At 33.8% G+C, this 71,524-nt stretch overlaps 3 protein-coding genes across 3 annotated transcripts; 2 read left to right on the forward strand and 1 right to left on the reverse strand.

Annotated features, from left to right (window-relative positions):
• Positions 1-8,754: 8,754 nt before the first annotated feature.
• On the forward strand, positions 8,755-26,510 carry LOC132717792 (protein MCM10 homolog; the record flags this gene model as incomplete). Its single annotated transcript, XM_060701352.1, is given in 16 exon segments — positions 8,755-8,889; positions 9,365-9,551; positions 10,006-10,168; positions 11,010-11,168; positions 11,530-11,657; positions 13,591-13,671; positions 14,115-14,210; positions 14,660-14,818; positions 21,778-21,857; positions 22,462-22,673; positions 22,955-23,081; positions 23,387-23,526; positions 24,130-24,243; positions 24,633-24,781; positions 25,515-25,557; positions 26,277-26,510. Coding segments are annotated over 16 exon segments (1,995 nt in total). The 3' UTR covers positions 26,379-26,510.
• A 5,022-nt stretch (positions 26,511-31,532) lies between these two features.
• LOC132717793 (probable E3 ubiquitin-protein ligase makorin-1) lies at positions 31,533-55,127 on the reverse strand. Its single transcript, XM_060701353.1, has 7 exons — positions 54,969-55,127; positions 43,369-43,494; positions 42,658-42,887; positions 41,826-42,049; positions 33,423-33,637; positions 33,115-33,225; positions 31,533-31,911 (listed from the first exon to the last, which is right to left on the reverse strand). Exons 1-7 carry the CDS (start codon positions 55,010-55,012, stop codon positions 31,593-31,595), a joined length of 1,269 nt encoding a protein of 422 aa, XP_060557336.1. The 5' UTR covers positions 55,013-55,127; the 3' UTR covers positions 31,533-31,592.
• Positions 55,128-57,920: 2,793 nt separating this feature from the next.
• On the forward strand, positions 57,921-69,255 carry LOC132717794 (carbohydrate sulfotransferase 15-like). Its single transcript, XM_060701354.1, has 7 exons — positions 57,921-58,504; positions 59,945-60,182; positions 61,862-61,993; positions 64,770-64,926; positions 65,495-65,657; positions 66,347-66,497; positions 67,199-69,255. The coding sequence occupies exons 1-7, from the start codon at positions 58,220-58,222 to the stop codon at positions 67,381-67,383; spliced, it is 1,311 nt and encodes a 436-aa protein (XP_060557337.1). The 5' UTR covers positions 57,921-58,219; the 3' UTR covers positions 67,384-69,255.
• The last annotated feature ends 2,269 nt before the right edge of the window (positions 69,256-71,524 follow it).

Consider the following 71,524-nt stretch of genomic DNA (forward strand, 5'->3'; position numbering starts at 1 on the left):
TTCCACTTCGGCTTCCATTATCTCTGCATGATACACAGGACAATTAACTTATGTCATCACCTAATCAGCCAGTCTAGATATATAGTCCAAAACTGCAAGACTTTACTTACCCTAAAGGTCAATCAATGACCCTAGGCTATGCAAAATCTCCTATTAAAATGGAAATTCTGGTAAATAGATGAGTGTGAACTAAGGAACTTCAGCATTTCTAGAAGCTTCTGATGATGAGGAACACGACAAACTGAAAGAAGTTAAGGAAGAATCTGAATTAAATCTGATACTGGTGACAAAACTGAAGCCAAGGCCAGTAGATAGTAAAAAGTAAGTAAAAAACAAGTATGTGTGTTGTAACATGGAACAATCAACATAATATCATTACATGCTATGTTACGAGTAAGATTCATCCTTTATGGTTATTTTTTATCATTCTCTGAAAGTAGTAGCAAAAACATTCATTTAAGACTCATGTATATTATTCTTAGAAAACTATAATTGCATGAAGACTTCAAGTTTATGAAAAGACAAAAAAGAAAAACAAGAGTAGGTTAAAATTTGAAGCAGCAGCTTGGACTTTTTAATGAATTAAACTGAAGGGATATTTTAATGACGGCTGAAGTTAAAATATATTCATATCTAACCATTTATTACACAAATGTTCCTAGGCAGTTTCCGTTCCCCTAGCAGTATTTTCCGGCCTTTATCATTTCCGTCCAGTACATCTAATTTTTACCAGTAACGGCAATCTACATTACTTCATCAACAGGGACATTCTGTTTTCCTATGCTAAACAGCATTAAAATAGTACAAACGATTTATAAGTTTTTGAAGTTTTGCCTGTTTATTAAAAGTTACTAGAGAACTTGCGATTTCAAAAAAAATTTTTAAAAAGCAAACACTGGGAATTCTAGTTTGAAGATGCATGGCGCAATAACTAAGACAACCATTTAAAGGTAAATCAATACTTCAGAAAAAAAAATGGCGACGACTCGGAAAAGGTGGGATGTTCTGTTTGTTGATAAACATCTTAACATGCTTTATGGTACTGAATTTATATCAAAATAAAAAAGGGTCTGGGAAACTGCTATAATTTGAATAAAGGAAAAAAGTTTATGTTTCAGGCATATTCAAATTAAAAGTAAAATTGAAACGTGCAACATTAAACACATGAATGTAGGACAGGTACCTAATTTGTCCTGTCAATGTTTTGTACACCCACCATAGACTGAAATGTAGTTATTTTTATGCGATTTGTGACCGGAAACTGGCTAGGAAAACCAGTAGTGCTCAAATATGCAGCATGAATAAGTCTTCCATCTTCCTACTGCAAAGTAACTGTTTAGAACTCTGATATCCAGTATGAAGAATATTATTAAAATTCCATATGGCAGATTAATAAACAATCTCTATTTTAAATAATACTGCTATCCATTAACCTGAATTATATTAATGAAAGATGATGAACTGCAATCTGGAGGTAAGAAGCATTTACAAGCTCTGATGACGATGATGATGATGACAATGTTGATCTGAATAAAGAAAATGAAGAAAGAGAAGAACCTGCAAAAGTAATAGAGAAAAGTAAATCTATTCAAGAGGAAAATGGATTTTGGGAAGTTGAATGAAAGTTAAAATTCTATCCCAAAAAGTTCCACCATTATAGTGTGTTTTGTTTCCAGTGTCTAAAGAAGTTTAAATATTGAGACAAAATTTTGTTACAAGTGTTGCATTCTGTAAGGTGTTTAAAAAAAGCTTTTGATAACCTTTTAAATTACCTTATAAGTTTCTTTTATAAGTTTTTTCCATATATTTATTTTTGAATGTGGAAGTTTTTTTACTTGTACTTTAATTGTTTTAAAATAAATTTGTAATTGTCAATCATTATTTTTTTTTGGCTTATCTGTTTTGCAAAAGAAAGTGAACTTTTAATGATCCACTGGGTTGTCTAACTTTATTTAAATCTTAAAACTTGCAGAATTTTAAATTTATGCTACATCTTGTTTTTAATGAAGCTTATGGGGAAAACTGTTAAGATCTTTATCAATCTGATATCATCAATAAAGTTAAATGTATTTACTTTAGATTTTAGGAAAGGTGGCTTTCAGAGCTTGAAGAAATGATTTGGACTCAAAGTCCGGAAAATAGTCAGGGAAAAAAACAGTAAAAACCGTTTAAGAGCAGGATGTTAAACAACACGCTGAGGGTGAAAATAAGAAAATCGAGGGGAAGGTGACCGAGGGAATCTTTGTGAAAATGGCCACAGATGGAAGATGGATAGTGCAGTGATTCTGAAATATCTTGCCCACAGGAGTTAATTGAGGTCAGATTTGACCAGTTTATAAGCTTCTCCCTGTTTTAAAACTTCATTATAATGTAAAAAGGTAAATTGTTATATTTTGCAAAACAAATAAAAAGTTCTTAAAGCAATTGAACAATTAGTGCCATTAAGTTTCTTATTGAACAAAAAAAATCTTTTGCTATTGCAACTAAAAAAATCATTTTTTAATTTTTTTATTTTTTCAAAAAATAAAATTATTAGACTATTTTAAAGAACGAAACACAAAAGGTCAACAGAAAATTCAATAGTAATGGTTGCCTTTTTACAATGTATTTGGGTTGTTTTTCCCCCCTTTGAGAATAGGTTGAATGTTTTGCAATGTAATACTTTAACATTTTAATTAAAACAATATCCCTTTCAAAATAGGAAAATAAAGGATTTTTGGATTTTTTTAATGTTTATTTTAATTTTTAAATGTTTTATTCGCTACACTTCTGCACTAGAAATTTAATTTTTTCTAATATAGCATTTAAAATAGAATTTCATAAGCTTTTGTATTTTTAAGCGAAATGTCTGCCATGCGCAAAAAAGAAGAAAGATTGAAACATTGCCTGAAAAAAGTCCAAAGTAAAGCCCAAGTCAGCAAGAAAAAAGTCCAAAAACCAGTCCAGAATCAGAAAAGAACAAAAACATAAATCACATTCAATGGAAAGTCTAGAACAGTCCAAAAATCAACCAGGAAATACAGATTTTGGGGGGAAAAACATTCTCACTCAAAATTGACAGTGATAAAAAGCTTGAAAACAAGTAAGCATTCTAGTTCAGACCCTTTTAAAAAGCAAATAGATAAGCACAAAGCATTTGCTAGAGGCTAAGGGAAAGAAAAGTAAAAGTGACAGGCATTTTAGCGATATTGCTGCAGGGAGTTCACAGAGTTCTAGCCCAGGTTCAAAATCCAAAGAGAAAGAATCTTTGAAACTAAAACAGAATTTGAAAAAGGAAACAGGTATTTTTTTTCATTGATATTTCTTACTATTATTAAAGTTACTTTGCTTAATATTTATAGTTGCAGTTATGATTAAAAGTACATGTACTTACTCAAGCCTGAAATAATACAAAATCATGTCTTTTGGCTTCCATGTAAAAAAAAATAGACTATCGTCATATTTCGTTAAAATATATTCCATATTTCACTCAGACAAAAAAATATCCTCTTATAACCATGCAGGCAATAATGACAACTGTTACATGACTTTTTTGTTTGATTTTTTCAATGATGATGGGAAACCCAAATTTTTTGCCAAAACAGAAAACCTTGTTTAGCAAAAGGGTTTTCGACCGCTTTTTTGTAAAAAGAAAAGGGAAAAATCAGATGAAACCGTAGAAATTTTAAGACAATTTGGGGATTTATGACAGTGAGGGGTATTTAGCTGGAAGGTTTTTTACCAAGAAAATTGAAAATTTCAAAATTTAATTTTAAAAGTGGTTTTTTGCCGGTAAAATGAGGAAACTTAGGTTTTGCTGGGAAAGATGGAGAAACCCTTTGTTTGGGGCTCGTAATGTTTACTAAGAAAAAATGGCAATTCCCCCAAAAAAAAACAGAAAAAAAAGAAGTGGTGATTATTCTTTTTTAATTTTTGCTCGGCTATTCGAAAGAATAAATAGGAAATTTTAAATTCCCCCCAGTGTCCCGCGTCGGCGTATCCACTTAACGTTAAAGTTTTTAAATACCCGAAATTTCAAGTCCATTGACATATGGCTTTGAAACTTTGCACACTAAGTCTGTTCACCATCATAACCCAACCTGTAGACAGGAGGAGAGGTAAAACTGTATCAAGCATTTGGGCAGATAATGCAATTTTAGCTCACCTGTCACAAAGTACAGGGTGAGCTTTTTTGGTGATCGCTTTCGTTCCGACGTCTCCGTAAACTTTTACTTTGTAAATGCCATCTCCTCATAAACCATAATGCCATTTCATCCAAACTTCACAGAATGTTCCTTTGGTGGTCACCTTAAAATTATTCAAAGAATTTAATTCATGCAGACTCGGTTGCCATGGCAACCAAAGAAAAAACTTAAATATTCTTTTAAAAAACCCAAAGAGCTAGAGCTTAATATTTGGCAGAAACATCTTACTAGTGAGGCTACACAAGTTTTGTTCAAATTAAAGCCCTGGGTCAAAAGCCCCGCCCCAGGGGGGTCATTGAATTTTCCCTATATGCATTTTATAAAAATTTAAAAAATCTTCTTGAAGACACAAAGAGCTAGAGCTAAGATATTTAGCATGAAAACATCTTCTAGTGATAGTCTACTAAGTTTGTACAAATAAAAGCCTTGGGTCAAAATTGGCACCGCCCAGGGAGTCATGATTTCCCCTATATGCATTAGTAAACACCTAAACAATCTTTTAAGAAAACTCAAAGAGCTAAGATATTTAGCATGAAACATTCTTAGTGAATGTCTACAAGTTTGTGCAAATAAAAACCCTGGGGTCAAAATGGCCCCGCCCCGAGGGTCATTGGATTTTCTTTTTATGTGTATAGCAAACTTTAAAAAATCTTTTTGAGAAAAACCAAATAGCTAGAGTTTAGATATTAAGCATGAAAACACTTCTAGTGAGTATCTACCCAAGTTTTTTAAAAAAAACCCTGGGGGAAAATTTCCCCGCCCCGGGGGGCATTTATTTTCCCTTTTATTTTTACCAAAATTTAAAAATTCTTTTGAAAAAACCCAAAAAAACCAGAGTTTTGAATTAACATGAAAAATCTTTCTAGTTAAATGTCTTTAAAAATTTGGGTTTAAATAAAAGGGGGTGGGTCAAAATGGCCCCCCCCCAGGGTGTCATTGTTTTTAAAAAATATGTGTATAGTTAAATTATAAATCTTTTTTAAAAACCCAATGAGTAGAAAAACTTAATGTTAAAAAATTTAAACCCCTTTTTTATGGGGGTTTTACAATTTGGTTTTAAAAAAAAGCCCTGGGGGGTTTAAACTTTCCCCCGCCCCGGGGGCCCCATTTTACAGGTGAGCACCCCCAGGGGCCCCATGGGCCCCCTTGTTTTCCCCCCCGATGGGAAAACGGGGGAATAGTTTTTTGGGGTTTTTCCCTCCGTCTTTCCCTTTTGTCCGTCCGTCCCTCCTCCGTCCGAATTTTTTTTTTCCCGGGTAGTTCTCTGCAACTAATGGGTGGGAAACAAAGAAAATTATGGGAAATTTATCAACATGTGAATTGTGCCTGGGGAATTTTGTCTGGAAAATTTTTTGATTTAGTTTTGCCTTGAAAAATTAGAAAAAATTTTTTTTGGTTTCCCGGGGTAGTTTTCCCCAACAATGGCGGAATTTAAAGAAATTTTTGGGGAAGTTGGGTCACTGTGAAATTGTGGACCTGGGATTTTCCCCTTGGATATTTTAGTATTTTAGATTTTGCCCCCTTTACTTAGTAAAATTTTTTAATTTTCAATTGTGTTGGGATGTAAAAATCAAAAAGGGATTTGAAACCCAGAGTCAGGGAAAATTTACAAGGAAAGTTGATCAAATTTTAGTTTTTTGGGACCTGGATTTTTTCTTATTTTAGTATTTTTGAGTTATTGCCCCTTACTTAGAAAATTTTGTAATTTTTAACTTTTGTCGAGTAATCCAAAAAATAATTTTACCCAAAAGGTTTAAATTACGGAAGGTCCCGGAGGGGAGGTTTGCAAAACCGGGAAATTTTGGGGGTTTGGGAATTTTTTAAGGGGGGGAAAAAGATTCCCCGGGCAGGAAAAGGGGAACAAGGGGCGAGGGGGCCAAAAAAAAGGGAAAACCCAAGGCAGGGACCCCCACGGAAAAAAGGGGGCAAACCCCCCCGGGGGTTTTGGGGACCTGGATTTTTCGGGGGAATAAAGGGGGAGAGAGGGGCCCGACAAAAAGGGGAAACAAGGGGCGGGACATAAACCCAAAAAAAGGGTTTGGGGCCAGAGTCAGAAACCAGGGGGGGGAAACAGAGGGGGAGGGGGCCACCTGGGGGGGGGGTTACCCGGCGGAAAAAAAAGGGGAAAAGCCCGGGGGGAAAAAAAAATGGGGGGGGGGGGAACCAAAAGGATTTTACAAAAAAGGGGGGGGGAAACCCCTTATGGGGGAAAAAGGGGGGCCCCATATTTAAAAAATGTTCCGGGTTTGTTTGGATTTTTAAAAGGGGGGGGTTTTTCCCTTTAATTTTTTTAAACCTTTTTTTTTTTTTTTTATTTTTTTTTTTTTTGGGGGCCTTTGGGGGTTTTAGAATCGATCCAACTTTAAAGGGAAAAATAAACAACATCACTAAATTACAGGAAAAATGAATTTACCTCACTTTGAAGCTAAAGAACCTGGGAAATTTTCATGTGGGTTTTTTTTAAATTTTTTTAAAAGTTATTTTTCCCCCTTGGGGAAAAAAAGTAATAAAATTTTCAAATTTTTAACTTGGGGGTTTCTTTGGGGAAATTTAGTATTTGTAAAGTTCTTGCCCTTTACTTAGTAAAAAGATTTTTAGTTTTCAAAAAATATTTGACCTAGAGTCATAAGATTGACAGAACAGTGGCGCGGTGGGGGCACCCGTGTCCTATGGACACATTTCTAGTTTTTATTAAAGAAGAATTAAAATGATTTGTTACAATAACATTTAAAAATATTTGAAAATTGTGAGATCCCTTCTTGATGCCTTGAATATGGCAATAAAGTCTGGAGATTAAGATGTTTTTACATCTAGGTGAGCTATTGTGATCCCCCACCGTCCGTTGTCGTGCGTCGTCAGCAATTTCTTTAAACAACATCTCCTCAGAAACAAATGACTGCACAGCAACCAAACTTTACAGGAATGATCCTAGGGTGGTCCCCTGCCAAAGTTTGATCAAATGGTTCCGGTCTGTTGCATAAGTAGGTCACAGGGCCAGAAAAGGAGTTTCAAAAAATGCAAAAATTAAAAAATCTTGTCTGAAAGTACAAGGCCTAGAGCTTTGATATTTGGTATATGATATAACCTATAGGTCCTCTACCAAACTTGTTCAAATTTTAGCCCTGGGGTCAAAATTGGCCCCACTCCAGGGGGTCATAGATTTTCCTTATATGTATATAGTGAAAACTTAAAAAAATTTCTTGTTTGACAGTACAAGGCTTCAAGTTCAAAGAATATTACAGTTTATGCCATGATTAATATATAAATAAAGCCTTATGTCTTCAGTTGTTGTGTTAATAATAACCAGTACTCGGCGGGGGATATAAATTCAACGAATTTGCTTGTTCAACTTAGAATTTACATTTAAGTTTGTATACCACCTCAGATATTTTCATATTCTATTGACATCTGGCTTTGAAACAAGTTGAAATTTTATACTCTTCTTTGAGAGCATTATAGGACTCTCTTCAAGGCCTATAACTGTAACATGGATTTAAAGAAAAAAAATGCCCTTTTGTTAACTTAGAAACTTTTACATTATCAAGGCTTTTTTACTATCAAGCACTAAGAATAGTTGAGCCTTGCTGTCCTATACCGACAGCTCTTGTTATGTTTAAAACTCTAGACCAGGGGTTAATGATATTGTATCTACTTAAAATATGGAATAGTACCTGATTAACAAACAAGTGTGCTTTACTTTAGCATTTTTCTCAAATATTTACAAGTTATATAGGATAATGTATCTACTTAAAAAGTTAAAACATTGTGCACATTTGTCTGCTTCATAGAAATTCACACTTTTTTGACACCTATTTGAAGACTAGTGAGACTATTCCTGTAAGTTGGGTGCCGGCGTAACATTTTGGTTAAAAGGTTTCAAGTTACTTCTTGTACAAAGTCATATCTCGTCAAACATTAAAAATATTTAATAATAGAAGGTTCATAACTCTATCATGGATTTTGATTGAATTATGGCCCTTTGCAAAATAAAAAATCCTGATGCAACATCAGTCTTTTAAACACCTTGACTCTTGAGAAATGTCTTTATGACCATAAATGGAGGTCTATATCTAAGACCCATAACTCTGACATTGATTTTGACTGAATTATGGCCTTTGGTGAACTTTGAAAATTCTTGGTTAGTTTTGTCTGCAATATGAATCATCAAAACTTCTGAAGGTATCCATTTGAGACTGAATACATTGTACTTGTCCTTTTGATCATAATTTGAGGTTTATGTCCAAAGCAAATAACTCTGGTATAGATTTTGACTGAATTATGGCCCTTTGTCACAAATTTGGGGGGAAAATGGTTAAATTTCAGTATTCATTCCAAGAATCAAACTATGTAATGAAATCTTCCTTTTTGTTAATTCCTACATCATCCAGACATTGTTTGATTATCAAGCACTGAGAATAGCTTATGATATGTTTTGTTTTTCCCCATCATATTGCTAACCCACGTAAGCACATGTTTATTTGTGAATGTCATATTATTGATTCGTACACTTCAATGATATACATATTGGTTTAAAATTCATACTTTTAACTTATGTTTTATTTGTCAACAGAAGAGAAATCCAAGTTGAGTAAAGAAGGGAAGGAATTGAAGAAGTTGATAAATTCTGGTCATAAGACTCGGCAAGCTCATATGCCTAACTACGATCCTGCTGTCCTTAAGAAACCTAATATATCAAGGTGGACAGGTAAAATGTTAAAGGTTTTAGTGAAGAGCATTTGGTTTATACAGAATTTATTTTAGTTTGATTGTGTAGGAAGCTATAAGCAGAGTTTGAACCAATGCAGCTAGCAATCATTAGAATACCAGTCTGACATGTTAACCACTTGGCCATGCCGCAATAGCATTTGCAGGCAACTTTTGATACAAAACACATAGTAATATATGATTTGCAGTTTGAAGTACACTATGATATACTGACATGATATAGTTATATAAACATTTTCAAAAAAAAAGGTTTCAAAGTGATTTTATACATGGAATACATATTTATCAATAAGAAATATTATCATTTAACTGATCACTGCAACCTGTTAGATCTGACAGGGTTTTTTTTTTTTTTACTAAGAATGTAATTTAGATATATTTCTTTAGATATTTTTATCTTGATCAGTTACGTAGATCATTAATGTTAAAATCTAGACATGTAATTGATGTTTTAGAAACAAATTCAAAACCGCTCAGAATTCATCCAATACAGCAAGTATCCCAGAAACCAGCACTTGACCCAGTTACAGGTACTGTCAGTGGTAAATACAAGGTGAAGGATGAGTACATGCAGAAATCTACCATAACAAAGGAGGATGTGCGTGAATCTGTGACGGACCCCTTCTGCGGAATCCGTATCATGTAAGTTGCTAGTACGATGAAAAAGTTAAGTCTGTTGCTGGTCTAAGTATCTTTGTTCAAGTGATTATGCTTATCTGTCAAAGATCATTTGAACCTGTCCAGTTAAATTCTTGAAAGGAATATGAGTTCTCAGTATTGACAAAATTGTACAGCTTGGCATGGTTGTCCTCTTCTAATAAAGCTGGAAATTTGTCACATGACATAAAATTGTTGATATAACTTTAATGCCGGGCAAAAAAACAAAACAAAAAAAAATGGACAAGATTTAGATTTCATTAAAGTATTTATTGGTTATAAGTCATATTTTTCAATGTGATTAGAAGTAACTACATATTCACAGTGTTGTGATTTATATTTACTATTGCTGAGAGATAATAAAAGTATTGAAACAACATTTTTGGTTAAATTTCAGCTTATTTAATTTTATAAATTAATTTCATAATACTTCTATCAGAAATCCTAGAGTACCAATGGATGTGTTTAAAAGAAAGATGGAAGGCCGTAATCTTGTAAAAATTTCTAGACTTGTGTCTAAAATGGGAACAGACTTACAGAAGGACAACTGGGTGACTCTTGGAGTTGTTGTTCACAAGACAGAGCCCCGACAGTCTGCTGCTGTAAGTTACTTACATTATAGCAGATTTAATAAAAACAGGAGCAAATGAGCTGCGTCACGACAAAACCAACATAATGCATTTGCGACCAGCATGGATCCAGACCAGCCTGCGCATCCGCGCAGTCTGATCAGGATCCATGCTGTTCGCTTACAGACCCTATAACAAGTAAATAAACTGATAGCGAACAGCATGGATCCTGATCAGACTGCGCGGATGCACAGGCTGGTCTGGATCCATGCTGGTTGCAAACCCATTATGTTGGTTTTGTTGTGACACAGCTCAAATAGCTTTTGAAGTATTTATTACAAGAAAGTTGCTAAAGCTAATGAGTTTGTGTTTTGCAATCTTTTCATCGAAACTGTGTGTGACATTGAGATAATGGTGAATTCAAGGCTGTTACATAGGGTTCAAAGGACCCTATTGGAAATAAGTTTTCAAGCTTAATAGACAACCTTTGTAACCATAGATCACTTTTATCAAAGTCATTGTATTAAATTTTTTTAATTATTAAGTTTCTTGCTTGACATAGTCATAATCTTATTTGTGATATTTTGGAACCTTAACCAATGTCTTAACTTATATAATATATTTATTTCATAAATTTTATTACATGATATTATTATTTGTTAAACCATTATTTTATGTATGTATATTTAAATTTATGTAACTGATGTTGCAAAAAAAAAGAAAAGAAAAAAAGGTAGAGTGTTACAACTGCAATCAGAATGACATTTGCCATATCTTGGAATTAACCCCAAATTACAATATTAGCAACATTCTTGATACATGTATATTCTTTTCACTTTACTGTACTGTAAATTGATATATCACATGTTTGCAGGGTAAAGCATACTGTATATGGAAGCTGAGTGATTTACAGAACTGTGATAAAACTGTTACATTTTTCCTGTTTGGGAATGTATATAAGGAACATTGGAAGAATGATCTAGGTGTGGTCATTGGTCTGCTCAACCCATCTATCATGGATAAAGCTGAAAAGGTTTGGAAATGCTTTTTTTTCCAATGCTAAGAGATTTCATCATATTTGAAAGAAACTGGGTAGAACTTTACTTAAAAATATATAGGTAGCCACCAGCCAGAAGAAATCTCACAGTTTTCTCTAAAAAAAGGAAGTTGGCTGTATTATAAATATGTTATAAATATTCCTGACAGGTTATATGACTGTATATATATGGGTGATGGCTATTTTCAAATAACTGTTTATATAAGGCCATATAACCTGTCAAAAATCTTTATAACTACAAATGTAATATTGTATCAAAATATTAGTACTTGAACATGTTGTATGTATTACTGTGTTTTTGTGTTTTTTATTATTGATTGTTTTGGTTTTTTCACAGAATCAGGCTGAATTAGCTATTACAATAAATCATCCTCAACAACTTCTTATGATGGGTATCTCAAAAGATCTTGGACGATGTCGTGGTACAACCAAGGCTGGTTCCCCTTGTTCATCTTTTATTAACAAGTAAATGACTTGATTCAGTTGTAACATACACATGGGTGCAAGTTTTCCGGCATGTGCCGGAAGTTCCGGTTTTTCACGTGCCGGAGGGATCATTTTTGCGAATCGCGTAAATCCGTTTAGATATTTGGAGGGGTATGGTGCGGGTCTACTCTTTCAAACTGAGAAGTACCACCGATTAGAAGTTCATAATCGAGAACGCTATATAACATACGGATGCTCACGGTTGTTCTCGAAGCGTCAATAGTAAACTTTCGCGGAAACTGCCGATAGTTTCCGAAGATATACGAGATATTTACGAAAACATGTATTATTAATCCCGGCATGCAATTTTATCCGTGAATTTATTACGATTTAGATTGGCGCGCTAATTATAATCATCCAATGAAAAAGCGGCTTTGTTACCGATTCGGCTACATGTAATATGTAAACAGAAAGTAATGTACAATTTGTTAGTCAAAATGAAGTTTCTACACGAAGGATTTAATACAAAAGATATCGAGAAGACCTCGAAAAATAAATGGAGATGGGAATGGTTGTCTGTATGTTTTTCGAAACGGGGATAACTACGGAAACTGGCTGGAAAAGCCAGACATTCCCGGCGTAGCTTTCTGCACTGTATGTAGAAAATCCATCAAGTATGGATCCAGCGGGAAAAAAATAATTAAATGCACGCAGACGATCCGAACCATATGAAAAACAAACTTACTGTGAAACATAACCAGGCTTGTTTTAATTATCTTTTTTGAAAACAATTTATTGTTTGTATGGAATCAGGGTCAGCTCAGCCCTAATTAAAACGTAAACTCGGTACAAATCAACTCAATTTTCAATTTATTTAAATATTGGTTTGTTTTATCACTCTTTACTGTTGGAACCACAATATTAAATAGTGGAAACAATATATGAATGCACATTTCTTTTTGTGTTGAAATGTTTTTGTTTATATACATTAAGAAAGAGAGAGAGAAAAGAAAATAATTATGTGAGCAATATTTAAATGAAAATACTATACTACAGTATGTATGTTATCTGGCATGTAATCATTCAAGGGAATTGCATTTTAGGCTTTCAAATGTGCTATAATGCAGGAGCTTCCGGGGGCCTCCGGCCCCCTGGACCCCTGGCCGGGCGTTGCCCTGGACCCACCGGGGGCCCTTGCGGCCCCCTGGCCCCCAAACAAATAGTTCAGGTTTTTCAAAATTTTTAACTTGCACCCATGCATACATGTTTAATTCTGCAATAAACAATAAATTTATTAAAAACTTTTGAATGCTAACAGGTGATTATGACAGATGTATGCTGCTAATTTAGAGTCACACCAGCATACTTGGATGTACATTTTGTATACTCTCAGTCTCTGCCAAATATTAGATTCTTAATTGATAGGTGCTTGAATTATTTTAGTATTTTAATTTATTTTAATTTTTAAAAGCAGGGCCAGTTCAGTCTACAAAATCTACATGGTAAATGGCTGAAATTTTTAACTAAACAATATGTTGTAGATGCTCTTTCTGTGAACAATTACTGGCTTAAGTGGCTACATACATCTCTAGTACTTTAAACAGTGTTGTGCCATACACCATAAAATATATGAACTGCCTGAAAGATTTAAATAATATTGAATATCCATGTGATTGAACATCTAATGATAATAAATGCATTTTTTTTAAAAGAATGAAATAATTGTAGAGTGTTAAGTCAATGTTTACCATCATTGATATGTAGTGATAAACTTGAAAAAAAAACAGTTTGCCTTTATGTATGGTAATAAAATGTTGTTACGAACTTATGGTAATAAAAGTTTGTTAAGAATTGACATTAAATTGAAAACCAACAGATATGTAGATACAGACATATTGAGAAGTATATAAAGTTTATCATTAGTTCACACAAATATAGTTTTGTGCTAAACTTTTTTACAAATTCTATATAGGATGCAAGGAGAATTCTGCACATACCATGTACAGTCAGCATATAGAAAATCCAGCTCAAAACGTACAGAACTTCAAGCTAGGTAAGCTGTTACAAACATATTACAGAATATTTGCCATTAACTTACTCTGTAACTGTTGTAGTCAGTAAGATTAGCTTATGGTAAAGCAATTTTTTAACAAGATTTACCTTATGAATTACTAAGTAGAAATAATTTACATATTTTTTATGATTGTAACCTTTTGAACAAGTGATTTATTACAAGTTTTATCATGTATAAGTCTTTCAAAGTTTTCCTGAGTCAAGGTTTTCTGACAATTTGAACTACAACAATTGAAAGTGTATGGCATTGTTAAAAAATTACCATGATTTCAAATAAGCTCAGAAATTGAATTTCAAAATCACGTTCATTGTACATATGTTACTGTTAATGAAAAAAAGGCAAGAATATTTCTTATAAGACCTAGTAGCGGTTTTGTTAAAATAACATTTTCTATTTTTTATTGTATTTTATATTAATTTCAGCACTGGGATCACACCAAAAGCCTTCACTCAACAGAAAAATAAAAACGCAGGATCTGGATGTTTTTTCTATGGAGGAAACACTTACACTACACAGAGGTATAGAAACTACAGTATTTCTGTAATACATGTCTACATTATAGGAATAAAAACCATTGCATTCTATAGCTATCATATTGAACATGAATAATATATATTTTAATTTAATATAGAACCGTTAATATCTCCTTTACAATGTATTGTATGTATCATAGCCATTGTGTCAAAAGATTATAACAGTGGGTCAATTTAGCTAAAACATACTTTAATTAAATGATGAATATTTTAAGGTTTTAAAGTTAATTTATTAAGGTAGAGTATCCTTAAAAACAATTGTTTAAAACATTTTCTTGTGGTTGTCCTCATCATTAGTATCATTTCAGGGATTTAAAATCAAAATTTAAATAACTTTCACCATCAAATGAAAATTTTATTGATAGAAAAGTGAGTGATGGGCACTGGTCAGTATAAGATAATATTAAATGAATATTTTATTATTATTTAAATAGACCACAGGCAAAATCATCAAAGGATAAAATGACCTTGAACAAATTACAGTCATTTGAAGCAAAGAAAGCTCCTGGGAAAATAACAACATTGTCACTTCATGACCTTGAACCTGATGATGAGAAGAAGATTGATAAATTACGCCAAAAAGATAAAGATCTGTAAGTTTGATTTAAAGGAGGACCACATTTTCATCATTACAGCCTATTTAGGCTATTTACATGTTCTCAATTTCATCATTACAGCCTATTTAGGCTATTTACATGACCACATTTTCATCATTACAGCCTTTATAGGCTATTTACATGACCACATTTTCATCATTACAGCCTATTTAGGCTATTGACATGACAACATTTTCATCATTACAGCCTATTTAGGCTATTTACATGACAACATTTTCATCATTACAGCCTATTTAGGCTATTTACATGACAACATTTTCATCATTACAGCCTATTTAGGCTATTGACATGACAACATTTTCATCATTACAGCCTATTTAGGCTATTGACATGACAACATTTTCATCATTACAGCCTATTTAGGCTATTTACATGACAACATTTTCATCATTACAGCCTATTTAGGCTATTTACATGACAACATTTTCATCATTACAGCCTATTTAGGCTATTGACATGACAACATTTTCATCATTACAGTCTCTATAGGCCATTTACATGACCACATTTTCATCATAATTACAGCTTTATTTAGGATATTTACATGACCACATTTTCATCATTTCAGCCTATTTAGGCTATTGACATGACCACATTTTCATCATTACAGCCTATTTAGGCTATTTACATGACAACATTTTCATCATTACAGCCTATTTAGGCTATTGACATGACCACATTTTCATCATTACAGCCTATTTAGGCTATTTACATGACAACATTTTCATCATTACAGCCTATTTAGGCTATTTACATGTTCTCAATTTCATCATTACAGCCTATTTAGGCTATTTACATGACAACATTTTCATCATTACAGCCTATTTAGGCTATTTACATGACCACATTTTCATCATTACAGCCTATTTAGGCTATTTACATGACCACATTTTCATCATTACAGCCTATTTAGGCTATTGACATGACCACATTTTCATCATTACAGCCTATTTAGGCTATTTACATGACAACATTTTCATCATTACAGCCTATTTAGGCTATTTACATGACCACGTTTTCATCATTACAGTCTCTATAGGCCATTTACATGACCACATTTTCATCATAATTACAGCTTTATTTAGGATATTTACATGACCACATTTTCATCATTTCAGCCTCTTTACAAGCTAAAATCACATTTTTTATGTTGTATATTGTACAATATTGTTCCATTGGGCTTTTGTTCATTTCCCACATCTAATTATCACAGATGAGACTTAACTCAGTGATAATTAAAACAGCTTGTATTTTTATCATTCAAGCATATGTTAAAGGTGTTAAATTATTTTACATCTTGGTGCTCAAGTAGGCCTTTAACGCCAGGTTAAAGTTCCTTTACCGTAAGAAAGATTTCCTTACACAGCATACCAAAAAACTGCTTGTCAATTCATTAATTCAGTGCCACTTTGACTATGCCTGCTGTGTCTGGTTTAATGGTTTAACTCAGGTCTTGAAAAATAAATTACAGACAACACAAAATAAAATGATGAGATTTGTTCTAAACCTTGATTCCAGAGTTCATATTGGCCCTTCCCATTTTAAATCCCTTAATTGGTTACCAGTTTGTAAAAGAGTTGAACAAATCATGTTATGTCACGTTTTTAAGGTTAAAAACCAAATGGCCCCAGAGTACTTAAGTGATTATTTTGTTTCTCAGGAATCTATGCATTCTTATTGCACCAGACTGAGCAAAAAAGGAGGGTATTGTCTTCCTAAGGTTAAAGGTTCCGGGTCAAAGTCTTTCAGTTTTATTGGTGCTAAACTATGGAACAGTCGTCCAACCTGCATAACTGAAATTAACAAATTTCATCGTTTTAAGGTAGCCATCAAAAGTCACTTTTTAAGTAGCATCTAAGTGTCTTTCTTAAAATTTCTTGCAAGAAAATTTTATGTTTTCATTATTTTAGTGAATTATTTTTCGGCTCAGGTTTACTGTTTCATTTTTTTGATATTTGTTTTAAATTTTTTATTAAGACTTTAAAAACTTTATCTTTTTTTGAATAGTGTAATCTATGGCATGTTCTTTCCTTACATACTCATAACAACTGTGATATTTTTTTTTAATGTAATCCTTTCTTACTATGCACATACTTATTAGCTCGACTTTTCTATGAAAAGGGGAGCTATCCTACTCGCCCCGGCGTCGGCGTCGGCGTTGGCGTCACACCTTGGTTAAGTTTTTCGTACCACCCCACTTTATTTCAGAAGTATTACAAGTATGGCTTTGAAACTTACCATACTTGTTCACCATCATAACCTCCATCTACAGACAAGAGTACATAACTCTGTCAAGGTTTTTGACAGAATTATGGCCCTTTTTTGACTTAGAAAGTGTATTGAGCTTGGTTAAGTTTTTTGTACCACCTCACTTTATTTCAAAACCATTGGAGGTATTGCTTTGAAACTGACCATACTTGTTTACCATCACGACCTTCATCAACAGACAAGAGGACATAACTCTGTCAAGGTTTTTGACAGAATTATGCCCCTTTTTGACTTAGAAAATACATTGAATATGGGTAAAATCCACTTATTGCCTTAACCCTTTGAGATATTGCTTTGAAACTTTTAATGCTATTTCACATCATTACCCCCATCTGTACGCAAGAGAAGGTAACTCTGTCAAGGATTTGTTTTAAAAATTAAGGCCTTTTATCGACTTAGAATCTTGGTTAAGTTTTTAGTACCAGTCCACTTTTTGACTGAACTGTTTGAGATATTAATTTGAAAATTGGAATACTTGTTTACAATCATGATTCCCAAACATGTCCAGGAGAAGGTAATTCTGTCAAAGATTTTATTTGAATTATGGCCCTTAACTGTCAATGTTTTGTATTATAGGCAAGCACTAAAAAACTTAAAAAATCTAAAAAAATTCATTCCTATCCACTTGTTCACTTTACCATAAATTATGTCATATAAACATTGCTGTAATATTCAAGGGTATCAAACAACTAGTTCACTTTAAAAATACAGAGATTCTTGTATTGCCTTTTACTGCAAAAACTTTTTTTATTGGCAAGCAATAAAAAAGTCGAGCGCGCTGTCTTACGGACAGCTCTTGTTTCTTAATGTGATAATGACTTTTTATTTACAATACCTTACATCTTAAATTGTGATGATTTTAAATGATATCCTTCATTAATGTGATTTATCTTATAATTTGTGATATTTTTTTTTTCTTTTATGAAATACCTCTCTATGTCATGCCACCAAATGCTAAGGACCACAATGGAAATAAGAGCTTGCTCTTTTTTGTGTTATCCTTGGTTTTGGGAACATGTCATGGTTTACATAATATAGTATTCATTCATTTATTTATTTATTTGTAATTATTCTAGGACTCAGTAGTTTATAGTTAACAAACAAACAAACAACAAACTGTTTATATTCTATTTATGTAACGAGGCACGTCATCAGACATTTCATCAATAAAAACATATTATTAAGTATTTTCAGTTGGTTTGTGAAAAATGGCGGAATCGGTCATGACAGCGCGATGAATCTTCATCAGACAACCACTAATGAAGATTAAATTGATCTACCTACAGACTACCACTATAGGAGATAAAAGGTGCGACCAGGAGCGATATGCCGTACGCCCAAATAGATCCCTACCCCTATTGCACTATTATTTTGTAATGATAGCCGCCGCCTGGCGATATATATAGTATGCTAAGAAGGTACACCGCCGTACCCAATATAACCAGCAAACATGGTACTCCGCCGTACCTAATATAACCAGCAGCCAAGGTACTCCGCTGTACCTAATATAACCAGTAGCCAAGGTACTCCGCCGTACCCAATATAACCAGCAAGCAAGGTACTCCGCCGTACCTAATATAACCAGCAAGCAAGGTACTCCGCAGTACCTGATATAACCACCAGTGCAACATAGTTATACAGTGCTTAACATAAGATAGGCCTAACAAAATAAGAGCTCATCAAAGAACGCCTAGTCATAGCTATCTGGCCAGTTCTTGAAGGCCCATTTAAACCAAATAAGTAATTTTGAATCCTACAGATCGCAGTCTACCCACAGACAACCACTATGGAATATTCCACGACCATAGGTATGCAATGTGAATTTTTTATCTCCCTGTATGAAAGACACTAGCAAATTGTAGCAAGTGACTCCTGGTCGCACCTAAGAAAAAGAATTTTCCGCTGTCATAACAATAAAATAAAGTATGAAAACTATTGTTTTGTAACCACTGTTAATATATATGCCTGTCTCCAACTTAAGTTTGTAATTTAACACATATGTATTGAAATAAACTGTCTATCCTTGTCTAGGATGCTTTAACACGCTCGATTTTACACAATTATAATTAACAAAGTCGTTAGTACTCTCCGACCAAAGGGCGCTGCACTTTGTTCAAATTGTTTGTTCATTCTTGAATCCCGGCGTATATTGTTAATAAACACATATGTACAAATAGTAAACATTGTTGATCCTTGTCTAGGATAGTTTTACACAAGTCGTTAGTACAATCAGTCCGGTGAATGCTGCTATGGAACTCCGGCATGGCTGTTCATTGTGTATATTCGTCCATTTAACGTTTAGCGTGCCTCCCTAAAGTCAGCAGTACGGGCGCAGTTACAGCCAGAAACATACTGAAATATAAAAGCTAAGCAGCACCATTTGGACTTCAACAATTTCATAAAACATCAAATACTAAGATATGAAAACAGATAACATGATACTTCTGGGTGCGGTGGGTGGGTTTTTTGCTTACTGCTTTGTCGAGAAAAAGAGGGCGAATACCGAAATGATCGCCTTTATATAGGACTTGCTACGTCATAATGACTTACTTCTCCCGGCACGAGATTTTGGGAGTGTACTTAAGGCCAGACTAAAATGCTTTATAGGTTATGGACATGTCACTGAGCCATAATAAAGTAGATTAATATTGAGAATTAATCTTGATTATTCTAGGACTCAGTAGTTTATAGTTAACAAACAAACAAACAACAAACTGTTTATATTCTATTTATGTAACGAGGCACGTCATCAGACATTTCATCAATAAAAACATATTATTAAGTATTTTCAGTTGGTTTGTGAAAAATGGCGGAATCGGTCATGACAGCGCGATGAATCTTCATCAGACAACCACTAATGAAGATTAAATTGATCTACCTACAGACTACCACTATAGGAGATAAAAGGTGCGACCAGGAGCGATATGCCGTACGCCCAAATAGATCCCTACCCCTATTGCACTATTATTTTGTAATGATAGCCGCCGCCTGGCGATATATATAGTATGCTAAGAAGGTACACCGCCGTACCCAATATAACCAGCAAACATGGTACTCCGCCGTACCTAATATAACCAGCAGCCAAGGTACTCCGCTGTACCTAATATAACCAGTAGCCAAGGTACTCCGCCGTACCCAATATAACCAGCAAGCAAGGTACTCCGCCGTACCTAATATAACCAGCAAGCAAGGTACTCCGTCGTACCTGATATAACCACCAGTGCAACATAGTTATAGAGTGCTTAACATAAGATCGGCCTAACAAAATTAGAGCTCATCAAAGAACGCCTAGTCATAGCTATCTGGCCAGTTCTTGAAGGCCCATTTAAACCAAATAAGTAATTTTGAATCCTACAGATCGCAGTCTACCCACAGACAACCACTATGGAATATTCCACGACCATAGGTATGCAATGTGAATTTTTTATCTCCCTGTATGAAAGACACTAGCAAATTGTAGCAAGTGACTCCTGGTCGCACCTAAGAAAAAGAATTTTCCGCCACAGAATAAATTATTATTTATTTCCCCAAAATTCTTATTACAATATTTTCAATAAAGTTTCCCGGATTGTGTCAATGTACATATCAAGGCCGACGTCGGATAGATGAACGCCATCGCTCCTAAAAAATCCCGGTGTACTTTCGTCGATATCGAAACGTATACAATGATGGTTTTTTGTTAGCCTAATTATTTTGCGCCCAAATTGGTTTACGCGTTTTCTTTTCTTTTCTATAAGACGTTTTTCGTCATTTCCAACACCCCAATCGATACGCTGCAAAATATCGACCCAGACGAATTCGGAGTCGGGAAAAGCGGATGTAATATATTGGATGCTTTCCTGCACCATTTTAAATATGAAGCGTAATGAATGCTTAGTAAGGTCATTGCCGCCTAAATGAAAAAATACAACCTTTGGCGGTGTTCGAAAAACCACAGGTAGTTGGACACAATGAATGAAATCTTCCCATCCCAATCCTCGAATGCCCCACCAAGCAATGCTATGTCCGTCTGGAAGACTTAGATTGGGCGTATTTCTAAACTGCGCTCTGACGCCGGCCCAATATGGTAATGAATCCCCAAGAAACCAAATATCTGGAATGAAATGATAAGTGCCCTATAAATAATATTCTAATTTTGTGTGTTTACTCTTATATAAGTTAAATAAGCTGTCGAGTTCCAACGGCCCAACTTCATTATATAGTATTCATTCATTTATTTATTTATTTGTAATTGTTTTAATCTATATTGTGTTTGTTTATCATGTAACATGTTTACCTTTATGCCGAAATAAATCTATCTATCTATCTATCTATGAAATGTAAAATGTGCCCAAAATTAATAGCTATTTCGAGTCTAAATCTTTTCTGTTATGTCACAGTCTTATCAAATGTTCACTAGGAAAGAAAACATTTGGATAGTTTTAAACATTGAAGTAAATTTAAATGCATCTACCAAAATTCTTCAATATAGCACACTTGAATTATTACAAAATATACTGTGTCAAAGTATCATTGTGAAAATTCTTAACATAATGAATCACGGCCACCCAAGTTAATGGACAAAAACTTTTGGCTTGATTTCAATAAAACTCTTTCTATAAAAACTTAAACTTTGGAAAAGATTATATTATTATACATGTATTTATGATGTATTATATTTTTTCCAGATTACAACTTTTGTCTGTTCCATCAGCTGGGTCTATGAACTTTGTAAAACATCTTGTGAAGAAAGATGCAAACCCAACAGGTAATTTAGATAATTTAGATAAACAAATATTGATGTTACACAGTTTATAAGCTGTGTATGATTACTCCTTTTCTAGAGTTAAGTTGAATTTGGTATAATATTGATTCATATAGCCTGATTACATTGGAAGCCATATTTAAAAAAATCTTTCGTTTTAGTTACATTTAATATGTTACTTTGTCATTAGGATGATTTTGTAACTTTTCAGCTTTGGTGGTGATGAAGATCCTTCATCCCCTAGATAATATATTCCATTACAATATTGATAAAATTATCAGAACCATAAGCTATAACTTGCTGCTGTAGCTTAGAAAAACTAAACATGCCATGTTTTCCATTTTATAACAGTTTTTAGCAGTATAAGTTACATCAGTATCAAAATACAAGGATTTTGTAGCTAACTTTATAGTCTAGTCAGACTGCACAGATGTACAATCTGGCCTCAGTATACTGGTATCATAATGTTTATTTCATTACTGTTAGTTCTCAAAAGAAGATGAAACTTTTTCTGTTTAAATCGCTGTTTATTGTGTGAAATTCTGTGTTAATTACAGTTTGGAGACAAAAGGAATTATATCTTTCTGTTTTCATTTGTTATTTGCAGTAAATAAAATAGATGAAGGTGATATAGTACCATCTGCTTCTGCTAAAGATCTTCTAAAGCAACACTCGAAGACACTCCTGCAGAAGAAAAAGGAGGTTGAATTGTTGACAAGTACGCCAACACTTGGCAAGGGTATTGGCTTTGGACAAGAGATTTCATTGGATGCACCAATAAATAAAGGGAAAGGGAAAGCATCAGCAGAATTAGCAAAGGTATTGATGCACCCAAGGCCAAGAAAAATTCTGTGTCTGGTTTGTTTTATTTTCCTGAGAAAAATTGGCTGATTTATTGCCCTTTTTCCTTGCAAGAAAATTGTATGTTATACCTTTGAGATTCAAATCTTTATCCCCTAAATGGTTTTAATTTGATTAAAGATGGTTAGTTATGCAGTACAGTAACATTATTTGTATTTTATATGTGCATATGTCTGTGTCAGCTTAATTGAAGACATAAAAATGAAAAATAAATGATGCTTTTTTTTCTTGCATTGCAGCGATTGGCCATTGCAAAGATTAAATCTAAAGGTGGGGTAAACAAAGAAGATCCAAATTCTGTGAGGAAGAAAATTACATCACCTGAGGCAAGAGAAAAGATTAGAAAACGAGTTGCTGAAGACATGGGTATGTGTCGCTTTGTAACATTGCATATGAAATATATTGCTGCATTTAGGCTTAAAATAAATATTGTTTGTTTTATTACCAAAAATAAAATGATGATTTATTACCAAAAAAAAGGGCTTTACAAAAAAAACACTTGTAAAAAACACACCGTATGTCTGATAAAAAGTCTTTGGTTCATCAACAAAAATATTTTGGATAAAAAAAATTACCTACTTTACTTATCCTACCCAGACTGGGATGGGTTTGGGAGGGAAAACAAAGATCATTTTAAGGCTGGTTTCTTTATATTCTCTTTATATTAACAGAGGATGATAACACTGGGGACTCTAGTAGTAAAGAGCCTCCACAAAAGAAATCCAAGCTGCTGGGAGATCTAGATCTAAACTCACCTGATGTACAACAATTATTGAAGAAAAAATCAAAACACAAAGGAGCTCTGGCAGAAGTATGATTATTTAATTACCTTAGACTTGTGTCTAATGTTAAAAATTGTAATATCTTAACCCATCGAAATCCAGTTATATGACATCTCTCTTTTTGTATTATGTAAATATGGCATATCTTGCTGTTTGAAACAAGTGCCAATGCTTTGATAAATAAATTTAAAACTGGAAGAATATAATGTGATAAAGTATAATTTAACATATAAAAGTCTGTCTCTGCTACTTCCAGTAAGTTTTGTATTGCTAAAAACCACTAGTCATTGAGCGGTGTAGGTTCTGAGTGTGAAACACTGCTATGGGACATTGAATCTTTTAAAGTCATTGAGCTAAATCAGAGCGTTGGGTGGTATTCCTTTTCAATTATACCTGGTTCAACAACATTGCTGTGTTTCGACTACTCTCTTGGTGATTCAGGTGCTGTGTGTTAGAACAAGCTTCAAGCTGTGTGTCGGAGTTTAGCTCAGCTCAGGTTTCCATTTATAACCCAATTAATTCATTTGAACCTAGTACAACAGCACAAGAGATACGACAAACTATAAAACCAAATGTGGTCCATCTTGTTTAAAAAATACATGACAATATAAATGCTATGATTTTTAATTAAGGCTGAATCTGAACAAGAAGAGAGATATTTCTCAGCACTAGAGAAGAAAGAACAAATGGAAGATAAAATGGGGGCAATCATGGAGGTTCCAGTCAAATTGTTTATGTGTTTACAGGTAAGATTTAATGTTTTTGTGTGATAACCTGTCAAATGATTACAATAAAGTTTACATAGACTTTGTGAAGTTACTTTAAGCCTATTTCCATTTCACTCCATAGAATCTATGGCAATATTGATCTTTTGATTTGATTTTACCTTTTGGAATAAACAGCCCACAGTCAACAAATTTAAGAACCCATGAAGATGTGTTTTGTGACAAAACCACAAAATTCCATGCCTACAAAATTAAGTGAATTCACAGTGTATAGAAATATTAAGGAAAAAGGTACACTTAAAGTTTGGGTACAGAATTTGAATATGAAAACTTTTTGATAGAAATCTTCCATTCTTGGCTAACATGCATCTTATACTGTTCATAAAATTATCACTGTATTTGTTTTTCAGTGTAATTACAGGTATTTTAGTATACATGAAAGATGTAAGAAGGAAAATCATCCAACAAAACAAGTGAAAGGAGTGAAAAGATTCTTTAAATGTAAACATTGCAAGAGGCGTACTGTAAGCATTGATAGACTGCCAACAAAACCTTGCAAGTAAGTCATTGTTAATTCTGTAGTCTGTTTAGGACTACAAGTTGTCATTTAATTGATATTTGAGCCGCTTCATGACAAAACCAACATAATGGGTTTGCGACCAGCATGGATCCAGACCAGCCTGCGCATCCGTGCAGTCTGATCAGGATCCATGCTGTTCGCTATCAGTTTCACTACTTGTAATAGGGTTTGAAAGCGAACAGCATGGATCCTGATCAGACTGCGCGGATGCGCAAGCTGGTCTGGATCCATGCTGGTCGCAAACCCATTATGTTGGTTTTGTCATGACACGGCTCATTTTATCATGTCACTGTCCCAAGCACCTTGCAAGAATGTGGGGGATAGATAATACAAAATTTCCTCTCTAACCAAGGAGTTTGAGAGGGGGGTCATGGCTTTCCTTAGATGGGGATTGATAATTTCAAAAGTCAATATTCGTTCTATTACCAGGGAGTGGAGGGCACTGGGTTCAATACTATTGACTGGTTGCAAAAGAAATGTCCATAAAAGAATAACATTTTGTCATAGATTGATCTATATTTTTTAATTTGCTTTATTGAAAATAAAATTGAGACTGAAAATATTAATTTAACATAAACATTAAAAACACTATGAAAAGATTATTGTTCATGATTATAAGTACTAGATATAAATTTCCTGACATTTTCAAAATTTAAATTTTCAAATTCATCTAAATTGTTATCCATTTTAAATGTACATATATTTTTTGCAGGGATTGTGGTTCTTCCAACTGGGAGAGAGTATCTATGTTAAAGGTAAGTAGACAACAAATGTAATGTCATCTGTACATTGATGGCTTCATACAGAATTGAGCCGCGCCATGACGCCAACATAATGTGTTTGCGAGCAGCATGGACTCAGATCAGGATCCATGCTGTTTGCTTACAAACCCTATAACAACAAGAAGAGAAACTGATAGTGGGCAGCATGGATCCTGATCAGATGTGCAGGCTAATCTGGATCCATGCTGGTTGCAAATGTGTTATGTTGGTTTTGTCATGGCCAGCTCATATCTTTCTTTTACTTAGGGTAAGGCATGTGAGCCATTCAAAATATTTATTTCCTTAACAAAAGCAAAAATTCCTAATCCTTTGTGAAGTTTACATAATGATGAACAATTGGTTACATTTTAATGATCTAACTTTCATTTATCTCAAAGGTATAAACTGTATAATAATTATTATTTGTATTGTTGTACTATATTTAGCTGTACATGAATTATAAGATAAATTTTGATCAATCTAGCATATTTGTCAATACATGCACATTTAAAGATAACTTTACTGTTATGTGATAATTTAGAAACTCCTATATTCCTTTATTTTTAAGGAATTTATTAGGCAAAAAAAGACTTGATCTGTAAACACCAAACATTTTAATTCTTCTAATGGCAATAATAATAGATTTTATTGCAATGAATAACAATTTATTTTTTTTAGAAAATTTTAACATTTATCTTGAATTTCTAACACAGGAGAGGAATGGACCTAAACTTGAGTCAGAAGAGTTGTGTTTACGTGGAAATGAACAGAAATTTATTGGAAGCTTGCAAGGAAAAGCTTCCTTTAATGGCTGAACATACAGTGTAGTGATTGAAATTAAACAACAAAAGTTAGGTTGATGTGAAAGGAAATGATGCAGATAACAGGATTTGTTAAGTCTAGAGGTGAAGAATGGAAAATAGTTCCAAGACTTGATGAAAGTGATAATGTGCCAGTTGTGCATAGAGGCAGCAATCTATAATAGATGGTACAATTTGCTCTCGTGTAGAAATGAGCTGAAGTTTTTCTTATACCTGTTAGGATGAAATAAATTACAGATTGAAATATATAATTATATATATATTATGTACAACACTCAAGAGAAATTAATAGCTTGCTGGCCTAATATGCCTCTTGACTGAATTTCTACAAGGTTTACTTTCATACACTAATAGAAATACTAATTTTTAAGTTTCAACAATGTTGCAATATTTACATTTCTGATTGGCAATTTTTAAAAGTTTTATATATGAAAATTGTACAAAAATTAGAATTTTTATGTAATAAAATGTGATGTATATCTAGATTTATTTCTATATAAACCAGTAATATTTTCAGTAACAAAGTGACATTTACTTTATACTGCTAAAGAAGTGTGTTTAGATTTTAATTTTTTTTTTAAACTTATGTATGCGAAACAAAAATGCCAAAATGCCTCCAGCACTTTTTGTTGATTTCAGTATCAAGTTTTCCCTTTTTTATATGCCCATTGATGTATTATGGGAAATCTCTGGCATGCAGGCGATGTCAAATTTTATCCAGAGCATATATCCTACTGGCATGGAGGGATTTTAATGAAACTTCTTAGAAATGTTCACCACTAAGGGGGAGGCTGTGTCATGCACATGAACCAGGTCAAAGGTCACACTTTGAATTGGCTGTCACATGCTAAATTCTGGGTCAAGGTCACACATAGAGGTCAAAGTTCAGGAAAAAAATATGAAGATGTGTATAGGGACCATTTAGTCATTTATTGAAGTACATGTAGTCATTATCATGACTACGGCTGTGACATAATTTAGGTCAATATATGCAAGGTCAAAGTAACTAAAGATGAAATACCCAGGTTTTGTTTGTCCTTCATGCATGCCAAACGCATCTCCACCTATAGCTTTTGTGACTGGCATATTTTGTGACCGTGTCACCCTTGTAAAGTTTGTGAGCTTTCTACTTGGGGCTTCAAAATCAATTGTCGGTATTACCCATGTTGTCACACAGCCTGTACAGACAAGTGTCAGAATTTTTTCCAGAATTTACTTTATAACATATGGTAAAGTAAAGAAATGCTTTAGGTAAGTCATAATCAGATTTTTCCTGTCCTGTTCACTTACCCCAACATAACACAGTTTTGACATCCAATTAAAATGTCAATCAATAACCTTCACAAGTAAATCTTGTGACGTGCAATATCCTCTAGTGAATGACTTGAATTTCTTAAAACCCAATCAAAATTTTCTAAAGACTATGCCTGACTCTGCACAGTTTGTTAGGTAGACTTAGTAATCATACTTAGTAATCATGTTGTATGAATAGTCTGTCTTTTGCAGAGAAATTGTTAATTACAAGTTAATTATCCACGAAAGCTGGTTAGGTTGCTCAAAAAATATATGCAATGTATTGAAAACAGTATAAAATCCAGATAAACACATTAATAAAGATTTTAATAGGCAGGGTTGTAGTTCTAATATATGAGTAATGTCTTAATGCTTACAAGACTTCATCGCAAACCAAAAGAATACTTGACCTTAATTCTGAATAGTGCAAGATTTAAAACGAGAACTGTTGGGAGGACAGTAACGCTGAACTATTCGAAAAAGTTGTCACAAGGGTGTTTTAATCGAGTACATGTATAATAATGCTTACCTATATGAATACATAAATTTGTCAGAAAAGGTACAAAGGCCTTTTATTTTATCGAGTAAATCACTGCTTTATTATTATTTCAAATGCATAAAATTGTCCCAAAAAAGGTACAAACCCTTCAGTAGTTATGGGGATACCAGCTTACAAGCAAAACCTTAGACAAGAATTTCTAGGCCGAAAAAGGGGCATAATTGTGAAAAAACATATCAAGAATTATGGGACTTGTGCCAATCATGTAAGATAATCACAGAGAACAAGTGTGTGAAGTTTCAATTCATTCCCTCAAGTAGTTGTGGAGATACCAGCTTACACGCAGAAACTTAACCAAGGATTTCTAAGTCGAAAAAGGGGCATAATTATGCAAAAAAGCAAATTAGAGTTATGGGACTTATGCCAATCATGTTAGATAATCACAGAGAACATGTGTTGTGTGAAGTTTCAATTCATTCCCTTCAGTAGTTATGGAGATACTTGCTTACACCCAGAAACTTAACCACAGGGACGCCGCCAAATGGGTGACTGCATTAGCTCGATTATTCTGCGTCTAGTCAAGCTAACGACGAGTTGATACATCAAGTTAAAGATTCAAGCATTATGTGCAATATATTGAAGAACATTAAAGTGGGTAAATCAAATGTTTAAAACAATTTTTATAAAGTTAATATCAAATAGTAATTCCATGAGGATAAACAATGGAGAATATTTACGCTTTAAAATTTGATCCTTAAAATATAGTTCCTTATGTTGAGGATTACACTACCTAATATGTTTTATATACTTTTTGTATCTCCAATTGTTGTTTTCTCAATGTGAAGGATGTAACTGTTGATCCATTACATTATACAACCAGGCAAGTAAAAATAATCTGCCTTCTCCAGTTTCTCAAATTCTTTGTTTTGGGTCTGAATCTTGTGGTCAGTATCTTCACTTGGGAGTACAATTTATTGGACTACACCAAAGGGAAGTACAAGAAGCTATTTGAATGCTTTAACTGTTTATTTACATAATAACATTAAATTATAAACAAGCCTTACATTTTAATCTACTATAATAATCACAGCAGCTTTACTTCACACAATCATGTATATATACCAGTATGTAAGTAAATAACGCAGTTAATATAAACAAAATTTATTTTTCCCCCCGAAAAATCACAAGTATCAGATACGCAGTGAATATATAAATGCATAACCATTTTTGTAAAATCAAAGGAAAAATAGTTATGAAAAAAGGTTACTGAATCAATTCATAAAACTTTCAAAACGGAAGAAATTCATTCACAACAGTTGCCAATTTACAAGAAAGAAAAGTCTTTTAATGCGGTGTAATATTTAGTGATAATTATTTTCAAACATGAAGTCCTTTTTCTTTCATCTTTCGAATTTGTTAATATTTAACTAATAATTTACTTGACCTGTAATTTTCTTTTTACTTAACTTAAATATTTACTTATATAATTTCCTTCCATTAACAATTACTAAGAAATCTAACTGCCCTTACTAAAGAAGAAGCGAATACAACTGGTTCCAACATGTAAGTCTGATGAAATAGTATATAGGGGTAACTGTACCAAGGTAACTAATGTATCATATGTAATTGTTTTCTTGGGAAAAAGTCCTGATTGAGATACTTGCTAATAATCATTTTACGATAGTATATTAGTAACCTACTGATCAGTAAACTGAAAGACAAAACCAGCTGCATAAAATTCACTTACGTTTTCTACAGCATTTTTACCCTATCACCTAGGGCCGAAATGAGGCCCCATTCCAAATCGAAATTAGCCTCTCTTTTTTTTTTTCCAATTTTTCTTTTTCTCTCTCCTAAAGCAGACAAAAAATCAAACTGTTAATAAAATTGAACAGTTTTCACTTTTTCCTTAAGTGACAGGTTATAGGATTATACACATGTTAAAACACTTAAGTCATATGTAAGGTAGATTTTCAACTTCTTGAAATTTTGAAAAATTCGCAATACTGCGAATTCACTTATATTCGTGGGCATGAAATTTCGTGGTTTTATCAAAACAGGCATTTTCGTGGGTTCTTAAATTCGTGGATTTTCAGTTTCTTGTAAAAAAATCAGTAACCTAATGCAAAGTAATCTTAAACTTAATCGCCGAACATTTTTACTTACAACATGTACATATCTTTACGTGTCACACAGCGCTTGTCAATAAATTTAATCCTTGCCTCTGGGCATAACTCTAATTTAGCACTGCCGATAATTGGTTGCAATTAACCCCTGTAATTCGCCGATGTAAACATTGCATAATTATACGACACCTGACACGTTTTAACCAGCCAGTTAAAAAAGTTTACACCCTGAATTGGTCTTACCACATTAACAGTAACTACACGCAACGTCACAGCGACTGTGTAAATTTACATGCATATAAATTAATCTGAGTAAATAACACGAGTATGTGTGGATCTAGTAAAAGTCGGTGGCGTCTTTGATGTTTATGGAATAGTATTTGCACAAATACAGATAAAAATTAATTTAAACTGGATCATTTAAAACGATAAAAGAATGTACAATTCATTTGTTTTAGCGATCGTATTTTTTTTTTATAGTTTTGTGTACTTTTTTTAATAAATAAGAGCAAACTGACAATTTTTATAAGCGATAATTGTTGCATTGCCTGGGTTCCTATATTTACTCGATTATGTCAAGTTTTCTTGTTTACACAATCAAGTAGACTACAACGATGAAGTGTGTATATACGACCGACATTTGTGACAGTAAATTAAGAACATATAATCGAGTTTTCTTTCAAGTTTCTTAAATATTGCAAACGGATTTAATCTGTCACTAACCTGATAAGATGTATGTATATACGTCCAATTCACGAAAATCGGTTTGAAAAGAGCCGACGCATGTTTGTAATATATAGAACAGAGACAGGGTAAGAAGTATTTGCTGGGATAAAATTTCGTTGGATCTTGAATTCGTGGATTGACCTACCCACGAAAACCACGAAAATTTGTGCCCCACGAATAATAATGATTTTACAGTATGCCAAACGTTTTTTACACTTTATACCATTGATTTCACAATTTATATTGTAGTTTTTTTTTAAAATCTTATGTTAAAAGCCATGAATTTTAAGTTAGTTTACATAAGGTAAACCATCTTCTGAATACACAAGTTTTTAACATAATTTATAAACAACAAAGAATATAGTGAACCAATCCAAAAGAACAGAAAAAAAAAGTAGCAAAAAGATTTATTTTAAAAATCACTGCACTTTTGTTAAGGACAATAATTTGTTTATAAAATGTATAAGAAAATTTCACCTTAGGGCCAATTCAAGAGGGAAAGACCAAATAGATCTATATGATAGAAAAAAAAGTGATTTTGAAAGCACCAAATTAAATCGAATATCAGAACCAGTAATTGTCATCACTGTCGTCGTCCGAGTCAGTTGAAAAATTTAAACTTATAAGCAAAGCCGCTAGATCATCCTCTAATAACTCTAACAACACGCTGCTTAAACGTTCCTGCCGCTCCTGGAAGAAATCCCATAAAGATATGTTGTCTTCAAAATCAAGTTCACCATTTGCATTGTGACGTCTACGACGCCTGTGCCCTCTGCCAGTAGGTGGAGCTTTAGTTCCATCTGGCAGCATATGCAGGTAGAAACAACTGTCATTAAATGGACAGTCACCACGACCCTCATCAAAGTATTTGCAAGGCTTTTGACTGAAATTAAACAATTGATATGTATGCAACCTTTTTTTGTTGTTCAATAAAAATAAATGTTACCAGTACAATGTATTACATTGAAATTGCTTTTAAATCAAGTGAAGAAAAGAACATGTTTTATCCATCACAAAATACAGTGATAAATGAAGTGTAATTATATTGAGTGCTTTGTATGCAAAAATTAATACTGTCCCTACATAATTTAAGTTAACACTGTTACAGAACAAGTTTTGGGATTGATATATATGTGCAATCATGGTATTTTCAGAATATTAAACAACTACTGAAAGGAAAACAATAATTTTTCTTGCTACCAATCGCCTAATTATTATATTACAATAATACTAAAAATTTTATTTAGGGAAGGTTACATCCAAAGTTTATGCAAAAAAAATAGAACATGTATACTTGTATCATGGCTTGAAACCTTTCTATTGAAAATGTGTCCAAGATAAATTGTAGACCCATAAATGCACAGTGCATTAACTAGAGTGCAAGAGGGGGGCCTTACACCCCCTAAAACAAAAATCAGATAGCTTTGTGTTTCAATGCTCTTTCTAATAATTATTTTCAGTATGACCTTCTGATTAAAAACAAAACTATTATAAAAAAAAAAAATTGAAAATAATTCCGCATTCCTAAATTAATCTCAAATGAAAGAAAATATAATATGAAAAGATTTATTTATTAAAATTTGCAAAATCACAATTTCTTTAATTTAAGGACAGTTTGTCTGCAAAAATGTTAGGGAATCCCGAATCCTTTTTTCCCCCAATAAATTAATTGCTGTTATCCCTGCAATACATTCTTACTGGTAGAATATAAATATATTGCTGCCAATTTCCTGTGAAAACTGAAATCTTTCCTACCCGTTTGCTCAATAATCATGGAATTAAAAGAGATTGGTTTTTACATATATGTTTACTGATTTAGTAATTATCTAAAGTTGTACCCAAAGTGGACAGCGTATTGTTTGAATACCCAGTATTTGTTTGACAAGGGTGATATCAAACAATGATTTGTTGATATGAAGGAATAATTATCAGTGTCTCTATTATATATCTGGTAACTAATATTTTTGTGATATCCACATAGCAAACCTTTACCACTTTAACAGAATCAGTCCAATCTCTAGGTCCTGTCTTTACCTGTTTGTTTAATAACCAATGTTTGAAACTTGCACCTTTAAAGTAAACAAACCTTAGAGCCTGCTTGTATCCTTCAATAAGTTTGATTTTCTCATCTTTGTTTTCTACCCAATAAGAGCTTGGTGTGACGAAATCTGACTGTGTTCTGCACTCCGGACAAGATCTGTAATGTTATGAAAATAACACATTTTACTTTTGCTTGAAAACAAGGAGGTGGCTTAAAATGATATCTCTGTTAAAGATATTTTTTTTCAAAGATCAATTACTGAGGGAGTGTTGTATTGAGCCCAAATAAAATTATAATAACATACACTTTCTATATTAGTAATATTAATACTAATATGTTGAAACTAAACATACCTAATTGTTTTACTATCCAACTGTTTAGTGGCACGCCATTTACGTATACATGCTAAGCAAAAACAATGTATACAGTCAGACATAATCCCAAATCGTCGTTCCGCCTTCGGTTCCTTTTCGAGGACTGTGTCCATACATATACCGCACTGTTTATCCTTACTACGAGCTACAGCAAATGATAACTCCATATCTCTTTCATGTCGCTCCATACACTCCTATTGTAATGAGAACAATATTCTTAATTCTTAAAGATATTATGAGATTTTTCATGTACATATCAATGTAATTTATTAAAATTTAAAACTATAAAATAAAAAAATAACTTTCTTCCTATAGTAACGGACACTATGCAACACTTTTTTCAAATTCCACTTTCAGTGAGATATTGAAATAAATAAAATTTTACATAAACAAAAATTTAAGTTAAATTTTTTTTCCACATAATCATAGCAAGTAAAATAGGCAACCAAACAATTACCCTTAACAAGAGCTGTCACAGGAGACAGCGAAGCTCGACTAATAAAATACTGGACGCAGTAAGGAGGACAAAACTATGAAAGAAAAATCAATTATGTATAATTATGTATCAAGTTATAGTAAAAAAATAATATTTGTTAACATAAATTCCAAGATCAAGGGGAATAATTCTTGAAATAGTCATGCTAGAGTTATGGACCTTGTCAAACAACATCTGTGTAATGAAAAGAAATATTTATTTATGGATTGGAATAATCAATAAACAATTCATAACTTTACATATCAATTTAATTATTTAAGCTTATTTCAGAGCTTGATGCCAGCATAGCATGTACCACTTATTTAATGTAATCAATAATAATAATAAACATAAAATAACATTATAAGGAACAAAGTCGAGACTAGAAACAATTTTATGACTAGAAATAAAATGTATTGGAATGTTTGGCCGCATCTAAATATGTCATGCTAGGATATGACAACTAAATGTCCCTAGCATAACAAAGAAAATTCCAGCAACCGAATAAACCAGTTAAATGCGAAATTTTACATGCGAAAGTTACTGAGCATTTAAGGACAGATGTGCCTGCTTCCGGCATATCTTGCTTCCGGCATATGCGTGCCAAGATTGCGTAATTACCCTATGCAAGGGTGCCAAGATGCGTAAATGCGATAACTTCTGGCATATGCGTGCCAAGACTGCATAATTGAATATGCGAGGGTGCCAAATGCGTAAATGCGGTAATAAATGGGAGCAACTTTCAAGCAAATACTCAGTTACTTAAAAATGCCAAAGAGACACCTGGGAAATACCGAGCATAGCGCAAGCTTTGAGCAAAACCCAGGACTCATATAAAAAATTCCAATTTTGAAATTAATGTAATCTAGTAATTCCAGCTTATAGAAGGATATTCTGTCGAAACAAGACCATCTAATAGATGAAATATATACCAGACTACAGACTTAAGCGTAAATAGTTTAAGAACCGATTTTCCCGAAGGATGTACCATAGAGGCCATCGAGAGAAACGGTTTTGAAAAATTTATACATAAACATGACTGGTTCTCGGCTGCCAGAATTTTCCGTCAAGATGCGACAAGAAAAAATTTACATGAACATTGTAGCACAATTTCATACAAGTGAAAATGTTATCCTTTCACAGATTTATAAATGTCAACATAACACCAGTTGGTTATAAACGAAACACTGTTAAAATGTTATCCTTTCACATATTTATAAATGTCAACATAACACCAGTTGGTTATAAACGAAACACTGTTAAAGTTTTGTTTTGAACATCTTTTCGATATTTTCCCAAACTGCCTTCCGCTTAAACGGGATGTTGGAACTTAGGCACCGTCAGTGTGTTTCTTCGGAGCTACCATGACTTGTGGTACAGGTATGCCAGCAATAATCGCTAAATTCCTCATGTACAACTGAAATATAAGCACAACCAGCAGCAGTATCCATTGGAAACAACATGTCATTTATAACAATAAACACAGTAATGTACATATATGAAAAACATTTCCTATTATTTATTGGAAATTATGCCATAATAAGACAATTAATACACAGTAGTTTGAATGATAAATGGGTGTGGCGGGTGGGAATACGTTGCGTTTCTTTCGGTTTTAAAAGCGGAAAGGAATTGTACATCCGGTGACTGGTATTTATACTCGACAGTAGTATTAACAGAACCAGTCCGATTATGTGCTAAAAATAGCACGAAGAAAAACCCAATTATTCTTACCATAAAATAAACTCGAGTTTATTTCTATGTAGAAATAATCGGTATTATTTATGGATTGGAATAATCAATAAACAATTCATAACTTTTACATATCAATTTAATTATTTAAGCTTATTTCAGAGCTTGATGCCAGCATAGCATGTACCACTTATTTAATGTAATCAATAATAATAATAAACATAAAATAACATTATAAGGAACAAAGTCGAGACTAGAAACAATTTTATGACTAGAAATAAAATGTATTGGAATGTTTGGCCGCATCTAAATATGTCATGCTAGGATATGACAACTAAATGTCCCTAGCATAACAAAGAAAATTCCAGCAACCGAATAAACCAGTTAAATGCGAAATTTTACATGCGAAAGTTACTGAGCATTTAAGGACAGATGTGCCTGCTTCCGGCATATCCTGCTTCCGGCATATGCGTGCCAAGATTGCGTAATTACCCTATGCAAGGGTGCCAAGATGCGTAAATGCGATAACTTCTGGCATATGCGTGCCAAGACTGCATAATTGAATATGCGAGGGTGCCAAATGCGTAAATGCGGTAATAAATGGGAGCAACTTTCAAGCAAATACTCAGTTACTTAAAAATGCCAAAGAGACACCTGGGAAATACCGAGCATAGCGCAAGCTTTGAGCAAAACCCAGGACTCATATAAAAAATTCCAATTTTGAAATTAATGTAATCTAGTAATTCCAGCTTATAGAAGGATATTCTGTCGAAACAAGACCATCTAATAGATGAAATATATACCAGACTACAGACTTAAGCGTAAATAGTTTACGAACCGATTTTCCCGAAGGATGTACCATAGAGGCCATCGAGAGAAACGGTTTTTGAAAAATTTATACATAAACATGACTGGTTCTCGGCTGCCAGAATTTTCCGCCACAATAAATTTTAACAAAAATTTATTCCCCAAAATTCAAAGACGAGAAGATAAACTATCCTTTAAAGAATCTAGGAAAAACTCTAATCCAACGTCAGATAAATGAACACCATCTTTGCGGAAAAAACCCGGAGTAGAACCGTCAATGTCAATGGACAAGATATAGCCTTTTGTTAGAGAACGCACTACTTGCCTACCATGGCGATTTATCCGACGACGTTTCTTATCGGCTATTTTCTTATCCTGAGAAGTTCCCCAATTTAACCTAGGAAGGATGTCGCACCAAATTACATCACATGAAGGGAACGTACTGGCTACATACTTAAGCCCCGAGGATATCAAATTAAAGATACGTGTCATAGTTAGACCAGTTACATCATTGCCACCCAAATGAACAAGAAATATTGACGGTGGACTTTGAAAAGCAATTTTTAATTGTAAGCTATGTAAGAAACTTTCCCAAGACATACCCCTGGTTCCGTACCATCCTAACAATTTACCTGTTCTTAGATTAGGTTTTCCCGTATTGCCTGCCCTTACGCCAGCCCAATGGATAATAGAATCACCAACTAACCATATATCTGCAGTAAAATAGTTAAATGTTTCATATATTGAAATAAATTTTAAACTTTTGCAGTACATGTAGTTACTTGTTCTAATATATGAAATGCCTACATAATCAAGTAAAACTGAATTACTAACAATTTGAAAATATAAACCAGGTTTGGTTCTTTCAACAAGTCTAATACCTAATGTAGCCCTTGTAAGCTGAGGAACGCCAACGTCCTAATTTCATTATAGCCTCGGATGATAGACCTGATGTTGCTTGCTGTGTCGCCCTGCCAATACGGAAACTATGAGATAATACCCTTTCATGCGAAAAATTAGTTAAACGCAAACATTTGAGTAATACTCCCGAAAACTGGCATCTCTTAACTGGTACACAATTGACATGTATAAACAAGGGTCCAGTGCACGCAGGTCTCATGTTCAAAAATGATTTCAATGCACATACTGGACAAAAATTACAATCTTCCTCGCAAGGAATAATTAAGGTAGTTGGAATGCCAGAATGATTTGTTTTTGTTATTCTTAAGATAACCTTCACCTTCCTATTGCTTGGAAATGATACATCGTTAAATTGAATTGGTCTGTTTTGTTCCAACAAATTAGTAACCACCAGTTCACTTGCCCTGAACATACCAAAAAATGCAAGCAGAAACAAAGCCTTAAAGAGACAAGTTTCGTAGGAATTTGAAACAAACTAATGCCAATTTGGATACAATAACATTTAACATATCTAGAGTAATGGGGGCCTCAAATCTTTGCGCGTTCGAGATTCTCCTACAACCTTCTAGCAGCTTTTAACAATAAAACTTTCACCAAAATCTGAAAAAACCTTTCAATTTATTAAAGTGACTTAGCCCTGCCACGTATGTTGCTATTGAGTTAGGGGATAAACCTTTTTCAAAGCAATAAGTGATAAATAACACTACTTCAGTTTCCCTAATCATCATTGATTTGTAAGCTTATAAATAGCCCTAAATTTATCAAAAGCCGATAAGGCAGTTTCTATATGTTGCGGACGTATTTGCTGATAGGCTAGCATTTAATAACTGCCTTGATCTAGATTGCAGACATGCCATAGATGGGATGGCACTAGACAAGGTTCGAGATCTGCCTCTGGCGCCAATTCTCTGAATCTGTTGAACTGAAATCGAGAAAGGGAATCACAAATTTCATTTTTTGAACCTTGGACATGTGCAGCTTTAACAATAGTATTATTATGCAAACATTTCAGTGTAAGTAACCTTAGAATACACATAACATTCTCGGACTTTGAAGTCATTTTATTGATTATGTGAACCACTGCCATGTTATCGCAATTAAATAGTATTTTCTTATTCTCAAATTGCTTATCCCAAATATGCATAGAAACTAAAATTGGGAAAAGTTCAATAGCAGTTATATCCTTTGTTATACCGGTCTTGTGCCAAGACTCCGGCCAAGCGCCATATGACCAGTGACCTTGAAAATAAATGCCAAAACCCAGGTGTAAACCACCAGCACTATCAGTATATAGATTTAAATCTTCAGTTGTCAACCAAAACCGATCATGAAAAACTGATATCCCGTTAAAATCCTTGAAAACTTCAACCACATAGACAAGTCTGCTTTAATACTTTTGGTTATTCGCAAATGGTGATGTGGCTTAGTTAACCCACATATTGCATCTATAAGCCTCCTGCAAAAAGGTCGCCCTGCTACGATTGCGCGGCAACAAAAAATTTAAGGAGCCAATCAAGGATTGCATATCCCTTAAAGTGGTTTTTTGTTTTTTGATACAACATTGTTTCAATTTTTTCCACTACCTCGTTTAGCTTATCGTGAGGTATACGCACCTCCATTAGCACAGAGTCAATTTCTAAGCCCAGAAAAGTGAGAACCTCACAGGGACCCTCTGTTTTTTCTTCGCCAAAGGGACACCCAAATATTTAGCAAAATTAACAAATTCTTTCAATGCTGACAGGCACAATTCATTAGTTGTATCCCCACCTAAGAAATCATCCAGATAGTGAATTAATTTTGCCGACCCTAATCGTTTTTTAACTGTTAATTCTAAAAATGTTGAGAATTTTTCAAACAAGCTACAGCTGATTGAACAACCAAAGGGTAAACATTTATCTACATAATACTGGCCTTTTATTTTGAAACCCAATAATTCAATGTCCTCAATGCAAACTGGTAATAACCTGAAAGCACTTTTATATATCTACTTTAAATAATTTACAACCTTGACCTAAATCTTGAAGCATGTACACTGCTTCATCAAAATTAGTGTATTGTACAGAACATATGTTAGGATCAATAAAAATCATTGATAGAATTAGATTCCGGATAAGACAGGTGATGTATAAGCCTATATTCACCTGGTAATTTTTTTGGAACTAAACCAATTGGAGAAACCTGTAAATTTGGTAATGGTTTCTCCATAAAGGGGCCAGCTACCCTGCCCAACTTAATTTTCTTTTTCAATTTTCTGTTGCACAATAGCTGGTTTTTCATAAATAGATCTCAGGTTTTTTTGAATCCTTGTAACACGAGGACCACTATATTGCAATTTAAAACCTTGTTTAAAGCCCTTAAATAATATGTTAGCATCCTCCGAATTATATTCTGACAACTCTTTACACAAAGCATGAAAATTTATAGGTGACTCGGCAATATTTGTGATATCAAAATTGCTAGAGTTAATTTCTGGTTGGTTTTTTATAATAACCAGCTTTTGGCTGTCTAACAAATGGTTGTTGTTGGCCTCGAAAAGGATTTTGTAAGTTGACTCTTGAAGAAGAGTCAGTCACCTGGCTTGTATTTGTAGAATTGCTTTTATTAGCATTACAATAAATAGCCCCATGCCTGTTACAGCCACATGTTCGGCAAGAGTGTGCTATACTTACATGTTCTACGAAAGCAAACCCCTTTATTGTAGTCTAAACATTGAAGTGGGGCACTAATACTATTATTGGCATTTTGCCTACCAAGGTTACAACGCCACCATAAATCTTGGTTAATATGACCCCAACTGGTTTTGTTTGTTTGCCTGTCGGAGCCTGAACTGCTCGTCATACGACTTCCAGGCAGAAACCACCCTGTTTAGATGCTGCTTCACGTATGTTAAACATATATTGCAGCAGTTCGGCTGTTTCACTTACATGAATGCGCAAATAAATAGATAAATAAATAATAAATGCATCCGTCCATTTGTCAATAGAGGAAATTACCTCCTTTTCTTTAGGCTTGTTTTCATTCGGCCATCAGCCGACAAATGCAAAGTAGATGCACCAAAATCGGTAGGGCTTTCAATACCCCCTTAAGTAGCAGTGATAGGTTTATAAATTCCCCTCTGCAAATTTGCTCCTTTACCGACATTGGCACATGCGCCGAAATATCGTCGTTATTACACCTCATCAAAAGTTCGAATCTAAAACTCGGACGTAAGCAGAACCATCTGGGGAATTCATTTACCACCTGCTTGACACTGAGACGAAGAACCATCGTGGGGATTAACCACGCCACACCCTTTATCTTGACTAGCGGGAGGTAATGATTTGAGATGCTCTTATTATCTCCTCAAAATCAACTCTACCTGTGTTTCTGTCGCTCTCATCTTCCTCCAAACCAAACCCGCTGTCTTCCTTGATCCTTAGGCACCGTCGTAGACCTTCTCTTAACACACTCTCCACGACCCGGCATTGTCGATTTCTTCGATTGTTGCGTTGTTGAAAAATACGTTGCGTTTCTTTCGGTTGTAAAAGCGGAAAGGAATTGTACATCCGGTGACTGGTATTTATACTCGACACCGGTAGTATTAACAGAACCAGTCCGATTATGTGCTAAAAATAGCACGAAGAAAAACCCAATTATTCTTACCAAAATAAACTCGAGTTATTTCTATGTAGAAATAATCGGTAATATTTGAAGTTTGAAGTAGATACCTTAAAAAGTAAAGAAGTTATTATATTTCTTAAAGAAAATCCTAAGTTCAAAGAGAGATAAATCTGTAAATATTGCTTCAAGAGTTATGAACATTGTCACATAAAATGTAATTGATGATAAGGAATTAAGTATTTGAAGTTTGAGGTAGATACCTTTAAAATAAAAATGTTATAATAAAAATAACGTTTTTCTAGGTAAAAAAAATCTAAGTTTATGGGAGATAATTCTTGCAAATATTGGTGCTAAGTTTATGAACCTTGTCACATAAGATGTGGATGATGATAACGTAAAATATATTTGAAGAATGAAGCTGATCCCTTTAGAAATAAATAAGTAACAGTAAAAAAAATATTTTTTATGGAAAATTCTAAGTTCAAAGGGAGATAAATCTGAAAATATTGGTGCTAGAGTTATGAGCCTTGTCACATAAGATAGGGATGATGATAAGGTACATATATTTGAAGTATGAGGTTGATCCCTGAAGAAATAAAGAAGTAACAGTTAAAAATAGTATTTTTTAAGGAAAATTTCAAGGGGAGATAAATCTGAAAATATTGGTGCTAGAGTTATAACCCTTGTCACATATGATGTGGTTGATGATAAGGAACATATATTTGAAGTTGATACCTTAAGAAATGACAAAGTTATAGTGAAAAATATTTTACTGCACCAAAACTTTAATCTAAAATTTGGACGCCGACGCCGGGGCGAGTAGGACAGCTCTCCATATACTTCGTATAGTCGAGCTAAAAGCTATTCAACCTCTAAATCAGAATTACCTTTCTGTGTTCCTCATTTTGCTTACTGTCTCCTGGCAACAAAACAGCAAGACCACACAACTCACAGATATTGCCATGTATATATTGACAATCTTCACCGTATCGACACTCCTTATTGGCAGAAAACGGACAAAGTAATTGACTAGGAATTTGCTCAGCCTCATCTATAGTCAAGGCTTCATTACTAGCACTGTCTGACGCAGCACTGGCATAAGATGATGGAACTGTAAACAAAAGGAAAGGTTTTGAAAGATGGTTATTGTTAAAATTTAAACTTCATACTTTTGTCACCAAATTTTGCTTACAACACAAGTTGAAATAGGTGTTTCTGCATTCTGAGCCACTCCTTTTATTCCATAAATTTTATGCACAACTTTCCTAATTAATAACATGCATTGGAGGAAGAAGACTTCAGCTTCAGATATACTGTCATTATCAATATCTCTAGCTCTGTGTTACCTCAATTCAACTTCAGTTTTTTTCTCATTTAATTTTTTTGTTGTTGCTAATTTTGGTACTCTATATATTTGATATTTTCTATATACCATTGGTTTTTGTATCTAATGTCATTGTGTAAATATTTTCAAATGCTAACTGAATTTAAATGTGAATCAGTTACATTTAACAAAACTAATTACATAAATGTTTCACCTAATTACATAAATGTTTCACCTAATTACATAAATGTTTCACCTAATTACATAAATGTTTCTAGGAAAGTGGTTCAGGCCATACAATCAGTAACAGCTTAAGGCCTTTGGAAAAAGTAGATGAATTTTCAATTATGAGTCCCAAGAAGAAAAGAAGCATACAGTTTACAATGTGTACTTACTTTTTGAGCAAACATACGGTTGTCCGGGTACAAATTCTGTAGCATTTACCCAGTCTTCAGGGGGTTTAGGTGATTTTGGTGTGTCTATCGAGCCATGAAGCACTTTTTTTAATGACACCATACCATTGGTGGGTACTGTTGTATCTTTCAAAGGTGGAGGGATGGTGGATCTTGGTTTTGATAATATTGTTTCACTTGTTTGATTTACTTTTTGTTTGACGTGGTCATACCTGTAAGTGAGAAAGTCAATCATCTTAATGTTTTTGTTTAAGGCAAATTTGTCACACCTTTAAATTATACTGTTGGAGTAAAGCATTCAGTGCGCCCTCCGTGTTTAAGGTGTAAGTGGGCTTTTAAATAAAACTATAAATTTAAATTTGTTTTCTTAACATACATGTATTTTGTTCTAAAAGTTTTATAGAAGAAATACACTACATAATTTCTCTGTTAACAAATCATATTCCTCAAATTCATACATACTTGAGATAACAAAACAATATCATGCTTAAAAACATTGCTATCAATGACAAAGATAGTATAGTCTGATTTATTGTGTCCCTGTCAACCAAAAGTGCTTTCTTCAAAATAACACTCGGCATACATGTTCAAATTTATTTTACATATGAGAACACAGATTGCTAAAAAAACATTTAAATTTGAGGTCACACAAAAAGAAGAATAAATTGAAACACTTGTCATATCATCATTTACCTGCATCTTTCAGCAAATGTACAACAGCCTTTCAGGTAATACTTGCACACATTGTCTGTTCTGTCACGTCTATCATGGGAAAATCTACAGTTATCTCCTTTGCTACAAGCTCCATGTAAAAAGTATCTGGAATAGAATCAGGTTTTATTAGCCTTTCTGGCCAACCAGTTTGACCTTGAAGGTCAAGGTCATTTATGGATGAAAGTCAAGGTTAGTCTGGTCTACTGAAAGCTCTTGTCCCAAGGGTTGTTATGGCCAAATTTGAAGACAATACACGACAAACTAAAAAAGTTATGATCAAGGTACAAGTTTGCAGATGACTACGGCAAGGGCAACCCTGACATGACTGTAACAATACCTCTACTTTTTTTTCTAACAACAAAAGTCGAGCTAATAAAACAAGAACAAGAGCGATCAGTAATCACATGTGTCGCCTCATAATAGCCAATTTCATGTTGGGACAAATTTTGTGACAGACGGACAGACAGACTAGACTTGGTACTGATCATTCATGTAAAGTTTGGATAAAATTGCACCAGTAGCTTATGAGGAGTAGTCCGGACAAGCTTTTGCGTATCTGGCATCACACAGAAAAAAACACCTTTTTATCAAAGGGCCATTACTCAACCAAAAATCATTCAACCGGAAAACCCGTGCAATATGCGCAAGGACTTGAGCTACAGATCAATCCTGTAAAGTTTCATTGAAATTGCATAAGTGGTATAAGAGAACTAGTCCAGACAAACTTTAAAATTAAAAACTATTAAAGGGCCATAACTCTGACAAAAATCATTGAACCGGAAAATGCTGACAATATGCACAACTAGACTTGGTACTGATCATTCCTGTAAAGTTTGGATGAAATTGCACCAGTAGTTTATGAGGGGTAGTCCGGACAAGTTTTGTGACGGACGGATGGAAAGACAGACAGACAGACAGACAGACGACGGAGAAGTGATCCCTATATGTCGCCACTACTCCGTAGAGAGACAGACTAGACTTGGTACTGATCATTCATGTAAAGTTTGGATAAAATTGCACCAGTAGCTTATGAGGAGTAGTCCGGACAAGCTTTTGCGTATCTGGCATCACACAGAAAAAAACACCTTTTTATCAAAGGGCCATTACTCAGCCAAAAATCATTCAACCGGAAAACCCGTGCAATATGCGCAAGGACTTGAGCTACAGATCAATCCTGTAAAGTTTCATTGAAATTGCATAAGTGGTATAAGAGAACTAGTCCAGACAAACTTTAAAAATAAATATTATTAAAGGGCCATAACTCTGACAAAAATCATTGAACCGGAAAATGCTGACAATATGCACAACTAGACTTGGTACTGATCATTCCTGTAAAGTTTGGATGAAATTGCACCAGTAGTTTATGAGGGGTAGTCCGGACAAGTTTTGTGACGGACGGATGGACAGACAGACGGACAGACAGACGACGGAGAAGTGATCCCTAATACCCTATATGTCGCCACTACTCCGTAGAGGCGACACAAAAATGAAATATGGTGAAGTTAACAAAAGCTCAGTGTACTGTAGGCCTTCTTTTTGGACATTGTATAGAAATAAAGTGTTTGTAAAATTTGTAAAAGTTTTATCAAAAGCCCCCCCCCCCCCCAAAATAAAAAAATTGATGAACCTTCCTTTAAGGCTTTATTAATTGTTTAATTAATAACCTAATAACTGAAAGTAAAATGTTTGCGTTATGGTAAATTCTTTTATTTACTATGTTCACACCATGGACTGGTCTACACAGAGTCTTGATCCGACTACTGTAGGCCTGTAACCTTTGACCTATATAAACATTTGCTACTTGGCCGTTAACAGAAGCTTAGTGGTTATACAAAATAAGTGATACTGTCTTTACACTGTTATACACTTAATTAGCAAACAAATTTGATTAAATGATTGCTGATGCTCAGCCTCTGTTAATTCTCAGTAACTTTTAACACTTTATTGTTGGGACATCTGTTTACCGTCATGTCTCAATATAGTAGATTGCAGACTCAAAAATGTAAACTGTACAGTACCCTCGATAAACCTTAAAGCTTAGTAAACATTTTTAAGCCTCCAATTTTACCATGATTTTCCATTGTCATTTGACAGAATATTGAATAATCTTTCTGATGGAATATGAACCAATGTTAATTGATACCATTATTCACATTTTCATTAAACAATATCATAATAATAAATACATTTCATTACGGAACTGGCTAGTCGTACACACTGTATTGTCTAGCCATACGGCACTTTTCAAAATTATATCAAACTCGAATATGCATATGTTATTTTGTGTCTTTAAACAGAATTTTAACCAAGTACCCGCATTTGTCCTTGTGTGTTTACTTTAATAAAGATGCTCCACCATTTTGTAAAATAAAAATGAATATGAAGGTAATGCAAGAATTGTTATCTTGATAAGTGTGTCAAATTTGCATGATGCATTATACAAAGTACATTGTGTATGTGCATGCAAAGTAATAAAGTCGTTATTTTTCATGCCTATGATTTGTTGTTTTATTTGTATGAAAGATGAATTATTAAATCATTTTTTGTTAATTAAGCACATGGAATAAATAATAATAACAACGGCCAAAGAAGCTTGTTTCATAACGGCATAATCAGAGTGGAATAAATAAGTCAACAAATAGAGCATTGAAAAAAAACGTGAAAAGCAAAAACAATTGTATAATTGTATATTTAAATACAGTAGATAAATATCGCACATAGAAGCACAATCAATTAGCCTTAATTAAAGCCTACACTGGGAATGAAAATAGAAATTTAGAATATGTTTCACAGAATATGCAAACATTCCTTAATGATGGCCAAACTTCTACTGTCAGTAATTGATGCAATTACCAGAGCCCAACAACAATTACTTCATTTTTAAAGGTGTTGAAAATCAAACTTATTGAAACAAAAAAGGATTATTATAATAATTTTGTAAACTATTTCAATTGATGTTATTCAACTGCAACTAAACGCTCTTTTTTTCTTGTCATAAGTAAGCTGGAGATGACAACAATATTCACACTTTCTTTGGCCAACATAGCGATCCGTCTCTAAAAAGTAAACATACGAAGACAATTGCTTTTTCTTGGTTAAAATTCCCACATTGCATTTTCGACTTTCATATAATTTTGAAAAGCGCCTTATGGCTAGCCAATACAGTGTGTCCTTGCTAGTCGTACATGACTCACGAATGGCTAGAACTTTTGGCTAGCCATACAGGCCCATATTACTAGCCATTTCCATTTACTAATCTTTATCATCATAATACATTAAGCGCCTTGTCCAAGCAATCAAAGAAGAGATCCCAGCATGCTACAGTGTGTGACAGACCATGTATAGTGTCATGGAGCTAAATATAAGATGGAGAAGAGACTGTGACGTCACACAGTTAAATTCAGTATCGGGGGAATTATGTTCCCACAAGTTATCATGTTGCGAGACTTTGCGAGATTTGATGCATCCTGGGTAAAAGTAGCCAAAATACCACCATATTGAATTCCCGGAGGTACATCAACAAAAAAAAACTTAACATTTTTTACTTATATAAAAAGTAATGGTTACGTATTCTAAAACGTACAAAACACACTTTTCCACCAATGAATATCCATGTCAGCAATCATGAATGTAAGCAATAAGTCACAAATATCGCCAAAGTTTAACGATAGCGTGAGAATGAGGGACTAGCGGGAAAGCCATATTATCATCGAAGGATTGTGGGTCGGAATCGGACTCTCGTCTAGGCCACTCTTAAAAAATTATCTGTTTGCTATTGCCGGCCGACCCAGCGAAAATGCCCCGACTCAAAAGTTTTTTTCAGCTTAAAAAAATCAGATTTTTTTTTATTTCCGCCAAATCAGCCAGGGCATTCCACCATGTCCACCTAAAAAATTCCCTCGAAAACAAAAATAAAATCGGAGGAAAATCACACATTTAATATGTAAAGTAACGAGATCATTCATGAGGGCATTCTGTGCGTTACTATTTAAAGTATTTACATAAATAGCGACCAACCAGGAAAGGATATTTTCCTTACGTCACGCAGTACTGCATGCGCGCGGCAATTAAGTCGAATTAACTAATAATAGAACGTATCAAATTAAGGTGTGGAAACGGGATTAAAAATAATGTTTGTTCAGTTAATGAATATTTGAAAAGCATTTATATGGTCACTAGTTTACCATGTGGTAATTTTAATGTGCTTTGGAGTACATGTTCGTTTGTTTATGACTGCCGAAACAGATTAAATACTTAGCCTATGCAATAAAACATTTCTGGTAGCAGCGGGGATTCTGTCATAAAATTGACCGAAAAAAAAAAATTTTGGAAGCTGTGGTCATTTCATGCATTATTGTTTTGATAGCAGACACAAGTATTGCAAAATATCTTCAAGATCATAAAAATGTAAATAAAATATCACAATCAAAATCACAGATTTACATACGTCTAATTAAACTCCATGTCAAAATGCACTTACGATTAATAATATGTCAATAATTGACACGATAAACATCCAACATTTTTTCCTTGAGCAATAATTAAACATGTGTAATCATTCCTTGACAAAAAGAAATGACAGTTTTTATTCTGATATATAAAAAAAGAGGTGGAAGTCAATTGAGTGTCGGCATTTCTTTGATGATTCGGCAACAACTACAGGTGTGTAAACATCAAAGATTCACAGATTCTTCAGAAGAGCCGACCAGTCATTTGTCAGAGGTCATGTCGTGTGTAAATTTTGTATTTATATTTAACAATGGAAACATTATATTCCTTTTATTTATGGATGCTACTTTTTGCGCGAGTGTTTTTGTGTCTTTTAGCGCTATGGAATTTCAACAATCTGCGATAATTTTCGGTAACTAACAATGAATTATTTTAACAATTTTAAAACAGGGGTGCAAATATCCGCCATTCAGAAATTATAGGAGACAAATCTTGCCTGTGTTATTTTTTACAGACGTGTAATAAATTGAGTAATGATCATGCATCCGTGATAACGAAATGTCCTGGTGATCTGACTATAATTTTTCCAGTTCGTACGGGAATATTTACGCAGGATTAGTAAATGAGAGTCAACATCCTCCTTTATATCTTTAATTAAGGATGACTGATACCTGGAACATACATAAACATATATACATAAACAACATGATTAGTTATCTCCTCCCCGGGGTGAAGTTTTTTAGTAAACTGAAAAAACTGAAATGATAATTAATGTTCATTTAAAAGGTATGGTTCAGAACACTGAAAAGTCATGATTTGTTAAAGTATTATTGTTCATTGATCTTCTTTTAATTGGTTAATGTCTTTTTTGTTACGGCAACACGGTCGGCTTCTGGTCATCAACTCCTTCTTCCCAGCAGCATTATATGGTTGAAGGCGTGCCAATGCTCTTGGCACCCTTGTTGTAGGAGGTTCATTACTCACTGGAATACTTTCATCTAGGAGGCTCTCTGCTAATTGCTTCGGTTTTAGATAAGTTGTCAATGCCTTCTTGGGAGTGGAAGCTACAGTAGAATATGAAGGACCATTGTTAGATGTTGGTGATAACTGTGGGCAACTGTCATTTGGAACCGAAGCTTCTAAGGAGTCTCTTGAAGGAGAGTTGTCAGCATAGCTAGAAGACAAGTCTGGGACTGTGGGCAAAGTAATTGGTATGTTACTATCCAAACTTTTTTTCTGTTGCATAGTGATTGGGGGCAAAGTCATCACACTATGCTCTGAATCACTCCCAAAAGGAACAAATTTCCTAAGGTGTTGACGATTTCGTAGTGTCACACGCCCGGTACCATCTACTTTGACAACATACTGGTGGAACTGTCGCACCTCAACAACTATTCCAGTGCGTTCCCATCTCCGAGGATGATTCCCTAGCAAGTTCTGAATGTAGACATGGTCTCCAACTTTTAGGGGTGTAAGACAACGTGTATGTTCATTCCAGTGTTCATGTTCTCTGGAATGACGCTTGGCAAGAGCCAGTTCTCGATAAGACATCAGTTCTTTCCATGTATCATGGGGACAGTATCTACCCATCATTATCGGAATAGCATCACGAATGGGTCGTCCAAACAAGATGAGTGCCGGTGATGCCTTTGTTTCAGGATCTATGGAATTCCTGTAGATAAGCAGCGCCCTCTGAAACTTATCAACATCAAGTGAACCAGAAGCAGTAATGTTGTCTGCTAGCATGCGTTTAACAGACTTTACAGCCAACTCAGCCCTGCAATTTGCATGTGGGTTTGCAACTGATGAAATCCTATGTCTTACTCCCCAGGCTTTAAGAAATTCTTGCGTTTTGCCTGCTGTAAACTGTGGACCTCCATCTGATGTCAATTCCTCTGGGATACCAAATGTAACAAATGTCTCACGTAGTCGCTTAACCAGTCCCTCTGCACCAGACTCTGATTTATATACCATTGGCCAATTAGAATACCTGTCTACAATGACAACATAGTCTTTACTATTATATGTGAAATAATCACTACAAATCATCTGAAAGGGGTATTCTGGAGGCTGTATCTCAGAAGGGGGCTGCATGGGGTTCGACTTTGCCATCCGATGACAATGGGTACACTGATCTCTAACTTTTGTAATATCTATTGTGATGTCAGGCCAATAAACAGAGTCAATTGCCCTTGCACGCATCGCAGATACTCCTTGATGAGCAGCATGAAGTGAATCAAGAATAGGTTTGCGTAGCACAGGTGGAATCACAATTCGATGTCCCATGAGGATTACACCATCAACAGTACACAGGCTTGCAGCAAAGCGGTGAAAGGGCCTAAGATCTACTGAAAGTTCCTTACAATCGTCTGGAAACCCAGTTTCAATTTGTCTGACGAGTTTCACAAATGTTGGGTCTGATGAAGTTGCCTCACGAACCATATCCCATGTTACAACTGTGATGTTAGTATGCAAAGCAGTTGTTGCTGCAGCAACTGTAGACACATCATTAGCTATGTCTTCATCCTCTTCACAAAGACATACCCTAGTAATGATATCATGAGTATTCGCTGTTATGTCCACCAGAGTATCAGGATCAGGGGATTCTCCTGGTAGGTGCATATTAACTGGTGGGCAGACTTGATGTCTTGAGGCTGCATCAGGACCAAGGTTCTTTTTACCAGGTACATGAACTATTGTGAATCTGTATCCTAGGGTTTTTTTGTTAAGGTTCAGGAGTCGCCTGTTGTCTATTTCTGTAAGCGATCTATCATTCAGAATCTGGAGTAAAGGTTTGTGGTCAGTGGCAACAATCAGATCTTTGCAGCCAAGGATGTAATAACGGGTCTGGTGAAGTGCATACACGACAGCAAGGGCCTCACCTTCAATAGGAGCATACCTGCTTTCAGCTGGGTGAGTAAATCTACTACAAACTAGACACAGTTTCCATCCATCATTACAGCAGGCTGGAGTCTTACTGGCACATTTGCAGTACTTCTGCATAAGGAAGAAGCCAATACCATCAACAGACCAATCTGTAGCCAAGCAAGTCATACGTGCAGGGTCGAATAGTCGCACACCCTCCCTCGTCTCATCTATAATTACTTCCTTTGACTGTTTGAATAACCTGACTAGCTCATCTGTCCAGTGGAATGGTGTAGACGGTTTTAGAAGGGCTCTAAACGTTGTCATCTGTTTGGTCATTGCGAACGCATGTGCACCTTGATTTGTAAGTCCAAACCAAGCTCTTGCACCAGTGATGTCAGTTGGAGTTGGGAAGTTGCTGATGGCCTCTAAGAACTTTGCACTTGGTCGTATATTTGTCGGTGTGATTGTCAGTCCTGCAAAATCAACAACATCTTAGGCAAACTGAAACTGTTTCGGATTTAGAGTTATGCCATTCCGAGCAAATCTAGCCACTCACATGCTTGAAAGAATGCTGCTTCAATGGATTCTACCCACATGCATGTGTCATCTACGCATTTCACCTTGTTTTTGAAATCAGCTATTATGGCTTCAAAACGCTGGTTTTAGGCATCACCACGCCATGAATCCTTGAGGTGCAACTCTATACCTGTAACGGCCCCAAGGTGTGATGAATGTCGTAAAGTGACGGTCCTCCTTTCTAATAGGAACCGAGTGGTATTCATTCCAGGCATCTGTCACTGTTTTCTTCATGCCCTGAGGGACCCTGTCTGCCAGATGAAATGGGCTTTGAACATGATGAGTCTGTCGTACAGAGTGACGATTCTGTGGTTGCAGGTCCACTGTTCTTCTTGGGGTACCATCAGCTTTGCTTGTTACCACCATCCTAGAACACCAAGTTGTGGGAGTGTTTGGACTAACCTTTTCAAGAACACCAATCCTAACATCTCTCTCTAAGTCAGCAAAAACTTTGTCCTGCCAGTGGATTGGTACAAGTGCAGGCTTGTGAACTGCAACAGGTCTAGCATCAGGATCAATATAAAGTTGGAGGGGTTCACATTTCATAAGAGGTAAAGGTTGATGTTCACAAACATTGAATGTTGTAGCTCCATAGTAACCCAGAAGCCACTCTCTCAATGCATCTACTTGATCCACTGTTGCCTTTAAGCCTGGTGGCAAAATTGTTGGTATAGGTGGTGGTTGGTTCTGTCGTCGTGGATAAGAGCAAGTAATATCCTCAACTTGTTCCATAGCAGCAGCAACGTTTGTAGGTGGATCAACAGTTACATTCGGAAATTCATGGTGAATAATTCCTAGAGAGGTGAGAGCTTCCCTGCAAATGAATGCTCTTTCCATTGTATCTGAAACGTAACATAGCATACGTGTTGACTTGGCAAAGGGGGTGCCTTCTCTGGTTGTCACCTTTACTGCAACCGCTCCAATTACACCAAGATCTTCCTTGATGGCCCCACGCATTACAAGCTTTGCTGGAATTATGTCCCGTTCTGTAATACCAAGGTTCTTTGCTGTTTGTAAAGGTATAATTGAACTCTGACATCCAGTATCAGCAACCATTGATAACGATATTGTCTTCAGTTTTGATGTATCCTGCATAGGGTGTCCAAAAGATGCATGATCCTCGGGGATAGAAGTTAAGTTGACCAAAAGCATTGGGTGGGGTTTTGAGGGTCGAGGTATCCACTTGCCATCAAAGACATGATGTCCAAGACGGTCTAACTGCTTAGGTTGCTCCGATGTCGTACATAGCTGATCAAAAACATAGCCAACTTTGTCATGATCTGTTTCATTTGACGTCTCCAATGATTGCCCTTGATTAAGACGTCGCTGACCTCTACCCTGAAGACATGCTCTAGAAGAGGAATCATGGTGCCCCCATGCCCCACATGTTGTACATTTGCTACATGACTTGGTATAATGGCCTTTTACTTTGCATTTCTCACACTTAAATGTCCAAGCTTCACAGTGTCTCGACCTAGTTCTACGATCATTCCTCTGACCATGTGAAGGACCACCACAGGCCCAACATTTAGCACCACTAGACACCTGTGCTGGTCTTTGATTACGATTTGAGGCAAAAGTGACACTGGTTGAATCTCCGACCGCACTCCTGGTCATTTTACCCTGCTCTTTTTGCGCAATAAAGGCTACAGTTTCTTCCAGGGTCCTATCTGTCTTCGTATCGCCTAGTAAATCAGACAAAATTTCGGGGTCAGCAATCCCTCTCACAAGATTGTCCTTGATTATTTCATCACTATAGTCAAATATGTGATCACAACCAGGTTCTTTACACTTAGATTTATATTGACAGAGAGATGCCTGACCTCGCAGACTTGCCAAAAAGGTCCTTATGCCCATTCCTGGGGACTGAGTCATTCTGTTCAATTTGATACGCTGCACTAATGTACTCTCATCATTAACTGCCAATCTCCTTATCGCATTTAATAGATCACCTTCTGTCATGGTGGCAACATTACCCTGCAGATCACGCATCATGTCTGTACGGAGATCAACATCACAACAGTAAAACAGAGCAGTTGACAGGAAGTTTTCAGCGATGGCCATTTCTGCCTTATACATGTCCCATTGTCTAGTGAATGCTGACCACTGATCGGGATCACATCCTGCAGATATGGTAGGTGGGTCTAACTTAAGCTTTGGTGTTGCCCCTGGCTGTGCCTGGTGGACTGTTCTGTCATGGATCTGCAGAGCAGTAGTCAAAGCTGCAGCAAAACGCTCCGTCCAAGTCCTGAGATTTCCAATCACATCCTTCTATTGGGCATTCTAAAACTGGCATGATGATGAGTTCTTCAATTAGTAACTTGATGATGAGTAACTTTGCTGAGTATCAGTCATAAATGAGAGTCAACATCCTCCTTTATATCTTTAATTAAGGATGACTGATACCTGGAACATACATAAACATATATACATAAACAACATGATTAGTTAATTAGTTTATCACATCGGTAATTTGACCATGCTTGAATTTATGTCCACATAGTCATTTTTTTTATTTCATGTTATGATTACTAGTGAACATGTTTTTTATTGTTTTTGACTGTCTTTTACATGTCAGTTTTGCCGATGATGATAGTGTAGCCCAAATTTCCACAATCTGTTACAATGTACTAAGCGTATTAACTTACGTTCAGTAAAAATTATATATCAAAAAAAAAAAAAGCCTACCTACCGACCCACTCCTTATAACTCTGGGTCGGCAATAGCAAACATATATATTATTAAGGATGGCCCTATTTTCGGAGTTTCCTATCCGTTGTTTATATATCTGTGATAGCGAGCTTGAAGGGCCTGCTCGCAAAGCGAGCTTTACGGTAACACGAGTACCCGCTAGATTTTTTGAAAACTTTCGTCCGAAGAACTGAATTGACACATCGCAACTTTTTGAATTACAAGATAAAGATAAAATCCGAGGTATTCTGATTGAAAACAGAAGTGTAGACTGATGTCCTGCGCAATTATAGCGAGCTCGACAAGCTGGCCCAAAGGGCCTGCTCGAACAAAGCTAGCTTTACGATAACGCGAGTACCTGCTAAGTGATGGTTTTGAAAACTTTCGTCCGAAGTACCGAATTGGACACATCGCAACTTTTCGAATTACAAAATAACGATAAAAGCCAATGTACTCGATACAGTGTATAAAATACTGAATGACAATTTTAAAACGGAAAATGTAAAAATAAAAATGATTGATTATTTTACACTATTTCACCGTAAAAGAAAAATCAAGCTCGCTTTGAGGCTTTGCCTTTTTCATATTAGTGTTTGCCATGTCTAAAAAATCTAAATATGAAAAAGGTGAAGACCTTTTTGCAAATCTTTAATCTACTTAAGTTAATTATTGAATGTACATGTGCGAGACTTTTTGGTGAATGGGATGTCTTTCTTTGTCTGGAAATGGATTTAACTGTTTAACAGTTTAAACGCTGTTAAATTAAGTTTTATGGTTAAGAACGATTCCCCATTAGTGTTAAAATGTTTAAAGTTTCTAAGTGACATTTGACATAGACGGATTAAGCCGCGTTTGGGTTTGACCCTCAAATATCTGTGGTCTTAGAATTTTCGACCCTTCTTAAATTTATTACCCCAGCAAGTTTAACTGTTTAAGGTCATATCGGCAAAAACATCATATATGTGAGCAAGGCGTGTGATTTGTTTTTTAGATACCTGCACAATATTTTTGATTCTACCGCCGGGTAACCTTCTGCCATTGCTGTTTTGTGATAAACTTTAAAATTATTTACATTTTCGAAATTGTGCAATCGTACTTTTGATTTATGACGCTAAACAAAATTATCACTTTCACCGTTTCCAGGTAGTAAGACACTAAATATTGTTACACGAAATAATTTAAAAAAACGGAAAGCGCTCAATTTAAAGTTAAGCGAATAACAAGGTGCGGTCACTCTACAAATGTGCAAACAGTACTTAATTAAATTTATAATGTTAGTGATGCAAATGAACGGCTTGACAACTTTAATGGACCTACCATTTAAATTTTATTCTGACCGATCACAAAAAATAAAGAAATTAAGCAGGTAAAAATTACATGAATCAAATAAAGTGACTAATGTTTTATTTTTCTCCTGATGAGTCATTCAAATAGAAAATAGAAAGACATATTATTTGTTTAAATGCATGTTCCTTAATTGAGAAAATATTGGTCCAGTAAATAAAATGGAATTTAGAGAGGGTATCAGAGGTTATGAACCTTGCGTATGCTATCCAAAACAAAATTCACGAATGTGCATATATATCCGTTATAAGTAGTGTGATTCAAAAAGGGAGGGGCGAGGGCTGAATATACCACACACCACACACACAGAGTAAGAATATCGTGCTGAACGATCTTCAATGATCTGAAACATTACATAAATAGAGGATATTGAATGAGTGTAAGTTCAATACTGAATTTATTGCACGAGTTGAATAAAATTATATTATGCGAGCATTATTCAACGAGTGCAATAAATTCAGTATTGAACTTACACGAATTTAATATTCTATTTATCACATATCCAAAATAAAGACCGTTTAAAGTGAAATAAGAGTCATTTTTCATTCACGCGCCTATAGTATAACGCTAACATTTAGCGCGTCTTTACACTATGTTTGTATAACGCCGTGCAATACCATTTTTACGGAGTCGCAAAATCGGCACGGGTGTGTGATGAATGTACAGAAGACCTTTAATATCAACCGCACGGCACAAAAAGGTTAAGTTTGTTATAAATATTCTTTAAATATTATTTAGATAAAATAGAAAACTTCAAAAAGTAGAATAAAGTCGAAGCATTCAAAGTGAATTAAAATCCGAACAAAAACAAACGTACAATTTTAACCGCTAGGTCCGTTGAAGAATACAGAATATGAACAAGCACGGCTTTTTACCGAGTAACGTTCATGAAACCCAGCACCAACAGGATCCCGTCGCAAAGGGGATCCGTGTGGTATCAAAAATGCATGCATAAATATCATTTTCTTCGTACGCATTGCATGCTTTGGACACAACAGAACCTACGACGGAAGAATATCATGTCGTAGACTGCAAAGTCAGAGGGTAGAATTACATCTCGATTTTTTTCCAAAAAGCTTTGAATTTTATATAAATGTTTAAAAAGTTGAGAACTTACCCTGTTACTGACATATTTTCTCTTTCACATATAATTATGTTATAGTGCACATGTGAATCAGCGGAAATTTAAATATATTTTTACCGATGCTAAATTTTGAGGTTCATATGGGGTTCTGCCCCTCCATACCCTACTCCCCGTATTATAGCAGTTTTGTCGTTCACAATTGCAAGATACGGGTAACAGTATATAGTATCAACATAAACTACAAAATTGAAAGATAAATTATATCCCTCGATCATTAACAATGCGCTTGACTAGACCACAGAGCTATAAAAGTCTCTGACCAGAAGTTCACACACACGAACACAGATAAAAACACAAAAAAAGAACAACACATAAAAGCATAAATACTAAAGTGCTTACCAAAAGATTTACGAGAACCTCTTTAAAGTGACATTATGCTCATATTTTCATAGTCAAGTTGAGCTGAATTGACTTTTTATTTCAAAAGATTGACAGTTAAAATGGTGTTTGACCAACAGTTTATTTTGGAAAATGTTTAGGATAAAATTTAAAATCTGCCTAAAATATTAAAAGACTGCCCCACTCATTTTTATAAACTAAACGTTTCAGGTAAAGTCAAATTGATATTTGCAGAAATTCCGTTTCGATCCGGGGATTATTTATTGTTTATATGAAGTAAATTACTGAATTAAAAGGAATCATGGCTATATAAAAACTTATTCTGACTTTCACCTGTTCACTTAACCCTTGAATGAGCATAATGTTACTAATTCAAAATTATAGTTTTGGTTCTTTAAAACGGATGATTTTAAACCAATATTTCATATTGTCAAACACGAAAAAAGGCAAAAGTAAAGTGAAATTTGTTCGCCTTGTTTTTAACCAACAAATTAATAAAATATATCAAATTCAGTGACATTTAAATACACTATCTTAATTAATCTTAACATTTGCATTAAATGGTATATTGTTTCAATCATTTATACTTGACATATGCTTTTGAAAAGTTTAAATGAATATATTTTGATTGTCAAATATGTTCAAGTATCAGACAGCGTGATGAAATTGATTTTTCTTGAATATCCTTGTCGGTTTCTATGATTTCCTATTTTGAATTATTTGTAATAATACGCCCTCGATACGTTCCTCTTATGCCCTCTCTCGATTTGTTTGGTGTCCTGCGAGGCTCCTTGCCGGTGGTCCTGTTTGCTGGGTTGAGTCGGGCACGCGTTCATTGAATGCAGTACTACTGAATTCCTTTTGATCTTTGTTTACATACCTTAAAGACAAAGTACACATTTTTAATATTTATAGTTATTTTAGTTTCTTTTTAAAGGGTAATGTACAGTAACACCTGATCCTTATTAATATTTATATACATGTGTACATGCAATTTGACGGACAATTACTCCTACTACTAGTTTTTGATAGCTGTCTGCATGTGGCTGACAACTCTCTTGACAGACCTATGGCAAGCTTTGATGCGTAAACTGTCCTCATGTTACGTTTTCTGTCTCTATATAGTCTAATTGTATTGCCTAGGGGCAATATGTAAAATAAATGATGAAACAAAACAAAAGATATAATAATTAAGAGTCTTATTGACTCGCCTTCGTCGGATTTTTTTTTGTGAAATGCGAAAAATCGAGATATTAGCTGTCCAGTTTTAAAGTGCGAGAAAAAATTGCAAAAATATTGTGTCTGAAGAGATTAAGTGCAAGAATTAAAGTCAGAGTTACGAGTAATTCGTTGTTTTTTATCAGCTATGCGTGACTGGATTATTTAGAATGGGATGTACCTATACGAACTTTAACAGACATGAGACCTGTTGTGAGGCAATGTACCTTTTCATTGAAAAACGTACAACTAATTCTTGTACATATTTTACACATAGGAAAACATAACAAAAAGATCAGCATATTGACTGTGATTAGCTTTCTGTTAATTTGCTATATAATGAAATTAGCAATTATTAAAACTGTGAGGGTGAACGTCCATAAGAGAACCACGTCTTTTTCTTCCACCACGAGGATTACGTGCAGCAGCGATATGATCAAAGAGAATTCGTCGGTTTCAAGACAGGACTGGGATTTCAGATTATTCGTGGGTTTTGTTTCTTTCTCTACAAAAATTCAGCTAAAAGTATTCATAAAAAGTGTATATAAGATTTAAATGTATAGGCGCTCATTTTACTGTTTTCAAACTGAAAAAAAAAACGCTCTTAACTTTCAAATGATTAATATGACAGAGAAAATTGCATCATTTGACCTTAATTGATTGATGGTATATAACAGAAAACGTACGATTTTATTTCCTTTGTTAATTTCATTTTTAATCAGTGTGTCGTTTCTGTTGGTGCCCAACTGGGTGAATGTCCGGTGGTCCAGTGTTACTGGATGCCACCGGGGGTGCGTTCCGGGAAGTCTCTTCACCCTTTTTATATTTGTACTCATATCTTACCCTTAAACAAGAAAATGTTATACATATATCTACTACTACTACTTATATCTGATTTAATATATTACTTTAAAATGATATACTTGTATCTATTAGATTTAATACTTGTATACGGCTTTTGACATTACTTAGGAAGATCAATTGGTATAATTAAATCACTTAATGACGAAAACATTAATTAAACATGATATGAATATCAACAATTATTGTAAAATAATGATCGAATGTTATTTGATAGCCTATCTTAATTGGGTTTTTTTTTTTCGTAGACTAACGTTTCAATTAGATCATATATGTTTTTGTTATTTCCGAAATGGACATGATTTGTCACTTTCATTAAATATATGTCTGCCAGATATTTTAACAACATTACAAGTACAATGTATTTACCTCTGTAATGTCATTACATAGAAAAATTAATGTGCTCAAAACTGATCATTTGTGGACAAACTTTTTTTCATTACTTATGAAACAATATAGACCCATTTTTAAACAAAAATTTTTCATACATTTATTTCAAAGTGAAAAAGGAAATAGCAACAAAAAAGACTACATCCTGTGGTCAATAGTGACATATTTTACTAATAAACTGTAATTTGCTTGATTTATATGGTTATACAATTATAGTTTACAATGTATCTTGGTTAACCGCAAATGGCAAATTTTATCACACTTGGCAAAATTATTCATACCTTAATATACCACATGTATATATAGTAGTAAAATGTAAGAACATGTCAACGTATATATGGATAATCTAACCTATCTACCTTTCTTGTATGGTGTGTTGTTTTAACAAGTTAATGCTTTGCATTTATATATAGTGTATGTACTATATGTACATTTATATTTATGTAAAATTTCAAATGATCATGTATATTGTACATAATCTATTTGAAATAATAATAATAATAATCCAATGGTTTTTCTTTGCTATTATTTATTACTACACATTTTCCAAATTATAACATATTTTATGTAATGGCTTAATTTAGTTGTCCAAGCATATCTGACTTGTAAAAAAATCATATGAATGTAACATATTTTGTTTCTACCTGATCTTTTATTCCATTATTTCTATTACAGAAACGCCCAACATTTCTGAAGAATTTCAAAAATCCTTGCTTCTTCCAAAACGTAACAATGCGAGTTGACGGATCACCTACTTTGAATGGACAATTAAGGTTGAGGTGTCTACCTTATTTCCTAATAGCTGGTTTTCCCAAAAGTGGCACAACAGATCTATGGGTTCGATTACTGAACCACCCGGAGATCAAACTTCGACATCCAAAGGAACCGAGATTCTTCAATTTTGGGCGTTACAGTAAGTTTTTGTGGTTAACACGTCGGACTAGTAATCTAAGGCTTGCTGACCGCGTGGGTTCAACCTTTGTCGGGGCAATCCGTTGTTTACTTGAGCAAGAAACTTTACATTTATTGCTTAGTACATGTACTGGATGGTTCCAGATACGGATTCGAGAGTGTTTCAATAAGCGTATAGCTCCAACAAAATCGAACTAAAAATTGCTTAAACTAACGAAAATATTTTACTAAGTTTTTGTCAAGCATCTTATAGAGAAAGACACAGAATGCCTTTCCTGAAATCATTGCAATTGCTCTAGCTATAATTATATCTAGAAAGCTGTGTGATTTAAAATCAATCTGAAAATGCATGAATTTTTTATTTTATTAAATATTTAGAATTTGCATAGAGTTAATTGAGTTGGATGTTCTAATTAATGTTGTTATTTTTGATATCGATGCCTAGTTAGGTAATAATATATGTCATTTTAATCTAACTTTGAAATGTAAGAACATTCTGTTTCGATTATGTTAAACATTGATTGAGAACACGTGCGCTAAAAATTTGATGACTACAAACATACGTGCATGGGTTTTGCTTTTTGCAATATTCGAAAGGTTACATGTTTCTACTAAGACTGGAACTAAATGTAAATTTACATAATACTTTTGAAGGATTGGTAATATCACGAAGGAAAAACTCCCACTTTGTCAGGATGCACGGATGCTTGTATCAAAAACAACTTTATAGCTACATTAAGATTGTCATTTTGACATTTAATGACAAGTTGTAAATGTCTTTTGTGAACGTCAATTGCTTAAGGTGAATACCTTTAGACTTAGCTGTTGTGTATGACAAGTTTATGATGATAAAAATTCAAACACATGTTTTAATAATAATTATGTATTGTATGTTTATTTCTAATCTCCCCGTCCGCTTACTAATTTCTCTGTCCGCTAACCGGTTCACATTGCCACAAAATCTATGTAACTGTACATTTTCCACTATGAAGTTCAGGTATTCACCTTCTATTGAAAAACTAGAAATCGCCATGTGATGTGGCCTCTTCCAACACAACCCTTCAAGGTAATGTTATGTAAATGATGTATTCATTAATTACACAAACACCCAAAGTGGCATTTCTCATATGTAGTTAACTAGTTATCAAAATATGTATATACATCAATCGCAAATAATTATTATGAATGAAATAACCAAAACCAACTTCGGTAAATAATTAGTAGGACTTTAATTTTCCATGCAATGTTAAAGAAAGAGTCATGTATATCAAAAATAAGACATTAAACCTGGACATTACCTAATACCTATATGCCTACATTTATTTATAATGTTCTTGTTATTATATGTTTACTACATTTTATCATTTACTCAGCGTTATCAACAACAAAGGTGTTTATGAAAAAGGATGTTAATTCAGTGATATATATAAAAGCCACTGATTGTTATAATGATATATTTAGATCTATGTGTTATAAAAGGCATTTTCATGAATTTCAACACGGTAATAACCGATATCAAGCGTTAAAGCATAAATTTAAATTATGCTTGCTAATTTTCCTAAAGGTTGTTTTCTTTTAAAAGTTGAAAGAATAAATAAGAAATGTTCTTTTACGGTTTATAGTAGTATAAATTTTAACTTTATCAAGTATAAATTTTAACTTTATCACACTATATTTTAGGAGAAGGCTCATATGCAAATGCTGCTGCAAAGTATATATCACTTTTTGATAAAGCGTCAACAGAATTACACCGACTAGTTGCCCCTGTAGAATGCAAGGACCACCCGTTCCCTTTTTACCACGGAATTACAGGTGGGGTATTATCACACAAGTAAATAGTTTTTAAATATATTATTGATAAGGTTCTTAAATAAAGATAACTGATGATGCTATTTGAGATGCATGCCTAACTCTATAGATCAATCTTCTTCTCGAGAATATGTAACTAGGAGGGTGTAACAACAACACATCAATACTTGTGGATTTCGCAGATTTATAATTGTTCTATATATATATATATATACTCTTTATTTCCACATTTGAGTGATTTACATAATAATACAATGTTATAAAGTGAAAGCTAACAATTAAACATATATACAATTTTGTATAACTATGAAACATTGGTGTTAGTAACATGCTTAACATATTGGTTAAGTACAGATCAAATTTTATACTTAAACTAGAAATAATCATCAAATTGATATAGATTATATGAGTACATAAGTATTTACATTTTCATTATACATATTTTTCTTGGGATATACTTAAGATGCTTATACAGTTATCACTGATGCCAGTATCGTATTTCCTTTCTAAAAAACAATATTATGACAACATGCACGCATATTTAACATAATACTGTTGAAGCATAATCATCGTCTCTACGAGATTTGAATACTTCGTGCATTTTAATGTACTAATAAACATATGCTATTGCTATTCTAAAAAAAATGTTTATGAACTGTGTTGTAATGATAACAGGCGTCTGCCTATCAGTTTTTGAAACTTAGTTTCGCTTTGAATTCACTAAGTCATATTTCTGAAACAACATCTTTGCCAAATAAATTATACAAAGTTTTAAACAATTCTTCTCGAAAAAGGTCATTTTTATTACAATTTACATCAGCCTGTTTTATGACACCATAGCAGAGTGTTCCACAATCAAGAAACATTGAAATGTTTGTATTATTTCGTTTGCTTATCCATAATATGCTAATCTGAATAGTGTGTTCTAAGCTTGTAAAGTTATAAGAACATTCCCATAGAATTGATCTCTCTATGTTTGTATGTAAAAAACGAAATTTATTTATCAAAAAGTCTGGATAAGAATAAGTTTTTAATTTCCTTTCAAATTAAGAGAAGTTTAGAATTTTGATCAAGAATCATATTTTTTTAACTTAGAAATCTATTCTTTAAAATAGAGTCACTATGTATGTAAATAAAGAATTTGTAGAAAAGGAAACTTTAAGTTTAGCTTTTATTATAATGACAAGGAACCAAGAATAAAGGGCATGAACTATACCTATTATTCGTAAGCTTTTTCGTTTACAGGTTCAATGTATAAATTAAATTATCATTGTTGTTCAAATTTGACATGAATTTTAAATTAAGTTACCAAAATAGAAGACACATTTTCCTGTGTAAAATAGTTATTTCCGAATTTCTGGAATAATATATTTGGCTCTCGCCAGAAAACGTCTGTCGGTTTTGAAGGCTTTGTAACACCGCACTTTGGGGTCCAACGCACTTTGGGGACAACGCACTTTGGGGTCAAAATCGAGAAATTTACCCCAAAGTGCGTAAATATGCAACATATCAACGCACTGGGTTCCAGAGTTCTGAAGGTGTCAACTGAGTTCTGCTTAAATACTGAGTACTAACTTATTTTCGATCTGCGACATTGAAATTTTGAGATGGAGTTCGAGATGACGGTCGATACTTTGTTTGATGTTTAAGTGATAAAAGTTTCACTAATTTTACCAATTGAAATATCAGAAAATTGTGTCATATAACAAAGTACTCATAAAATTGTAAATGTATCCCTAAAATTAAAAGATGCTGCGAAAAATATCATATTCTGTCAGTAATTTACTTAATAACTTTTAGTGCCATATTGAGCCCCATTTTAAATATGAAAGTTTTTCACTAACTGATCAAGTTAATTTGATTCTATTATGATTCAGGACACATGTTTTGCATCTATTTAGTACCTTGACTTATGTTTACCGTTGGCGTTGACTACAATATATCATTTAAAACGCCATGAAAATTCATTTTTATTGATTGACTTTTTATGACCCCAAAGTGCGGTCGCATTTCTGTTGTAAAAAATGCATATGCACAAGTTTAACGTACTTTGGGGTCAAAATTGGACCCCAAAAGTGCGTAACGAACTCTGGGTTCGACCCAAAAGTGCGTTGGACCCCAAAGTGCGAAGTTACGTTACAGAGCTAATTGTCATATACACTTTGTACATTACCGACGCATTTAAACTTAGCTCAAACTGATTAAAATTGTTTATTATTTCAAACATCTGTATATCTAAATTTGATGAATATGTAAGATTTAAATGAAATATGATTTGCATTTTCATTTCAAAACTATGACATTGATAAAGTGTATAAAACAAAAACGCTCTTATATATCATATTTTGTGTGAATTTTTAGAGACTTGAGAATTTACATGTTAATTTTCATTTGTGTTTATTTAATGAAATTCCTGCTTTTTAGTAATATAAAGTTTATTTTAAATAATGTATAATTTATTATAACAACCCGTTGTTGTTCACCAAAAAGCATTAAACTGACAATGAAATGATCAATTTGGTGTTGCAATTATGAAATTGGTCATATCTTAAAGTGTATTTAAACACGCAACCGTATTGCGACACATAATTGAATTTTCAGGTTATTACTCTTTAACAAATAAAAAACAAAAGCAGTGTAGTCATTCTGTTCTTTTCTATTTTATTTCAAAGTTTCACAAAAGAAATCCATTACGCCATTCCACATCTAGAGCGTTTGATATTCGTCAAATAAATCATTTTCAAAATACTAGTACATTTTTGTACTTTTTTATTTTAAGGAGAAGGCACAGTCGACACAGTGTTTGACAACAATTTCTGGCAACATGTACCTGGTAACGAACATTGCATGGAACCAATCATAACAAACGCAGATTATGCTTATCATATAAACCCAAATATGAAAATTATTTTCATGGTCAGAAATCCAGTTGAAAGGTAAAAAGAAAATGTTTCAATTGAAAAAAATGTTGTAAACTGGCTGTTTTATTTTCTCGAATTTCTACACACGACCTTTAACGTTTTAATATATATGGTGTCAGATTATTTCAATTCCATAAAAGATATTTCTTGTTTTGATTTAAGTCGCCAATAGTTTCTATGAATCAAGATATACGTTGTCCTCTAAATATATGTTAGTCCGTGTCATATCCATAAATATAAAGCTATCACTTGTTAGTTTTTGTGAAAATATGGATTGTTCTCAACTTCTCACTGAGTATAAAGCGCAAGTCTTGATAGTTATGGTGTTTAAGGAAAATTTTATACAAACACAGTGGAATAAAAGAAAATGGTCCATATTTCAGAATTTTGAATTTTCATTTTTGTAAATGAAAACAATTTTTAAAAGTAAGGAATGAACAAGGAGTGTTTTAAATGTAAATTTGATGCGTTCAATTATATTCCGACTATATTTGTGAAGCAAGTGAAAACCATTTTTTTAAAACTAAGGAATGAACAATGAGTGTTTTAAATGTAATCTCAATGCGTTCACGTTTATTTTCAGATTATATTCCGACTATATTTATGAAGCAAGGTATATACGTTATCCATTGAGTAGCCAGTTGTTTCATGAGGCAGTCATCGATGCTATAAAAAATCATACAGATTGTAGAAAATATACAACAATTCGGGCATGTGCATATAACGGAACCATTGAAACGTTCAAAGTAAGTCAAGGCAATGACAATATGTTTTTTTCTGTTTATTAAATTTTAATGGCCACGTTAAACATATTTTAGTATGCATATGTTTGTTTGTTTCATTTTACGCCTTTTCCCAACATATAATTACGCTTAAAATAATGATGTATGATAATTGATAATAATATTCATTTCTAGATACATGTATACGGCTCCAAATTCTTTTCTCAAACATTTCATACCGTGTATAGCGCGTACTTAACCTGTGGCTTTCTAGACATGAATTGAACGCATCCTATTTTTTTTTCTTTTTGACACATGCACATATCATTACTAAAATGAAGGAGAACATAAAGGTTTTAATATTTTCGAGTAATTTAGAAAAAGAATACATGAAAGAAGATACCTTTTTAAAAAAAGAAAACAAAGAAACAAATGTTTTAGACTGGTATGCAAACTTTACTATCAATCATTTCTGATTTTTCACTAATGAAGTATACACAGAGAACACATTTGAGCCGCGTCACTACAAAACCAACATAGTGCGTTTGCGCAGTCTGATCATTCGCTATCAGTTTCTCTACTTGTAATAGAGTTGGTAAGCGAACAGCATGAATCCTGATCAGACTGCGCGGATGCGCAAGCTAGTCTGGATCCATGCTGGTCGCAAACGCACTATGTTAGTTTTGTCATGACCAGAGAACACTTTATTTCAGATACGACTGCGTGTTGGAATGTACAGTGTTTTTATAAAGGACTGGCTACAAGTGTTTCAACCAGAAAACATCTTAGTTGTCAAGGCAGAGGATACATTCGGGCCAAAAAAGTACAGAACGTACAGAAGAATCTTTGAGTTTCTCAATATAAGTAAGTTCTTTCATTAATTTTTGAAAGTATTTCAAATGTATTTTGAGTATATATGTCACATAGATTACAAAAACGAAAGAAAGAAGGGACGTTTGGTACATGTGAGTTTGTACCTTGACATCGTTTTAAACACAACGCCATGAATTTTGCTAATAATATTGTTATCAATATTTTTTAAAATAATTATATACGATATAGGTTTCTAGCGTTTCTTTTAGGGCAGAATTTGTAAAAGAATGCATATAAAGCGATGTTTAGTACTCGGTAGACAGGTTTCGATAGATGTGTGGCGTATTTCTTAAAACAAAGTATATCTCTGCTAATAACTCATCTTACAAAATTGATAATGTACTGTTAATCTAGAAAAAGAGTGTTCAAAATGATATAACAAATACCAAGAAAAAAACGTACTTGATAATGAAATTAAAGGTAGTTAAAAGGAAGATATGACAGTTACATTACAAACTGAAATACCCTCTTTCAATTTCTCTATATCTACGTTGGAATCTAAAAAAGAATCAAGGGTTTTTTTTGTAAAATAAATAACTAGCAAGTCTGGTTACAAGGATAAATCAGTAACGTTTTAATCACTTTTTGGAAAGTTTTATCAAGATTTTGTAATAATAATATGCCTTTAACCAAGTATTAATATTTAAGTATGCTAAAAACAAATGTAATTATATTGAAATTTAACATTTCAGGACCATTTACAAAATTAGAAGAGGTTAATATATTTCATCGAGGTGCAGTCAATACAAGAAGTTCAAGGGAAAAAAGAATCGGCGATATGTTACCAGAGACTCGGAAACTTATAGAACAATTTTATGAACCTTTTAACAAAGAACTAGTTAAAATGTTTCCAGATATTGACTACACCAATGTGTGATATATATAATTATTATATAGATATATATTGTAGTGCCAAACTTACAAAATATCATGAAGTATGCGTCTAGGGACATGCATGTTATTTTGATGCAATTATCTAAATTTTATACAAGCTACAACAGTTACTGCCATTTGAATGTCTCTTTTAAATCAATTTGGTATTTGTTCATTTCATGTAAATATCTTTTTGTTTCAAAGGTAAAATAGCTAGTAATATTTATTCTGAAATGCAGACCTGGATTTATTTAACTTATAAAAGAACAAATAATACGTACATGAAATACAATTTTCATTCGCATAACTTGCAAAATAACGATGATCTTGGTATCAATTTCAAAAGTTTATTTGAAATGACTAAAATGCTGGTCCACTGCATATAATGACATAACATAATTTGGCTAGTTTAATCCATTATTTTACAAACTATATGTATGTCATTTCGACTTACAAAGCAGTCAGTAGTTTAGTTGTTTATTTTCAGTACAAAACACTATTTTGGCTTTATCTAAACAAGTTTATACAAGTGGATAAAATACAAATCAAGTTTTATGTTGTCCGTAGCCTACAAAATAGTTAGTAGTATATATGTTTTAAAGATATATATTTTTTTTCTCGCCTAAAAGTAACAATTAGGTCACATTGCTTGATATATAAAATTTATTTGGCTAATAATCAAACATTTACAGTACACTTCACTTATAGCGAACACGGTTATAGCGAACTTCCGGTTATAGGGAACAATTTATTTTGGCCCGAATTTTGGCCTTCTTTATTTAATATAAAAATATATGGTTATAGCGAACACGGTTATAAGGAATTATCGCTTATAAGGAACTCATTTCTTAGTCCCAATTTAGTTAAAAGTACAGAAAATTACACTTTTATAACGAACTCCAAAATATTAGCTATGCGTAAATAGATCGCACGGCGAATATACCGTTTATCGTTGTATGTACTTCAATACATCTATTCAAATGAATTTGTATAGTTTTCTATTTTGGATATTTTTAGCATGAGCTGTTTTCACCAAGATAAAACGGTTATTTATTTATCTTCTTCAATAGTTTTGCTCGAGTAAAATAATTATAATAATTTATAATCGGTTTTCAACATAATCACACATGCTTGCAAGCATGATCCATTGCAAACTGCAAAGTACGCTTGATTTAAATGAAAAGAAATCTATATCTTACATTAGTAAAAGTCACCCTTAAATTATAAGAGAAGATATTCAATATAAAAGGAAGGAAAAATCGAAAATCTTGTTTATTCTCAATCATGGAAAGAAAACGAAAATAGTTTAGAAACAAAATATTATATTTTATGTGAAATTGAGATAAGGAGTAAAACTAAAACTGAAATAGCAATGATTTTCGAATTCCAAAAAGTACGCTCTCCGGTAGTGTGTCTAAAATATAAATATATGACTAATATTTCTATTTCTTAATCAAATTCTCTTCAAAAATGGCGGACAATGGTAAGCAATCAGTTCGTTATATGTAAATCTGTTCGCTATAAAAACTCCTGATACAACGAACTAATTCGCTATATGCTTACAAGGAACTCCGGATATAAGGAACAGGTAGTGAGTTCGTTATAAGCGGAGTTTACAAGAATGACAAAAATACTATTTTGGTTACTTTACAAAATAACAAGTAAGTTGTACTCGTACATTTTTTTTTGTCAAATGTGATTTTAAAATTTTGTCTTGCACGTTATAGTGCAATTTATTATTATACAAGATAAATAGCGTATTTATCTTCAAACAGGGTCGAATATATAGTATCTATAGATGATTGTCATATATTATGATAAATTGATACCGGTTTGTAACAAATAAATCTTATAACAATATTTAACGATTGTGATATTTTCATCTGCCTCTACAGACACCATGTATCTTTTATCATCTCTGGATACTGCCAACCCCTTTTGCGAGTGTTATAGGCAGGAATTAAGTGCACGTCTGATTGTTAGTAAAAGGTGAAAGAAAAGCAAAATAGTCCAAGCATTATAAACATGCTAGGAAGGTGAGACTGAAAATGTTTTCTAGTCATGGTTAAAATGTTAATATTGAAAGAAGATAAGAGATAAAATAGTTAAAAACGCTGGGAGCAAGACTAGTACATGTACTGCAAACCCACCACTGCCTGTTTGAACTGACTTAAGTTGGACAGGGTGGCAATGTTGCCATAGTATAATGCTACGAGGGTAGAAAGAGTACTTATGGTCACCGAACAGTCGTGTGAATATATACCTGGAAAATTACCCTTCTTATTTTACAACAATAAGATTTAAGAATGAAGAGCTATATCAAATATTCTGTCCATTCCGTCTGGTTCTTTTTGTTGGTTGGACAAAATATGTTTTAAATCGTTCATGTGGTGGTTTGCTTTACAGACGTGTCTTGATCGTTATGCTGGTTTATAGTTTGTACTTTATTCAACTTACTGGGTATACTTTCATTATTCTTTATTTGCAGTATTTGAAACCATGTTTACTTACCTTGTTCTTGTGTCTGTTATTCTACCCTACATTTTAATCATCTAGAAAATCATGAGCACAATTTGTTTAAGTTGTATTTCTTTAAAATCTCAAAAATGTCTGTCAGTATTTTAAAATTGACCATATTGTTTTGATGTGTGCTTGTAAAATATGTCCACTAATTGCATTTGCATGAGGTTGGGATTCAATAAATTAACTTTTTTGTTTGCATCGAGCGCGTTTTCTAAATAAGAGGAACTAGATTTTTGTATAAAGTACGAGAGTATAGATATATAGGTATTATCTGTATAGAAATGTAAGCATTATCATAAGTATTTTACTAATGTTTTTTTTTTTCACACAAAATTTATTTACATTCCATTCCGACCTTTTTTCAGGCTACCGTTCAATTCGTTGACAAAGTTTAATTTTGAACAGATAACATCTTAAAGTAATAAGTGATAAGTAATAGAAAGAGCATGGGCAAATGATACATACGGATCCTTTTCGTGGATACAGATTTTCTTGAAGGGCACGAAAATGCCACAACGGAGACTCTTTTATCTCCGTAAATCACCATGAAATCTAAAATATTAGATCAACCCGTCTCTTGTTATAGACAGCGGAAACAATATCATTTACCAGCATGACGAGTTGGACAACACATGCATGATCTCTGTTTACGGATTCCATGCATGAGTAACCATAAAAAATAATTAATTAAATGAAAATAATTACAAAAATCAAATTTAGATAAACACCTTGAAGAAAAAATAACTCAAACACTTTACCAAACTTTTTTCACCTTAATCCCTCCCTAAACTCGGGCGTTTCTGCTATTTGTTTTACTGTTTACAAAATATCAACGGAGTTATGTAAAATTGGTACATGTATTCCTTCTCTTTTTAACCATTGACTTCTAATGGCAAAATAGAGGAAATAAGAATCCCGAAAGAAAGCCCAACAGGGCAAATAAAACATGTGGCAGGCTCGATTTGATTGAGCCTGTTCATGGGTGGTAATGTCAAGTACAAACTACCGTCCACGCCCCCTAGCACCGGCTTAAGCAGAATTCAACATTTAAACATGAAATGGTAAAATTTTGAATTTAGAAACATCCGCAGATGTGTTCATATAATACGGCGGTTATCATGGAACCTTCAAACTGACGCATTAGTGCCTTTCCATGAAAAGCGGCGCATGGTCCCCAAGTAATAAAAGGCGTGTGAGAAAACGAGAAAACAACGGGCGGAACTAAACAAAATGGAATTTTGAAAGGGGATCAGAGGTTATGAAGCTTGCATATCACAGATAAAACGTCAAAAGACAACGTTAACAAGCAGGCAACATATCCTAGGGGTGATTCAAAATTATTCAAGCAGGAATATTGGAACCACCCGACTAGAAAATGCCAAATAGCGAAAACTAAAATTACCACAAAAACAACAATATAATGTCATGCTAAACGATCTTTAAGGATCGGAAATATAACATCTCTGATTGAATGTACGTGGCGACTTTTTTACAGCCTCCACACGGCACAAACAACACTGATGTGGCGTTAGAATAGAGGAAATAAGAATCCCGAAAGAGAGCCCAACAAGGCAAAATTAAAAATCATGCAGGCTCGGTTTGATTGAGCCTGTTCATGGATG

This window comes from Ruditapes philippinarum, unplaced genomic scaffold (assembly GCF_026571515.1).
Source record: "Ruditapes philippinarum isolate M1 unplaced genomic scaffold, ASM2657151v2 ctg4513_1_1_1_1, whole genome shotgun sequence".
NCBI lineage: Eukaryota > Metazoa > Mollusca > Bivalvia > Venerida > Veneridae > Ruditapes > Ruditapes philippinarum.

Bases quoted from the DNA above. Each gene is read 5' to 3' on its own strand.
- LOC132717793 (XM_060701353.1), bottom strand. From the start codon at position 55,012: ATGGCAGAAGGTTACCCGGCGGTAGAATCAAAAATATTGTGCAG. The intron at 43,495-54,968 runs GTATCTAAAAAA...ATTCTATTCCAG, and splicing joins GAATCAAAAATATTGTGCAG to ATACTTTTTACATGGAGCTT. The intron at 42,050-42,657 runs GTAAGTACACAT...TTTTGTTTACAG, and splicing joins ACCGTATGTTTGCTCAAAAA to TTCCATCATCTTATGCCAGT.
- LOC132717794 (XM_060701354.1), top strand. From the start codon at position 58,220: ATGAGACCTGTTGTGAGGCAATGTACCTTTTCATTGAAAAACGTACAA. The intron at 60,183-61,861 runs GTAAGTTTTTGT...ACTATATTTTAG, and splicing joins CTTCAATTTTGGGCGTTACA to GAGAAGGCTCATATGCAAAT. The intron at 66,498-67,198 runs GTAAGTTCTTTC...TTAACATTTCAG, and splicing joins CTTTGAGTTTCTCAATATAA to GACCATTTACAAAATTAGAA.